Source organism: Salmo trutta, chromosome 3 (genome assembly GCF_901001165.1).
Source record: "Salmo trutta chromosome 3, fSalTru1.1, whole genome shotgun sequence".
Lineage (NCBI taxonomy): Eukaryota > Metazoa > Chordata > Actinopteri > Salmoniformes > Salmonidae > Salmo > Salmo trutta.
The window spans coordinates 4,520,606-4,592,694 of record NC_042959.1 but is presented as its reverse complement, the minus strand read 5'-3'; the positions used below and the strand labels follow the sequence as shown (position 1 = coordinate 4,592,694).

General features: G+C 42.8%; 2 protein-coding genes across 3 annotated transcripts; both read right to left on the bottom strand.

Moving 5' to 3' along the window:
• Positions 1–9,968: 9,968 nt before the first annotated feature.
• Positions 9,969–10,751, bottom strand: LOC115163874 (extensin-like). The gene is made up of 2 exons (XM_029716088.1): positions 10,709–10,751; positions 9,969–10,549 (listed from the first exon to the last, which is right to left on the bottom strand). The coding sequence occupies exons 1-2, from the start codon at positions 10,749–10,751 to the stop codon at positions 9,969–9,971; spliced, it is 624 nt and encodes a 207-aa protein (XP_029571948.1).
• A 17,570-nt stretch (positions 10,752–28,321) lies between these two features.
• On the bottom strand, positions 28,322–70,079 carry LOC115166821 (kelch-like protein 4). 2 transcript variants are annotated; one of them, XM_029720685.1, is made up of 11 exons: positions 68,415–70,079; positions 50,971–51,114; positions 47,056–47,192; positions 45,974–46,170; positions 42,844–43,056; positions 42,401–42,587; positions 40,327–40,551; positions 32,337–32,499; positions 31,602–31,814; positions 29,514–29,685; positions 28,322–29,360 (listed from the first exon to the last, which is right to left on the bottom strand). In XM_029720685.1, exons 1-11 carry the CDS (start codon positions 68,870–68,872, stop codon positions 29,301–29,303), a joined length of 2,169 nt encoding a protein of 722 aa, XP_029576545.1. In that variant the 5' UTR covers positions 68,873–70,079; the 3' UTR covers positions 28,322–29,300. The 2 variants fall into 2 exon arrangements, with proteins under 2 accessions (XP_029576545.1, XP_029576553.1); XM_029720693.1 differs by lacking the exon at positions 68,415–70,079 and adding an exon at positions 68,205–68,211.
• Positions 70,080–72,089: the final 2,010 nt, after the last annotated feature.

The following is a 72,089-nucleotide window of genomic DNA, read 5'->3' as shown; positions in this document are numbered from 1 at the left end:
CCACTTGAGGCAAAACAATGATGAATTAATACATTTTAATATGCTGGCTCTTCAACAGTGTCTGCCTGGTTTCTGTACTTATAAAATAACAATTACATCGTTTAATATCTCTCTCAGAATAGAGACAAGAGCGAAGAACTTCATAAACCTGTGCTGAATTTTTGTTATCATACTCAAACAGTATTTTTAATCTCACTGGAGATTTGTGTGGTACAATTTATATTCTGGATGATGTGCAGTAATCAACCCCCCTTACCGGCCTCTTGCTGTTACATTATTCTCCACAGCATTGAGGATTCTGGAAGGAAAACAGAGCCTTAAAATGTGTCATTCCAGAGAACTGCATTGTTGCGAGATGCAGATGAATCGACGCGCTGACGACTGAAATCAGCGCAAACTAGGGGGAAATAATTTATGTGCAGCTTTTGAAGTACAGAGCACGTCCCTGCGCGGCATTGACATGGCTCACACTGGCTGTGATCTCGTCCCTTGCTGTATAGCATTTATGACGTGTTTATATTGTTGGAGGGCATGGTCTGGCTCCGAACTGAACAGAAAATGTGACCCACATGGCACCCTATTCCCTACATAATGCAATACTTTGTACCTGAGCCCTATGGTCCCCCTAAGGGGCCCTTGTCAAAAATAGTGCACAATATAGGGAATAGGGTACCATTTGGTAGTCAGCCCATGCCTAGCATCACTATGATATTGTATCCAGGTGCGATGCCATGGTGATGCTTACTTATGCAGAGGAATTTATTGGCAGCACTGCGGCAGGAAGATTACCATTGCTTAATAACATGCCACGCAGGAAACTTAGAAGCAGCATCTTTCGTAGCACTGAGCATTGGTTGTATAGATCCTGCTGACTGGGCAGACGACCACTCTTAAACATGTTTTCACTGTAAAGCAATGTGAAGGATATACTGTACACAGTCATACAGGGTTTCTCAGCTTGAACACAATGACAGTCGGCATTTACTATAGTGCCCCCAAAATGCCTACATTTATCAGACGTTTCTTCTTCTTGGTCGCATATCCAAAGGCATATTGTTTCCGAACAATTGGACAATATGGTTGAGGATTGATCTGACTTGTCCATTGGTTTAAGCCAAGCTACCACCTTTTCAAGGAGAGACATTTCTATAATCACTGCCTGTCTAGCTGGAGCTTCGTGAATGAAGAATATTATCCGCCTACTAGCTACATCTTTCATAATGCATATGCTTCTTAAATGATGTAAAGTTTATGTAAGCCAAAACGGGGCTGAGATGTGAAGCTGAGAGCCTCAAGGCTGAATTTGAAGGGAAAGCGTTTCCCCCAAGCTGAAAGCTATGAGACATGCAGGAGTTACACCACAGGAAGTAGCATAGCTGGTGCTCACCTGTAAAACATGTAATGAGATCAAATTAATTTTTGAAGCTGTTTTTACCAGATTCTGAGAATTCAAAACAGAAGCAGAAAGGATAAATATAAGGACGGTTCAGGTTTTCTCCTGTCTGCAATGTGGGTTTTGTCTGTGTGATGTCGTTAGTCAGAGGTATAGCAAGAAACAAAATGCTCAGAAAAACTGATTCAGTAAACCCTGTGTGCTGCTGTTCAGATCCTGTCTCTGTACAGTAGGTAATTTTACACAAATAGCCTGAAGCAAGAACACTGTAACTTGAGCTTGATTCAGTTTTGCGTCACCACACCCCATCCTTGTAGTCAAGAATAAGAATATGCTATTCATATTTTTAAATACATTCCTTCATGCATTTGATTGTGTCTGATGTGAGAACTTCTTCTGAGAGAATTGGATCTGTTGCTGAGATTACTTTTGACATTTTAAACGTCATTAGTAACATGCCTTATCTTCCTTCTTTAATTTTGTATTGCAGGGGTGCATACATTTCCACTTTGTTAAAGTTCCAATATATTCTTCAATAGCTAATAGCAAAGGCCTTATTTGAACCACCTACTGGCTTGCTTTCAGAGACCTTGACATTTTCCACATTGTGTTAGGTTACAGCCTTATTGTAAAATGTATTCAATTGTTTTTTCCCCTCATCAATCTGCACACAATACCCCACAATGACATCACAATACCCCATAATGACATCACAATACCCCATAATGACAAAGCAAAAACGGTTGAAAATAAATGGAAAACGGAATATCACATTTACATAATAATCAGACCCTTTGCTCAGTACTTTGTTGAAGTGTCTTTGGCAGCGATTAAAACCTCAGACCTTCTTGGGTATGACGCTACAAGCTTGGCACACCTGTTTTTGGGGAGTTTCTCCCATTCTTCTCTGCAGATTCCCTCAAGCTCTGTCAGGTTGGATGAGGAACGTTACTGCACAGATATTTTCAGGTCTCTCCAGAAATGTTAGATCGGATTCAAGTCCGGGCTCTGGCTGGGCCACTCAAGGACATTCAGAGACTTGTCTTGAAGCCACTACTACGTTGTCTTGGCTGTGTGCTTAGGGTCGTTGTCCTGCTGGAAGGTGAACCTTCGACCCTTATCTGATGTCCTGAGCGCTCTGGAGCAGTTTTTCATCAAGGATCTCTCTGTTCTTTGCTCCATTCATCTTTCCCTCGATCCTGAATAGTGCCCCAGTCCCTGCCGCTGAAAAACAGAAACGCTTGTCATTTATGCCAAAGAGTTCAATCTTGGTTTCATCAGAACAGAGAATCTTGTTTCTCATGGTCTGAGAGTCTTTAGGTGTCATTTCGCAAACTCATAGCGGGCTGTCATGTGCCTTTTACTGAGGAGTGGCTTCCGTCTGGCCACTCTACCATAAAGTCCGTATTGGTGGAGTGCTGCAGAGGTGGTTGTCCTTCTGGAAGGTTCTACCATCTCCACAGAGCTTGACCACTGTCAGATTGACCATCGGGTTCTTGGTCACCTCCCTGACCAAGGCCCATCTCCCCCGATTGCTGAGTTCGGCCGGGCGGCCAGCTGTAGGAAGAGTCTTGGTGGTTCCAAACTTCTTCCATTTAAGAATGATGTAGGACACTGTGTTCTTGGGGACCTTCAATGCTGCAAAAATATTTTGGTACCTTTCCCCAGATCTGTGCCTCGACACAATCCTGTCTCTGAGCTCTACGGACAATTCCTTTGACCTCATGCCTTAGTTTTTGCTCTGACATGCACTGTCAACTGTGGGACCTTATATAGACTGGTGTGTGCCTTTCCAAATCATTCCCAATCAATTTAATTTATCACAGGTGGTCTCCAATCAAGTTGTAGAAACATCTCAAGGATGATCAATGGAAACAGGATGCATTTGAGCTCAATTTCGAGTCTCATAGTAAAGCGTCTCAATACTTATGTAAATAAGGTATTTATGTTTTTAGTTTTTAATACATTTGCAAAAATGTCTAAACCTTTTTTCATGTTATCATTATGGGCTATTGTGTGTAGATTGCTGAGAAAACTGTATTATTTAATCAATTTTAGAATCATCCTCTAACATAACAAAATGTGTAAAAGTCAAGGGGTTTGAATACTTTCCAAAGGCACTGTATAATAACTACTCAATTAAGGTGTGGACGACAAATCTATATGGCATAGTCCTGTAGAGCTCTTCTTCCCTCAGGCTGTTAAACATGAGAACTAACCTTCCATTGAGAGGAAGTAATGGCCCCCAGCTTTAATTGTCACGGCTCGTTCATCTTCACTAACAAAAGCAGTAGAGGACCGTCCCAAATGGCACCCTATTCACTATATAGTGCACTACTGTTGACCAGGACCTACAAGGTGCCCAGGTCATAGTGCTCAAATGTAGTGCACTATAAAGAAAAGAGGGTGCCATTTGGGAATCATTTGTAAGTAATGGGTCTAGAAAGAAAGCCAACCACTCAGACAAAGGAAGTGATTAAGTTCTGCTTGGCATTTCTGTAACAAATTTGTTGCAGAGGTGGGCCACATACAGTGTGAAGAGGTAGGTGGACTATTTGAGACCCGATTGCGAAATAGAGTATAACAATGGTCTTTCTTAGTCAACCCTTGAGGGGAAAAAAAACATAATGTTGGATTATTTGTCCTTGGAAGGAATAGAAACGGTATGCTATTCATACAAAGAGATGTATTATTTGTACTGCACCAGGGATGGTATTGAACGGTAAGATACATTCTCTGAAAGAGGAAGTTGGTGAACAAACTAATAGGAACAGACTGGAACTTTGTAAATCATTGCAGAGCATACCCCGCACTACCATTCAGCTAACATTACTAGTATATTTGCTTCAAACTTTTTTTTCAAGTAGAGGGAGTAGACAACATCAAACAGCAAAGCACCATGTAGCCACCAAATGACAGAATGTCCCTCAGGAAAGTTGAGGCCCATTAAAATGATAGATTGCACTGCGTCATGGTTTATGCAAAGGGACGTTTTACACCCACAAAGCAGTCTAATTGCATTCATTCCTGTGAGGAGTCCACAAATGTTGAATTTAGCTTCTCAGGCGTATTGGCAGCAAGCTGCTTGACAGCGGCTGGCTGGAAGCTTCAAGGGAAAAGGAAGGGAAATGTAAATCTTGACAAACAGAAAGCCAGTGTCCATATTATCATCTATCGCCCTGACAGGCCTCTTCCCGTGCATAAATTCAAACCCTGCCTGCTTGGATGGTTGCATGGTAAAACTATAGGAGGATTCATTGTGATCTGGCATCCATCATGCAGATCAAATCAAATTGTATTTGTTACATGCTTCGTAAACAACAGGCGTAGAATAATCGTGACATGCTTACTTAAGGGCCCCTTCCTAACAACGCAGAGAGAAAAAAGAGAAATAATAGAAAAATTAATAAACAAGGAATAAATACACAATGTGTAACATTAACTTGGCTATATACACGGCGTACCCATACCGAGTCAATGTGCAGGGGTACCAGGTAGTTGAGGTAGATATGTACATATACAGTAGGTAGGGATAAAGGGACCAGGCAACAGGATATATAATAAAACAGTAGCAGCAGCTTATGTGATGAGTCAAAAGAGTTAAGTGCATAAATGGTCAATGCAGATAGTCTGGGTAGTTGTAGGTTAACTTTTTAACAAATTATTTAGCAGTATTATGGCTTGTGGGTAGAAGCTGTGCCGTTGGTTCCAAACTTGGTGCATCGCTAACGCTTGCCGTGCAGTAGCAGAGAGAACAGTCTGACTTGGCTGGCTGGAGCCAAGGGCCTTCCTATGACACCTCCTGTTAAAGAGGTTTTGGAATGGCAGGGAGCTCGGCCCCAGTGATGTACTTGGCCGTACGCATTATCCTCTGTAGCGCCTTGCGGTCAGTTGCCAAGCAGTTGCCGTACCAGGCGGTGATGCAGATGATCTCACTGGTGCAGCTGTAGCGCTTTTAACTTCTTATGGATAGGGGGCACTATTTTCACGTCCGGATGAAAAGCGTGCCCAAAGTAAACTGCCTTCTACTCAGGCCCAGAAGCTAGGATATGCATATTATTAGTAGATTTGGATAGAAAACACTCTGAAGCTTCTAAAACTGTTTGAATAATGTCTGTGAGTATAACAGAACTGATTTGGCAGGTGAAAACCTGAGCACAATCCATCCAGGGAAAAGATTAGGTTTCTATGGGAACCCTTTTTAATAGTAATATGGTTGCAGTTCCTATGGCTTCCACTAGATGTCAACAGTCTTTAGAAATTGGTTGATGTTTTTTTTTTTGAGAAATGAAGAAGTAGTTCTGTTCTTTCCATGTGTCACTCAGATGGTCTCAAGTCTTGGTGCGCGTGACCTGGAACACGCTTCACGTTGTTTTTATCCGGTATTGAACACAGTATTTCCTGTCTTAAATTTTAGCGATTATTTACGTTTTAGGGTACCTAAGGTTGGATTAGGAAGGTTGTTTGAAATGTTTGGACCAAGTTTACAGGTAACTTATTAGATACTTTGTAGGCATGTTGGGCGAGTTGAAACCGGTGTATTTCTGAATCAAACGCGCCAAATAAATTGACATTTTTGGGACATAAAGAAGGACATTATTGAACAAAAGGACCATTTGTGATGTTTCTGGGACATTTTGGAGTACCAACAGAAGAAGATCTTCAAAGGTAAGGCATATATTGTATCGCTATTTCTGACTTTTGTCACGCACCTGCCTGGTTGAAATTTGATTTTCATGTGTTTGTATGCGGGGTGCTGTCCTCAGATAATCGCATGGTTTTCTTTCGCCATAAAGCCTTTTTGAAATCTGACACAGCGGCTGGATTAACAATAAGTTAAGCTTTATTTTTGATGTATTACTCTTGTGATTTCATGAAAGTTAAATATTTATAGTAATTTAATTTGAATTTGGCGCTCTGCAATTTCACCGGATGTTGTCAAATCGATCCCGCTAAAGGGATTTGATCCCTAAGATTAAAGAATCTAAGAGGCCCATATACCAAATTGTTTCAGCCTCCTGAGGGGGTTGTCGTGTCTTCATCACAACTGTCTTGGTGTGTGTGTGGGCCATGATCATTTCTTAGTGATGTGGACACAGAGGGAACTTGAAGCTCTCAATCCTCTCGACTAAAGCCCTGTTGATGTGGATGGGGGTATGCTTGGCCGTCCGTTTCCTGTAAGTAAACGATCAGCTGCTTTGTCTTGCTGAAGATGAGGGAGAAGTTGTTCTCCTGGCACCGCACTGCATCACACTTCCAGGTCACTGACCTCTTCCTTATAGACTGTATTATCATCAGTGATCAGTCTTACCACCGTCGTGTCATCAGCAAACTTAAGTATGGTGTTGGAGTCATGTACGCCTGTAGTCTAATTGTAGATGCCATGGGGTAGCTAGCTACCATGTGGGAATGTTTGACAATCAGCCCTGACAGACTATGGCATTGTCAAGATCCAACCAACAACCACTAGGCTGTATGATATGGAGAAGAAGACAGGAGAAGAAGAAGAGAAGACTATATGATGTCATCACTATATGGAGAAGAAGAGAAAAGTATATAACATCAACACTATATGTTATGATTGGGAAATAACATTTAAATGTCTGAAGTTACAGTACAGTATGTCTATCTAAGATATATAGGCATATAAGTTTTTGTAAAATCAGAAATGCTGATATGTGACCGAACGGCTTGATCTTATGTAAAACACTAAATTTGAAATTGTGTTTTTTACATTGGATAAAAGTAGAGACTCAGAGCTAGAAAATTGTATCTCATACACTACAGTTGAGGAACAATGGGAAAGTAATTCTGCTTTGAAAGTAGATGAACTTGTAAGCCCACTTTTGAGAAAATGGCCCTTGAATGTTTTAGTACCTACTGGAGAGCTCTTCTTTGTCTACACCAATTCAGAATTGTTCACACCCTTTTAAGCCTTAGCCCCATCCATCACTTTAAGGATGCACATGTGAGGCCATGTGCTAAAAAGAGTGAGTAAGGGAGTGTAGTAAACAACCAAAGATTTCAAGATTAAAGACTGATTTATACTACGTCTATCGACATGTCTGTATACAGTTGTCACAGTGACATCATGAATATTGTATTGTCGTCTGACATTATACTTTTTTAAAACAACAATGGAAAAGTTTAAACACAAAAACTACAGGCTGCAGGACATCAGCAGCCTGGTGGTTCAAAATAGCATAAATGGTGTATTTTAACACCAATAAACCCAACCGTTTAAAAATGAATTTAGTATATGTCAATCTAGCAAAACAGGCAACTAAATGCAAGTTTCTAAACCATTTTTTGGTTCATTTCTAGCTTGTTAGCTAGCTAATGTTAAGTTAGCTTACTAGGTGTGGTCACGGGATGTTTCCAAGTGTCCCTAAACCTCTCCAACGTGGCATATGTCTGTAAATTAGATCATTCCAGTGCTATTGCATATTTGCAATTCCTAAATGCTATGTGTTCAGTATAAAATAACATTTCTACCATATGAACCTCACTCAAACATTGTGGTGGAGTTATGGGGTATCCAGGGTACATTCAAGTGTCCTTTCAACCTCTCCAAAGTGTCTGCATGTGGTAATTGCAGTGTTTTTGCACACTGGATGTGCCTAAAAGTTATTGTTAGCTATAAAAACGACATTTCTACAACACCAACTTCTCAAACACAGGGGAAATCCAAGTGTTTTTTCAACCTCTCCAAAGTGCCTGAATGTTTAGCCTAGGCATATCCAACGTATTGGTCCCACATACAAATAATCAGTATAAAAAAATAAATCTTATTAAACACAAACTTGGTTGCACACCTATGTCTATCATACATTTTTTTTTTTAAATAAGCTGAACTATTTACAAATGGCATTCGTGTTTGTTTTACATCCCAGGTGTAGACGATTAGATTTCACCTTCACCGTAGCTTGTGCATGTTGTGATAGTCTTTGAAGCAGTCCCTCTCTGACCAGGAAACAAAAAGTGAACTGGCATTTCAGACAGAAGATCTAGAATTCCCCCCTTTTTTCCCCCCCTGTGTTTTGTGCAATACTTACAGTTCTTCCTTTCGTCTTTTGGCATGTGTGTTGGATAGTGGCGCTCACCTTGAGTGGGGGGGTCTTAGTGATGGTTGTGAGGTTGCTTTGGGCCCCCAATTCAGCCATTTCCAACACCAGCTGCTCTCGGGGGGCCAACTGGTAGAGAGGGGTTTGTCCTTTTGCTTTGGCCATCTGCTTGTGGAGAATGAAAGCATTTACTGTAGCAATGTCCACAAAGTGGTAAACAAAAGTCTTACACCACTTCCTGGTCTTGTGGAAGACCTGGTAGTAGCCTATCAGAACATCAGATAGGTTGACACCCTCCATGCTGGCATTGTAGTCCTTCACAGAAACGGGAACATTGGCGTTTTCACCCTCCTTGGGACATGGTCGTTATTGAATGCCTTACGCTGTGTGGTGAGCATGGTTACTTCCCTAGTGTTCTTCCATTTTACAAAAAGCCACTTGTTAGTCCTGATCCAACGTATGGTCCCCGTCTCCGTTGTCTTTGTCATGTCATTTACCTTTGTCTTGGGGAACACGATTATGTTAAGACGAATGGTGACAAAAGCCCCTATTTACTTTTTCAAGAGGTCTATGAAAAGCATGGGACTAGTATAAAAATTGTCCACAGAGAGCTTGTACCCATTGCCAAGTAAGGTGAAGTCCATCAGCTGCATGACAGAGTCATTACTAAGGCCCTTCCCAGTGGGTGTGATCGTCTTGCCTTCATAGATGAAACAGTTTGACGTGTAGGCAGGCTGAATCGACTAGCACGAAAATCTTGTAGCCCCATTTGGTCTGCTTGTTTTTCATATATTGCTTCAAGTCAAATCGAGCCTTTGAGGCAACCATGCGCTCATCTATAGATAGATTTTGAGCAGGCTTGAAGTAAGTTTTGCGTGCCTCCACCACGTCATGATCAAGGGGCTTGACTCTTGCAAGACGATCATACCCTGCAAACCCCTTTTTCTGGGCATTCTCCTGATCCTTTTGTGGGTCACTCATGTGACGAATATGGTTGATGGTCAAGAATCAGTGATGGAGGTGGGGAACTCGAACCGACTTGCTCCAGTTGTCAACTTGATACATTTACCAGTCCCATGTAAATCACCAAGGAAATGTAGTTGAGCATGTCACCCATGGTGACAGGTTTCCAGGACATCTTCCCTCCCCCTGCTGCTTCTTGTCCCCATACTTGTTGGTATTACTAATTGGTGTTCCCAGTACAGAGGTGGTAAAGTAAGCTGAAACAGCTGTAAGCGGGTGTATGTTTCATCACTAATCAACTGTGGGCCTTCGGGTCATTTGGGTTTTAACCTAAATCATTCTGGCTTCTCATCATCTTCAAGGACCGTACGCAACCTGTCCTCTGTTTCATCACCCTCTGTTGTGCTGCTTCCACTGCCTCTCCCACTTCTCTGGTGAGGCCTAGATCATTATTTATTTAACCATTATTCAACTAGGCAAGTCATTTAAGAACTAATTCATATTTACAATGATGGCCTACCCCAGCAAAACCCTAACCCGGAGTGGGGTTAGGGCCTGGAGCGGGGGTGGTTGAAGGGGAGTGGGGTCAGGGCCTGGAATGGGGGTGGTTGAAGGGGAGTGGGGCCAGGGTCTGCAGTGGGGGTGGTTGAAGGGGAGTGGGGCCAGGACCTGGAGTGGGGGTGGTTGAAGGGGAGTGGGGCCAGGACGTGGAGTGGGGGTGGTTGAAGGGGAGTGGGGCCAGGGTCTGCAATGGGGGTGGTTGAAGGGGAGTGGGGCCAGGACCTGGAGTGGGGGTGGTTGAAGGGGAGTGGGGTCAGGGCCTGGAGTGGGGGTGGTTGAAGGGGAGTGGGGCCAGGGCCTGCAGTGGGGGGTGGTTGAAGAGGAGTGGGGTCAGGGTCTGCAGTGGGGGGTGGTTGAAGAGGAGTGGGGTCAGAGTCTGGAATGGGGGGTGGTTGAAGTGGTGTGGGGTCAGGGTCTGGAATGGGGGTGGTTGAAGGGGAGTGGGGCCAGGACCTGGAGTGGGGGTGGTTGAAGAGGAGTGGGGTCAGGGTCTGGAATGGGGGGTGGTTGAAGTGGTGTGGGGTCAGGGTCTGGAATGGGGGTGGTTGAAGGGGAGTGGGGCCAGGACCTGGAGTGGGGGTGGTTGAAGAGGAGTGGGGTCAGGGTCTGGAATGGGGGTGGTTGAAGTGGTGTGGGGTCAGGGTCTGCAGTGGGGGTGGTTGAAGGGGAGTGGGGCCAGGGTCTGCAGTGGGGGGTGGTTGAAGAGGAGTGGGGTCAGGACCCTGACCGGTGGGGGTGCTTGCTGGGGAGGGGTGGCTCCCAAACGTCATCATCCAAATACTCTGCTTCCTCCTGTGGTGAAAAAAATAAAGAGATATTGTTGTAAGACACGTAGAATTACAGTTGACTAAATTTACAAAAACGACATTACTGTAAAGTAAAAACACAGAGGCTAAACTTTATCTGTACAGTGACTCACATAGAAGGTGTGAAGCACAGACACAATGCAAACAGTAACACTTTGAGAGACAAAGACAGAGGTGAGTGGCACAAATAAACAATGACCATGAGAGTTTAGGTGGCCTCTCCAATGGCCATGAGAGTTTAGGTGGCCTCTCCAATGGCCATGAGAGTTTAGGTGGCCTCTCCAATGGCCATGAGAGTTTAGGTGGCCTCTCCATTGGCCATGAGAGTTTAGGTGGCCTCTCCAATGGCCATGAGAGTTTAGGTGGCCTCTCCAATGGCCATGAGAGTTTAGGTGGCCTCTCCAATGGCCATGAGAGTTTAGGTGGGCTCTCCAATGGCCATGAGAGTTTAGTGGCCTCTCCATTGGTCATGAGAGTTTAGTTGCCTCTCCATTGGTCATGAGAGTTTAGTGGCCTCTCCATTGGTCATGAGAGTTTAGTGGCCTCTCCATTGGTCATGAGAGTTTAGTGGCCTCTCCATTGGTCATGAGAGTTTAGTGGCCCCTCCAAAGTTCCAAGGATGAAACTTAGAACAGTAAACAGTGAACTAATATGAAACATAGACAATAACTACCTTGAAAGTATATAACATTGAAATGACTTGTTACATAGGCCTATGTAAACTAATTCCAAAGCACAAAAAGCAGACAACTTGTAAAAAAAATAAAAAATACATATAGTAAATAAGCTATATAAAAAGTCATGAAAATAATTTACTTACAGATCTAAAAGTGGATCCAATCCTTCTAGAAAGCAATCTTAGTTGGTCGGTTCGAAATCCTCGTTGTCCAAATAGCTCCCCCCCATGTCGATATGCTTATTCGTAGCTGCCTTCTTTTTAGGTTCCTGTCAGATGTTCTTACTAATTGCCTTAGTTGTTTTTTTTTTCTTGAGAAGCCATTTTTTATGCTAAAGCAATGAAATTAAAGCGATGAAATCTGTTTACAATGTAATGTAGAGTGCTCGGTGCGTCTCGTCTCTGAACCAGGTAGAAATAGTTTGCATTACGCATTAAAAGGTTTTAGGCCTTGCTTTGTCCCACCCAGGTCAACTGCATATCCCTGGAAAGCTTATCTCATTGGCTACAATACTGTCAAGGTGCCATAGTAGCCAATCCCCTGTGTAATGGATGCCTACAGCGCGTAAGCAGGCGACATCATATTTTTGATGAGGGAAGATAGTCACTCAGTAGACATTTGATGTTGCCATTAAGTCATGCATCATCAGATAACATTAAACAATACACTGGATTTGTTCCTACCAACATAAGGATTAATTTGATACCCCCCATCTAGCTATAGCTCAAACACAGACCAAATCAAAGCTTACCTTGTAAGATGTTTGTTGTTTGGTGAAAACGTTGTGTAAAATAAACATTTTGACTCTCGGGGCTGGTGGTCAATAACGGTAGGTCACAGGCAGATACATAAGACATCATCATGAGCTGTGAAGTCCTGGCTTTTGGTGTGTATCAACGTATTCCGTGTTTATTCTTCATAACGCTAACCGGAATGTAGATAGCAGTCTTTATAAATGTATATTCCCATATATGGTAATAAGTCACACCAAAGATTTGAAGGCACCGATCAATAGCCAAGATACTCAGCTTTCCGCAGACACCTGCTTTTAAACATAGGGGCTACCGTTCTCATACCAGAATGAATAACATTTTTTTAAAATCTAATAGGGTACCTAAATATTGGGACTTACTGTAAATAATTTCTGAGATACTAATAATATTACTACACAGATCAAACACGTAACTTTAGCTAGTGAGCCAGCCAGTTAACGTTAGCTAGCTATCTAACAGTATGCTTTAACTTGCAATGAACACAACTTTCTGACAAAATTAGAAATGTATAATATCTGAAACAGTAGCTAGCTAGACTCTCTTACCTGTATACATGGATGAACACTTCTCCCTCTCTGTCACGGATGCCATGGTTTCCCTTAGTTTGAATATTTAATCCGGAGACAGGTGTTTTATACAACAGCCTTCAGTGTGTTCTCTTTTCGACTCTCTCCGCATATTTGCAATCAAATGCCAGAATGTTCTCCATCTCCTTAGCTATCATACTCTGCTTCCACCGGGCATTCCGCTGATTTCAAAACTCGGTCAACTTCCTCCGTGACAACAACACTGTTGATTGCCGTTTCAGAAGACTACAATGTCTGATTCAATTAAAATGTTTTTACCTAAAATCAGGGATTTCCTCATCGTCTGATGAATTTTCAGTCAGAGTCAGCATGGCACGGTCATCCTTCAGAAAGTGGAGAGCATTACATAATTAGCAACACTTTTGCAGTTCCTTGTGATATATTTCAAAACAGCCGCATTAGAAAGGATTACCTAAACATACTGAGCAGCTCATGTTAAAGACAGAAGCATGCTACATGACAGACCAATCTGATCTCATCTCTATGCATGTCCAACCCATCCATTATCTCAGCCAATCATGACTAGTGGGAAGGTTCCTGACTTTTTCTGTGGTTAAACCAACTGGGCTTTATTTGTATTTACAGATGCCTAACAAGTTTGTTATTAAGGCACATGAAAGTTCACATGTTTCTTCCCAAAAACGCATTTCAACCAAAAAAAAATGATATTTACGTTCATATGGCTCTCCTGTGAAGTAGTAACGCGCGACATATGCCTAGTTTCAGTGTTAAACAAATCAAAATGTATTTTAGATTCTTCAAAGCAGCCAGCATTTGCCTTGATTACAGCTTTGCACACTCTTGGTAGGTTTCCCCCTACCCTCTGGTGAAATGTGTAACTTAATATTATGTCTCCAGTTAAACCTGGATTTAAATAAAGACTTATTTTTTTTAGATTTGCCTATGAATAACCACTTTGAGGAATACACACCACTAAAGCTCTCAGTTTAAATGTACAGCGTATATGAGTTTGATATTGCAGTTCTAGGTAGACTTGTACAGTTGTGGCCAAAAGTTTTGAGAATGACACAAATATAAATGTTCACAAAGTTTGCTGCTTCAGTGTCTTTAGATATTTTTGTCAGATGTTACTATGGAATATTGAAGTATAATTACAAGCATTTCATGAGTGTCAAAGGCTTTTATTGACAATTACATGAAGTTCATGCAAAGTGTCAATATTTGTAGTGTTGACCCTTCTTTTTCAAGACCTCTGCAATCTGCCCTGGCATGCTGTCAATTAACTTCTGGGCCACATCCTGACTGATGGCAGCCCATTCTTGCTTAATCAATGCTTGGAGTTTGTCAGAATTTGTGGTGTTTTGTTTGTCCACCCACTTCTTGAGGATTGACCACAAGTTCTCAATGCATTTAAGGTTTCCTGGACAGTGCATTTTGAAAGTATTCAGACCCCTTGACTTTTTCCACATTTTTGTTACATTACAGCTTTATTCTAAAATTGATCAACTCATTTTTAACCCTCATCAATCTATACACAACACCACATAATGACAAAGCAAAATCAGGTTTTTAATGTATTTTGCAAATTTATATAAAAAAAAACAACTGAAATATGACATTTAAAATTAGTACTGTATCCAGTGGAAGCAGATTGTGATAGCTATGGAGAAAATTCTGGAGTTTGATCGCAAATATGCATAGGTAATCGAAAAGAGAACACATAAGGCTATTGTTACGGCTGTCGTAGAGAGGGGACCAAAGCGCAGCGTGGTAAGTGTTCATTATGGTTTATTAAACAATGAAAACACTAGAACAAAGAAACAAACCGAAAAGCCAAACAGTTCCGTCAGGTAACGAAATACAAAACAGAAAATAACTACCCACAAGTATGATTCCTAATCAGAGACAACAATAGACAGCTGCCTCTGATTAGGAACCATACTCGGCCCAACACAAAGAAATACAAAACATAGAATGCCCACCCCACACCCTGACCTAACAAAATAGAGAAATAAACCGTCTCTCTCAGGTCAGGGCGTGACAGTACCTCCCCCCAAAGGTGCGGACACCCGGCCGCAAACCTGAACCTATAGGGGAGGGTCCAGGTGGGCATCTATACTTGGCGGTGGTTCTGGTTCGGGGCGTAGCCCCCACACCTCCCGCTGATCCCCCTGCTTCTGTGTCGCCGGAGGAACCAGACCGTGGATCATCGCCGGAGGCTCTAAACTGCCGACCGCCGCTGAAGACTCCGGGCTGCAGGCCGTCGCTGGAGGCTCCGGAATGGGGAGCGTCGCTGGAGGCTCCAGACTGGGGAGCTTCGCTCGAGGCTCCGCACTGGGGAGCGTCGCTGTAGGTTCCGGATTGGGGACCGTCGCTGCAGGCTCTGTGCCATGGATCATCACTGGAGGCTCCGGGCCATGGGTCATCTCTACAGGCTCCGGGCCATGGATCATCACTGGAGGCTTCGTGCCATGGATTATCACTGGAGGCTCTGGACCATGGATTATCACTGGAGGCTTCGTGCCATGGATCATCACTACAGGCTCCGGGTCATGGATCATCACTGGAGGATTCCTACGTGGAGCTGGAACCGGTCTCACCGGACTGGGGAGACGCACAGGGGACTAGGTGCGCAGAGCAGGCATAGGGTATACTGGGCCATGGAGGCGCACTGGAGGTCTGGATCTTAAGGCTGGCACACCCCGTCCTGGCTGGATGTTTATTTTAGCCCAGCAAGGGCGGAGCGCTGGCACAGGACGAACTGGTTTGTGCTGGTGAACGGGGGGTACCGTGCGTAGAGCTGGCGCAGGATAACCTGGGCTGAAGAGACGCACTGGAGACCAGGAACGCTGAGCCACCACATTTCTTCCTGGTTGACTGCCAACTCTAGCACGGCAACTGTGAGGAGCTTGCATCGAGCGCACCGGGCTGTGAGTGCGCACTGGTAACACAGTGCGCATCACCGCATAACACGGTGCTTGCTCAGTCACTCGCTCCCCACGGTAAGCACGGGGAGTTGGCTCAGGTCTCAACCCCGACTTTGCCAATCTCCCCGTGTGCCCCCCCTGTCACTGTAGTCGAAGAGATTAGACCAAGGCGCAGCGGGTTGCGTGCTCATTATATTTTATTTATAAGTGAACACGAAAAACAAGAAACAACAGTACGACAGTTTTGCAGGCTAAACTAACAGCAGTGCAAAGACAACTACCCACAAAGGGACAGGTGAAAAACAAGCTCCATAAGTATGACTCTCAATCAGAAACAACGATGTACAGCTGTTCCTGACTGAGAGCCACACCAGGCAAACAAAGAAATACACAACATAGATATCGTAGAATACAAAACAAGAACATAAACCAAAAACCCCGGAACACATAAATACAACACCCCTCTAAGTATACACACACCCCGAACCATATAAAACAAATACCCCCTGCCACGTCCTGACCAAACTACAATAACCAGTAACCCCTTATACTGGTCAGGATGTGACCCCCCCCCCAAAAAATGTTTTTTGCTGCCTCTCGGGCTTCCGTTGTTGCTGTGCTTGTTCCTCATAGTATCACCGTTCCGCTTTTGCTATCTCCTCTTGCGGACGGCGATACTCCCCAGGCCTTGTCCAGGGTCCTGCCCCATCCAGGATTTCCCAGGTCCAGTCCTCCTGACCACGCTGCTTGGTCCTTTGGTGGTGGGTAGTTCTGTTACGGCTGTCGTAGAGAGGGGACCAAAGCGCAGCGTGGTAAGTGTTCATTATGGTTTATTAAACAATGAAAACACTAGAACAAAGAAACAAACCGAAAAGCCAAACAGTTCCGTCAGGTAACGAAATACAAAACAGAAAATAACTACCCACAAAACACAGGTGGGAAAAGGCTGCCTAAGTATGATTCCTAATCAGAGACAACAATAGACAGCTGCCTCTGATTAGGAACCATACTCGGCCCATCAAAAAGAAATACAAAACATAGAATGCCCACCCCACACCCTGACCTAACAAAATAGAGAAATAAACCGTCTCTCTCAGGTCAGGGCGTGACAGCTATTGTATAAAACCCCTGTCTCCGGATTACATCTTCAAACTAAGAAGGAGAGGAATGAGAAGCATTCATCCATGTAACGTAACAAAAATGTGGAAAAAGTCAAGGGGTCTGAATGCTTTTCCGAATGCACTGTAAAGTTTGTCCCAAAATTGCACCCGATTCCCTATATTGGACCAGGGCCCATAGAGCTCCAGTTAAAGTAGTGAACTATATAGGTGACAGTACACCATACTGTCTATACTACAGTGTAGTGTGTAAGACATTAACCAGATGAGATATGCATATGATATATCTCTCACTGGGATAATGACAGTAGAATGCACTCAGCCAATCTATCGCCAGCTCATTTTATGGTGAGAGACATCGCTCCTATTTAGACAGGGAGATCTTTTTTTCTTTTCAAAGATAATGAGATGACAATGTATTCAACCAATCTTAGAGAGAAGAGACGGGGGAGGGGAGGGGGGGAGACATTCTACAGCACTTAGCCACAGTCTTTGATCAGAGATCCAGCTGTCTCACTGGGCGTCTGCGGACCGTGTAATCTGTATCCCAAATGGCACCCTATTCCCTTAATAATGCACTACTTTTGACCGGGGCCCATAGAGCTCTAGTCTAAAGTAGTGCACTACATAGGGAATAGGGTGCCATTGTGGGACACAGCGTGTCTGTTTTATCACCACTGTTGTCATGGATATCGTTTTACTGTGTATTTATCAACCACTTAATTTGTCTAGTTCTAACTGGTTGATTTTAGGTTAAAGAAAACAGACCTAGAAGTGTTTTGGAGGTATTTCTACTGTCCCTTTGGCTGGCTAACTCACCTACCCTTGACCTCGTGTCTTTCGGTGTGTTTGAGAGTTTAGCCGAATCCAGTGGAGGATACTAGATTGCAATCCCAGTTTACCAATGTATAATTTTAGTGTTTTAACGTTTTATTTGAACGTTTATGGCTACTTTCATGAACAATCTATTTCCTTTTTTTGGAGGTTGCATTCATTTATTCTGACCGATATCCAGTATGATTTGATGCTTTATTCTGACCGATATCCAGTATGATTTGATGCTTTATTCTGACCGATATCCAGTATGATTTGATGCTTTATTCTGACCAATATCCAGTATGATTTGATGCTTTATTCTGACCAATATCCAGTATGATTTGATGCTTTATTCTGACCGATATCCAGTATGATTTATTCTGACCGATATCCAGTATGATTTCATGATTTATTCTGACCGATATCCAGTATGATTTATTCTGACCGATATCCAGTATGATTTATTCTGACCGATATCCAGTATGATTTATTCTGACCGATATCCAGTATGATTTCATTATTTATTCTGACCGATATCCAGTATGATTTGATGCTTTATTCTGACCGATATCCAGTATGATTTCATGATTTATTCTGACCGATATCCAGTATGATTTCATGATTTATTCTGACTGATATCCAGTATGATTTGATGCTTTGCTAATGTGTATTTTAGGCAGCCCAGACAGAAAAGCTCTGCATGGTATCTAGGCCTCCTCCAGTCTTCATCATCAGATGGGATTTTCTTCGAGCTCTTATTCATGAATATGAAGATCTCCATCACATCACAGAGACCATGAATATAGATGGATTCCCCTTCTGCTACATCTGTTGTGATGCCAACAAGACCACCATATCTGTCCTGGAAGCCTGTGTTAAATGACCTCAGTAAAAGCTATACAGTGTCATATCTGTTTAGGATCTCTTCCAAACCGGAAGTGCTAGATCCTTCCAGACCAAATTTAACTTGGCTTTGAGTTATAATTCTTATAACTCATTAAGAGGCTCATTAAAAACATATATATTTTTTTAAAACATAGCATCCAATTTCCTAATATTTCATCATAGTAACTCAATAATTATGCACAGTTATTAGCTGAAATTTTTGTCCTGGGTTCACTTAATTCAGGTTGACGTTTCTTGCTAACAGTAGTGGAAGACTGGGATCTTTGATTTCCCCAGTCTGTACTGGATATACATCAGGGTATACATCTGCAAGTCCTCCACAATACAACAGTGCCCTCTGCTGGTCATTTAACATATAACACCAACATCTGGAGCGCATTTGGAGAGCACTATTCAAGTCAATATTACAGAGAAATCTTGCATGTCTTTACAGACAACAAAAACATCAAAAATAAATGTCATCTCCCAAACCAGAAACAGTTTATTTCAAAGAGAAAGCAGATAAATGGACGTCTTCCCGCCTGTGTAGAAGGGTTAGTCTGAGTGCATGGAATGTTCAAAGGGACAGAGTACTTCAGGAGTGCTTTCAAAGCCTCTTTCAGGCAGATTATGTTGTAGAAGAAACCTTGCATACATAAATGGCTGTTATCAGAGGTCTTTTTCAAACTCACAAAAAAGTGACAAATACACAGACAATGTAGTCACACACATAAAGGACAATTATTTAATTGTTCATGTATTCTCATTCCTATTATGATAGATGGTATTTTTGGTTGAAGTAACAGCCAGTGTTATCCAAGTATCCAGACAGTGATAACCAGTGTTATCCAGGTATCTCAGCCAGTGATAACCAGTGTTATCCAGGTATCTCAGCCAGTGATAACCAGTGTTATCCAGGTATCCAGCCAGTGATAACCAGTGTTATCCTGGTATCTCAGCCAGTGATAACCAGTGTTATCCAGGTATCCAGCCAGTGATAACCAGTGTTATCCTGGTATCCCAGCCAGTGATAACCAGTGTTATCCAGGTATCTCAGCCAGTGATAACCAGTGTTATCCAGGTATCTCAGCCAGTGATAACCAGTGTTATCCTGGTATCTCAGCCAGTGATAACCAGTGTTATCCAGGTATCTCAGCCAGTGATAACCAGTGTTATCCAGGTATCTCAGCCAGTGATAACCAGTGTTATCCAGGTATCTCAGCCAGTGATAACCAGTGTTATCCTGGTATCCAGCCAGTGATAACCAGTGTTATCCTGGTATCTCAGCCAGTGATAACCAGTGTTATCCAGGTATCTCAGCCAGTGATAACCAGTCCTGTTCTAGGTTTGTTTTCATCTGAACATACAGTGCATTCGGAAAGTATTCAGACCCCTTGACTTTTTCCACATTTTGTTACGCTGCAGCCATATTCTAAAATGGATTAAATGTTTTTTCCTCATCAATCTATACACAATACCCCATAATGACAAAGCAAAAAAACGTTTAGAAATTTTAACAAATTTATCAAAATAGATAGATTTAGATGTAATGTATTTTCAAAAGTCGAAAGGACTTAAACTTAACAAAGTGAACAAATGTATAGTTAAACAAATAAAGAATTATCCAAGGTCTTGACAGCTAATTGGTGTATTAGGATGTGGATATTTGTGGTTGTAAGGTATTTTAGATGTACAGCGCATTCGGAAAGTAATCAGACCCCTTGACTTTTCAAAATGTTGTTAAGTTACAGCCTTATTATAAAATGGATTCATTTGTTTTTCCCCCCACATCAATCGACGCTCAATATCCCATAATGACAAAGCAAAAACTTTTTTTTTAATTGTTACAAATTTATTACAAAAAAACCTGAAATAACATTTGCATAAGTATTCAGACCCTTTACTCAGTACTTTGTTGAAGCACCTTTGGCAGCAATTACATCCTCGAGTCTTCTTGGGTATGACGCTACAAGCTTGGCAAACCTGTATTTGGAGAGCTTTTTGCATTCTTCTCTGCAGATCCTGTCAAGTTGGATGGGGAGCATCGCTGCACAGCTATTTTCAGGTCTCTCCAGAGATGTTAAATCGGGTTCAAGTCCAGGCTCTGGCTGGGCCACTCAAGGACATTCAGAGACTTGTCCTGAAGCCACTTGGCTGTGTGCTTAGGGTCTTTGTCCTGTTGCAAGGTGAACCTCTGCCAGAGTGCTCTGGAGCAGGTTTTCATCAAGGATCTCTCTGTACTTTCCTCCATTCATCTTTCCCTCTTTCCTGACTAGTCTCCCAGTCCCTGCTGCTGAGAAACATCCCCACAGCATGATGCTGCCATCACCATGCTTCACTGTAGGGATGGTGCCAGGTTTCCTCCAGACGTGACGCTTGGAATTCAGGCCAAAGAGTTCAATCTTGGTTTCATCAGACCAGAAAACCTTGTTTCTCATGGTCTGAGAGTCCTTTAGGTGCTTTTTTTGGCAAACTCCAAGCTGGCTGTCATGTGCCTTTTACTGAGGAAGTGGCTTCCGTCTAGCCACTCTACCAAAAACTCCTTTGGTGGAGTGCTGCAGAGATGGTTGATCACAGTAAACAGAGGACTGCTATAGATGTAGTATTTTCAGTTGAGCCAGTTTGCTACAGCAGGAAAATAATCATGCAGCGACAGGAAATCGGAGGTATGTGGATTATAAGTAGAGGACATTTGACACATATGTGACTTGTTTCAGGAAACTAGGCGTATGTCACATGTCACTACTTCACAGGAGAGCCATTTGAACGTAAACTTTTTTTTTTTAAATCAAAATAGATTTATTTTTTTACGAAATGTCTTCTGGAACGTAAACTTTCATGCGCCTTAATAACAAACTTGTATGCCATCTGTAAATACGAATAAAATTGTTAATTACGAGCCTAGTTGGTTTAGCCACGGAAAAAGTCGGGAACCTTCCCGCTATCCATGATTGGCTGAAAATTAATGAGTGGGCTGGACATGCAGAGAGATGAGTTTGGAATTGTCTGCCATGTAGCACGCTTCTGTCTATAACATGAGCTGCTCAGTATGTGTAGGTAATCCTTTCTAACGTGGCTTTTTTGAAAGATATCATGTATTAGAACTGCACAAGTGTTGCTCTCCACTTTCTGGAGGACCGAGTTTTGAAATCAGTGGAATGTCAGGTGGAAGCAGAGTATGATAGCTAAGGAGATGGAGAAAATGCTGGCGTTTGATCGCAAATATGCAGAGGGAGTCAAAAAGAGAACACATAGGCTATTGTATAAAATATCTGTCTCCGGTTTACATCTTCAAACTAACGGCAACCAAGGAGATGTATTCATCCACGTATAAGATAGTCCAACTAGCTACATTTTCAGATATTATACATTTCTAATTAAGTCAGGAAGTGGTTTTCATTGCAAGTTAAAGCAAACTGTTAGCTATCTAGCTAATATTAGCTGGCTGTCTCACTAGCTAATGTTACATGTATGATCTGTGTAGTAATGTTATTTGTATCTCAGAGCGATTTGCATTGCTAGTTATAGCCTAATGTTAGCTAGCTAGCTAACATTGAACCTGGTTGGTTAGTAACGTTATGAGTTGGGATTATGGTTCATTGTTTAGCTAGCTACATGTCTAAACAAAAGGCTCCACTATGCAAGTAACTATTTCAACAGAATGTTCATGATGTCACTGCGACAACTGTCAATAGACGTAGCTGGTAAATTCGTTCTGGCTATCTAGTCCGATTTCAGCGCACTCATCTGAATGTGCCAAAGCGCGGAATAACTGACACATTTCTGAATGCTCAACATCCGTTGAATAAGGCCGGTTTCAGTAAATTAAATTGTTGCCAGCAGCACAGTTACTGTCACCATCCGTCTGGATAACATAAAAACAGGCTAACCAGCTCCTAGGGCAGGTGAAATGGTCAGAGTGAGCTGTTCTCTCATTTGTGTCTGGAAGTAGCTAGCAAGATTGCCAAGCTTAGCTAGTTAGCTTGGGAGCTTGAATGCTGTTGTTAGGTCAGAACACTCGGATCAACCCTACTCCTAGGCCAGAGCGTCCGGTGTGCGCTCCAAGAGCGAAAAACTCTGAATTTACGAACAGACAATCTGACAATGCTCTGAGTTTACGAATGCCAAGAGCGTACTCTGAGGGCACTCTGGCACTCCAGATTGAATTTACGAACACACCCATAGTATAAACCAGCCTTTAGTCTTAATCTTTGGTTGCTCCGGCCCTCTGTCTCCTGCTCCTGATTCCACATCTCCACTGGTCCTAGACAACCGTGACATTAAGACTATAAACCTATGGAAGTCAGAGTGGAATGGCTTAACATACAGTCTAGATACATATGAGATGAGGACTGGCAGATATGTAAATACTATTGACGTGGCCAGTGACCTAGCCGCTTCCTATAGGCAGCAGCCTCTAAAGTGCTAGTGATGGCCTTGCGAGAGTAGCTATTAAGTCTCTCGGTTCTGGCTTTGATGCACCTGTACTGACTTTTCCTTCTAGATGATAGCGGGGTGAACAGGCAGTGGCTCGGGTGGTTGTCCTTGATCTTTTTGGCCTGCCGGTGACATTGGGTGCTGTAGGTTTCCTGGAGGGGGGATAATTTTATTTTATTTTATTTGAATGGGTGAAGACAAAGAAGAGCTCTCCCGTAGGTGTACCAAAACATTCAACGGCCATTTTGTGAGGTTACAAGTTTTTCAAACTTTCAAAGCAGAATTACTTTCCCATTGTTCCTCAGCTGTAGTGTATGATATACCTTTATCCAATGTAAAAAAACACCATTTAAAATGTTGCTACACAAGACCGAATCAAGCCAATCGGTCACATTTTTCATAAGGGAAAATCAAGTCTGAAATTTCGAAGTGGAAATTACAAACTTCAGAAGCCTTTTTATACCTCAAATACATTGCAAGTTTTACATTTCCTGCATTGAAAGTTATCCTGCAACAGGGTGATCACATTAAGATCCTACCAGAAATAAAACAACAGATTTTGCCCATTTAAATTTGTTTCCTTGTAGAAAGTATTGGACATAAAACTGAAAGAATCACCTGAAGGCAGGTGTGATTCAACTCACTGCTTATGCTCCATTTCCACTCTCCACTTCCACTTTTTTTCAAACACAAAAAAAAGTAAGAAAATGTACTACTTTAAATGGAGGTAGCCTCAGTGGCGCTGCCCATCCTGTCACAGACGCCATAATGGCACAGATACAAAGTTAAGACCTCTTTCCATGTCCATTGAGATGCTTCTATACATTTTTAGATGTTCACAACTGATTAGGGTTCCCTGGGAAACATGGTTCTTACCTTGTCACATAAGCCTCGTTTACACCTTGTGCTAACATGTAGGTTTCCTTATCTGATCACTATCTGATCAAGGTTTGTTGCGTGCACACATGGTATTAAAATGTGTCTCTTATCCAGCCATAGTGTCCGCATTGTGAACAGATTTCCTTGTATGCTAATTATTTCACAGATTTACTTTTCAAAATAATACTTATGGCATCAATATGTCTTAAAATAAATAAATAAGTGAATGGTGCTATCTGTCAATGATTTTAGAGGATGGTATAATTATGGTTTAAATGGTTTGACTGTCTCGATCCGTTTACACTTGTGGTCCAGAAGATGCGTCTTTTAAAACATTTACACCTGTCTAAAAATGTGGGCACCATCCGAATGTGGACAAAAACAGGTCAAAAGGACGCATGTAAGCACCAGTGATAAAGGGGGATAAAAAAGACACAAAAGAGATGAAGTCATTTTATTTCTAGATCTGCATTTGTGTCAAATCATGATTTACAAAAAATAATTTGTTCAAAAGACAAAAGTGACATCAGTAGCAAACATGAAGTCAAATAAAAATGTGTCTGTCTTTGATAATTTACCCAGGAAAGGTCTGAAAATAGCCCATATTCATATATGTAGCCTTAGAAATAAGGTAAATGAAAATCAATAACCTGCTAATATTCAATACAGTATATTAGCCATTTCTGAGACTCACTTCGATAGTTAATTTGATGATACAGCAGTAGAAATACAAGGATATAACATCTATAGAAGAGATGGGAATGTTTATTGGTGTAATCGGGCCTGTGTGTAGCTGGTGTAGAGAGTCAGGCGCAGGACAGCAGATATGAGGTATCAACGTATTTACTCAAGTATTCACAAAATACAACACAATATACCGAACCCACAATAACGGACCGTATACAAGACAAACAATTACTCACAAACAAACATGGGGGGAACAGAGGGTTAAATAATGAACAAGTAATTGGGGGAATTGAAACCAGGTGTGTAAAACAAAGACAAAACAAATGGAAAATGAAAAGTGGATCGGCGATGGCTAGAAGGCCGGTGACGCCGACCGCCGAACGCCGCCCGAACAAGGAGAGGGACCAACTTCGGCGGAAGTCTTGACAATTCGGGACGTGTTGCTGTATATATTCAGAGACATATCCCTGTAATGCTTAGAGAAGATTTTGTGTTGGGTGTTATTTAAGTGTTGTGGTTCACTTGGCATATCTAAAGACTTTTCTTTAGGGGTGTTGCTATACGCCACCAAGTGCTAACAGTCAGTCAGTATCTAAATCATATGTGTTAAATGCTTGATAGTGTAGGTGATGTTACAGAGAGGTCTACTTTCTTGGGGACCTGAATATTGACTGATAATCATCAAGGTGTCAGGCTCAATAGGAAGCTCCTCACTGTAACCAGTGCCTGTAATCTGGTTCAAGTTTTAATCAACCTACCAGGGGGTTTACAAACACTACAGGAACAAGATCATCTACATGTATTGATCACATTTTTACTAATACTGTAGACCTTTGTTCTGAAGCGGTTTCCGTACCCATTGGATGCAGTGATCACAATATAGTGGCTATATCCAGGAAAGCCAAAGTACCAACAGCTGGGCCTAAAATAGTATATAAGAGATCATACAAAAGAATTTGCTGTGACTCTTATGTAGATGATGTCAAAGTATTTGTTGGTCTGATGTGATTAATAAGGAGCATCCAGACGCTGCACTTGATGAATTTATGAAAGTGCTTCCTCCAATTATTGATTAACATGCCCTGTTAGGAAACTGACTGTTAGAACTGTTAAAGCTCCATGGATTGATGAGGAAATTAAAAACGGTATGATTGAAGGAGATTGGGCAAAGGGAGTGTCTAATAAGTCTAGCTGCACATCTGACTGGCTGATTTACTGCAAATTATGAAATGATGTGACTAAACTCAACAAAAAGAAGAAGAAACTGTATTATGACGCCAAGACCAATAATATAAAGAATGATGGAAAAAACCTTTGTAGTACTTGAAATAATTTTATGGGCAGAAGGACAAATACAACTCCATCTTTCATCAGATCAGATGGCTTATTCATCACAAAACCATTTGTTGTTGCCAATTATTTTTTTTAAATGTTTTTGTATTTTACCCCCTTTTTTGTGATATCCAATTGCGATCTTGTCTCATCACTGCAACTGCCCAATGGGCTTGGGAGAGGCGAAGGTCGAGTCATGCATCCTCCCAAACATTACCCGCCAAACCATGCTTCTTAAAACCCGCCCACTTAACCAAGAAGCCAGCCGCCCTCTATGGGACTCCCGGTCACGGCAGGTTGTGACACAGCCTGGGAACAAACCCGGGTCTGCGATGCAGTGCCTTAGACCGCTGAACCACTCAGGAGGCCCTGTTGCCAGTTATTTTAATGATTAATTCATTGGCAAAGTGGGCAGATTTAGGCAGGAAATGCCAAAAACCAACAGTGAGCCACCGTACTCATGCATAAAAAAATAATGAAAGAAAAGCATTGAATTTTGTAAAGTTAGTGTGGGAGATGTGGATTTGTTTGTTTGTTATTGATCAATAATGACAAACCTCTGTGCATTGAAAACTTAGATGGAAAGCTACTGAGGATGGTATCTGACTCTATAGCCACTCCTATCTGTCATATCTTTATTCTGAGCCTAGAGGAAAGTATTTGTCCTCAGGCCTGGAGGGAAACCAAAGTACTTCCTCTAACCAAGAGTGGTAAAGTGGCCTTTACTGGTTCTAACAGCAGACCTATCAGCTTGCTGTCAGCTCTTATCAAACTGTTGGGAAAAAATTGTGTTTGATGAAATACAATGCTATTTCTCTGTAATTCAGAAAATGTATGCATTATGACTTTTCAACCTCTGTCATATTGTGGACATTATGTATTTATATTTAACTAGGCAAGTCAGTTAAGAACTAATTCTTATTTACAATGACGGCCTACACCGGCCAAACCCAGACGACGCTGGGTCAATTGTGCGCCGCCCTATGGGACTCGCGATCACAGCTGGATGTGATTCAGCCTGGCTGGATTCAAACCAGGGACTGTAATGACACCTCTTGCACTGAGATGCAGTGCCTTTAGACAGCTGTGCCAGTCAGGATTCAGAGCTATCTATCTAATAGAACTCTGAGGGTTTTTATTTAATGGAAGCTTCTCTAATGTGAAACATGTAAAGTGTGTTGTACCAGGGTAGAGGCAGCTCTCTAGGCCCTCTACTCTTTTCTATTTTTACCAACGACCTGCCACTGGCATTAAACAAAGCCTGTGTGTCCATGTATGCGGATGTTTCAACCATATACACATCAGTAACCACAGCTAATGAAGTCACTGAAACCCTTAACAAAAAAGTTGCAGTTTGTTTTGGAATGAGTAGCCAGTAATAAACTGGTCCTGAACATCTCTAAAACTAAGAGCATTGCATTTGGTACAATTTATTCCTTAAGTTCTAGACCTCAGCTGAATCTGGTAATGAATGGTGTGGCTGTTGAACAAGTTGATGAGACTAAATGACATGGTGTTACCTTAGATTGTAGACTGTCATGGTCAAAATATAGAGATTAAATGGTTGTAAAGATGGCTAGAGGTCTGTCCATAATAATGAGTTGTTCTGCTTTTATGTCATCCCACTCCAAAAAGCAAGTCCTACAGGCTCTTGTTTTGTCTTATTTTCATTATTGTCCAGTCGTGTGGTCGAGTGCTGCAAGGAGAGACCTAGTTGAGCTGCAGCTGGCCCAGAACAGAGCGGCACATCTTGCTCTTCATTGCCAGTCTCTCTTGGCTAAGAGTTGAGGAGAGACTGACTGCATCACTTCTTCTCCTTATAAGAAACATTCATGTGTTGAAAATTACAAATTGTTTGCATAGTCAACTTACACACAGCACTGACACACAAACTTACCACACCAGCCATGCCACCAGGGGTCTTTTCACAGTCCCCAAATGCAGAACAAATTCAAGAAAGCGTACAGTATTATATAGAGCCAGTATTGTGTGGAACTCCGTTGCTCAAATGAACCGCAAACTTGGTTTTTAAAAAAAAAACAGATAAAGCAACACATCACACCACAACACCACAATAGGTACTGTGTGGCTCAGTTGGTAGAGCATGGTGTTTGCAATGCCAGCATTGTGGGTTTGATTCCCATGGGGGACCAGTACGGAAAAAAAAAAATGTATGAAATGTATGCATTCACTACTGTAAGTCGCTCTGGATAAGAACGTCTGCTAAAATGATGTAAATGTAATGCCTCTCCCCTATTTAACTAAGATAGTTTGTGTGTATGTATTGATATGCAGGCTACATATGCCATTTTAAAATGGATGTAGTGCTGTCCTTGAGCTGTTCTTGTCTATTAATGTTCTGTGTTATGTCATGTTTCATGTTTTGTGTGGAGCCCAGGAAGAGTAGCTGCAGCTTTCGCAACAGCTACTGGGGATCCTAATGAAACACCCCAAAAAATATCAATATTGTTTAATTACAAATTAATATTACCTAGCATGCCAAAATATAAAAAGAAACACTGGAGATGACAGTATATGCAGTGGTTTAGGCATGATATTATAAAGATGACTTCAATTTTAGCAAACCTACTAAAATTTGCAAAATATCAATATGATATATTTGCATATTCACAATTTTGTAAACTTATTTTTTTTTAAACATGTACAAAACATTTCTAAGACTGGGTAATGACTTTGGTGTAATTCAGCTATAGCTTCCAAGAAAGAAAGAAAAACTTTTTGAAAAACGTTTGTTAGATTTCTTTCCTTTCTAAAAAAAAAAAAATTATATCCAAGAAGAGCAAGATGTGCAACATGAGTAACTTTCTCAAATTGTTCCCGGCACTTTGCAAACTCTTTGTCTTCAGTATTATTCACAGTGATCCTTCTTCAAAAATGGTTTGTCCAAGAGTAGAAATCCAGTTTAGCAACAGAGATGTAGTAAAAATAGAAAAAGTACATTTAATTTTCAGGTGGCTAAAAGAGAGATATACATATACATTTATATACATATACATCAAAAAAATATTATGTGATGAGACAAATATAGAATGCTGCTGTATAAATTTAAAAGTATAAATTAATAAATGTAATTTCTTTCTTTGTATCATATAGAGAACATTATTTTCTGATAGAGCATTTTAACAGAGTAACCATAACAACAAGAGTGGCAGAGTTTCCTATTTTTTTAACCACAACTAACCCCTACTTGATCCGTAGATATGGTAAAGTACGTTCTTATAATCAAAGATAAAATCCTTTCAAGTGGACAATGAAAATCACTGTTGATGGAAACATTGGTTTGTGAGGAATGCAGTAGAGGTTTGTCTTTACAATAGAAAAACTGAAGGAAAAACATTCTCAGTGACATCAGTGGTGACACCATATCATGTGTTCTGTGTGGCATTCCAGGGGGTTGTAGGGAGTTGTAGTCCTCAAGGTATTCTCACAACTACAACACAGGCTCCAGCCCTTCCAATGTTGAGTTTGACCTCCTGTTGGAGACATACAGTAAAGGGTAATGAAAAGTCATTCAGTCTGTCTTTTAAAAAAAGCTATTACAGTATGGGAAATAAAAGGGTGTGCCTGGCAATTGGAATTTGAGAAATTCTGGGTCGAGAAGCGTTCTATAGAGTGATTAAGGTTACCTCAGTCCATTCATTGTTCTGTGCGTCATAGGACTCAACACTGTTCAGGTAGGATGTTCCGTCGTATCCTCCGACAGCATATAGCCTGTCTCCTAGCGGACAGATACCTACAGCATCTCTGGGGACACTCAGAGAGGACACCGTAGTCCATGTGTCTGTTTTGGGATCATACCTGCAGTGACATAGAGGAAATACTAGGAAAAGGGGAAATACCTGAAGAAGTGAAGTGAGCACGGAGATATTTAAGAGATACAGAGCAAAGATTAAGCTTGTCCATGGATGAATTCAACTATATATTTTGTTGTATTGTTATTATATTGACTTTTTTTTATGGCATTTTCTGTTGAATTATTTTGACACGATGGTATTCTGTTCATTGATAGGGTCACATGCAGTGTGTATCAGCTACAGTTTGATGTTTACAGAACAGCCAGCAGAGGGAAGCAGAAGCCAGATAATCACACTACTAAAAACCAGCTCCAATGGAAAGAATGACGTGTCTTGGGTTTGACCTGTACGTGCAGACAGACAAGAGACAATGGCTGTGTTCAAGAGGATCAAACCTGTAATGTGCCTTGGGTAAATTGTGACTGACTGACTGATCTACAAATAATAATAATGAGTAGTTATTTATGACGCAAGGTTTGTTGTAGATCTGTCAGTCGGTAGTCGCCTGCGATGTGGAACAATCTCAATGTCTGCGTTTGACACTGCAGCCAACTTTAAAGGCGTTGAGACTGACTGATCTACAAATCACCTTGCATCATAAATAACTACTCACTATTCATTAGTAGATCAATCAGTCAGTCACAATTTACCCATGATACATCACGGTTTTGATGCTCTCGAACACGGCCAATGCCTCACCTCAAGGGACATAACAAGACACACACCCAACTCTCTGTTTCCACACGCATAGCAATACTTCACCCTTATAAAATCTATAACAAGATACAATGTTGAGTTTTTTTTACTCTAGTTCAGTACTGAGATAGGCTGCATCCCAGTTCTAGTTCAGTACTGAGATAGGCTGCATCCCAGTTCTAGTTCAGTACTGAGATAGACTGCATCCCAGTTCTAGTTCAGTACTGAGATAGGCTACGTCCCAACTCTAGTTCAGTACTGAGATAGGCTACGTCCCAATTCTAGTTCAGTACTGAGATAGGCTACGTCCCAATTCTAGTTCAGTACTGAGATAGGCTACGTCCCAATTCTAGTTCAGTACTGAGATAGGCTACGTCCCAATTCTAGTTCAGTACTGAGATAGGCTACGTCCCAATTCTAGTTCAGTACTGAGATAGGCTACGTCCCTATTCTAGTTCAGTACTGAGATAGGCTACGTCCCAATTCTAGTTCAGTACTGAGATAGGCTACGTCCCAATTCTAGTTCAGTACTGAGATAGGCTACGTCCCAATTCTAGTTCAGTACTGAGATAGGCTACGTCCCAACTCTAGTTCAGTACTGAGATAGGCTACGTCCCAATTCTAGTTCAGTACTGAGATAGGCTACGTCCCAATTCTAGTTCAGTACTGAGATAGGCTACGTCCCAATTCTAGTTCAGTACTGAGATAGGCTACGTCCCAATTCTAGTTCAGTACTGAGATAGGCTGCATCATCTTCTCTGCACTTCTCCCAAAAGTGTGTACTTACATCTCTGTCATGGATTCAAAAGCATTGGATTGGTGTAAGCCTGGGCTAGAGGGAGCTTTCACCTTTGTTAAATGCATTTCGGGAAATGTGCAACTCCCAAAAATCGAAACGCAGCCATATTGTAGACCAGAGCTATGATTGGTTGTTTACCTGTCTACACAGTCTGATAGTCTGGGACAGTGGTTGTTTACCTGTCTACACAGTCTGATAGTCTGGGACAGTGGTTGTTTACCTGTCTACACAGTCTGATAGTCTGGGACAGTGGTTGTTTACCTGTCTACACAGTCTGAGAGTCTGGGACAGTGGTTGTTTACCTGTCTACACAGTCTGATAGTCTGGGACAGTGGTTGTTTACCTGTCTACACAGTCTGAGAGTCTGGGACAGTGGTTGTTTACCTGTCTACACAGTCTGAGAGTCTGGGACAGTGGTTGTTTACCTCTCTACACAGTCTGAGAGTCTGGAGCAGTGGTTGGACGCCGGGGCATCATGACCACCCACAGCATAGAGGAAGCTGTTGTACGTGGCCACACCCACCCCTCCTCTCCTCTTCGCCATGGGGGCACACATACTCCACTTGTTGGTGTGTGGATCAAAGCATTCCATCGACCGCAGACACGAGCTCCCATCCCGACCACCAACTGCAAACAATCTGTAAGGACAATAAAAGCGGTACAAATCGGATTTTGGATGTTGCTCAGATATGAAATCTTCTTTTAAGGGAGGGAGAATCTCAGACTTCCTTAGCAGAGAGGAATGGAGGGTTGTAGAAACATCTTCCATGGCAGAGAGGGAAGGAGGGTTGAGGAAACATCTTCCTTCCTTGTCTATTTTTTGACCCAGATTCAGGAAGACAATCTTAAAGGGTTTTATAGAGTGAAAACACACTGCAAAACAGTCCGTTGTTGTGTGGCGTTATGTAACGTAGACCTGTGGTAGTCTAGGCCCAGGCTTACGCACAAAGAAAAACATTCTTGTTTTGATACGAAGGTCAGGCATTAGCCAAAATGTATTACATAACAAGAAGCAGAACTATTTTGTCCTGTTGTGCTGGTTATTAGCTTCTAGTGTGTAAGAAATTCTCCTTTCATTTTGTGCCTTATGTCTTATAAGCTTGTGTTTTAGTAACAACTGTTACTGTACGCTGTCATAATGTTTTAGTACAGCCACTTACTTTCCGTTGAGTGCGGTGACTCCCATAGTGCTGCGTGGGGTGGACATGCTGGCCACATAGTTCCACTGTCTAGCCTGGGGGTCCCACCTCTCCACTGTATTCAGGTAACTCCATCCATCATGGCCACCTACTGCATACATGGGGCCCTCCAACACTGTTATGCCTGGAGAGTTAGAAAGAAGAGGGAACCATCAACCAGAGCCTACGCTGTGTGTGTGTGTGTGTGTGTGTGTGTGTGTGTGTGTGTGTGTGTGTGTGTGTGTGTGTGTGTGTGTGTGTGTGTGTGTGTCTGTGTGTGTGTCTGTGTGTGTCTGTGTGTCTGTGTGTGTGTGTGTGTGTGTGTGTGTGTGTGTGTGTGTGTGTGTGTGTGTGTGTGTGTGTGTGTGTGTGTGTGTGTGTGTGCCTGCGTGTGGCTCAACCAGAGGCATCAACCACGATGCTCATTTTAGAACAGCTAAAGTGCTGTTAGATGAGTCACCGTTGTGTGGAACTGACTGAATGTAGGCTATTCTATTCTCCAAACACACCTGGGTTCAAATACTATTTGAAATCATTTAAAATATGCCATTTCTGCTTGATTGAGCTTGCTTGGCTTAATGGAACCAATAGAATAGTCCCAAAACTACAAACTCTGCACGTCCAGAACCAGGCAGGCTAGGGCAAACTTAGTATTTAAAAGATTTGAAATAGTAGTTGAACCCAGGTCTGTTCTCAAACAGGATGGATATAAAACACTGTTAATCCTGCTATTGCTGGGGTCACAGAGGAAAGTGATTTTCCAACAACAATGAATAGGAAGTTACTGTACAACACAATAGATATTTATCCAGTGCATTCGGAAAGTATTCAGACCCCTTGACTTTTAAACACATTTTGTTACGTTACAGCCTTATTTTATAATGGATGAAATACTTTCTTTTTTTTTATCAATCTACGCACAATACCCCATAATGACAAAGTGAAAACAGGTTTTTAGAAATTTTAGCAAATGTACAAAAAAAAAACAGAAATACCATATTTACATAAGTTTTCAGACTCTTTGCTATGGGAATCGAAATTTAGCTCAGGTTCGTCCTGTTTCCATTGATCATACTTGAGATCTTTCTACAACTTGATTGGAGTCCACCTGTGGTAAATTCAATTGATTGGACATGATTTGGAGAGGCACACACCTGTCTATATAAGGTCCCACAGTTCACAGTGCATGTCAGAGCAAAAACCAAGCCATGAGGTCAAAGGAATTTTCTGAAGAGCTCAGAGACAGGATTGTGTTGAGTCACAGATCTGTGGAAGGGTACCAAAGCATTTCTGCAGCATTGAAGGTCCCCAAGAACACAGTGGCCTCCATCATTCTTAAATGAAAGATGTTTGGAATCACCAAGACTCTTCCTAGAGCTGGCTGCCCGGCCAAACTGAGCAATCGGGGAAGAAGTGCCTTGGTCTGTTTATTTTACCTTTATTTAACTAGGCAAGTCAGTTAAGAACAAATTCTTATTTTCAATGACAGCCTTGGAACAGTGAGTTAACTGCCTTGTTCATGGGCAGAACAACAGATTTTTACCTTGTCAGCTCAGGGATTCAGTCTTGAAAGCTTTCGGTTACAAGTCCAACACTCTAACTACTAAGCAACCTGCCGCCCCAGGTAGGCTAGTGTGAGTTGACCAAGAACTCAATGGTCACTATGACAGAGTTCCAGAGTTCTTCTGTGGAGATGGGAGAACATTCCAGAAGGACAACCATCTCAGCAGCACTCCACCAATCATGCCTTTATGGTAGAGTGGTCAGACGGAAGTCACTCCTCAGTAAAAAGCACGTGACAGCCCGCTTGGAGTTTGCCAAAAGGCACATGAAGGACTCTCAGACCATGAGAAACAAGATTCTCTGGTCTGATGAAACAAAGATTGAACTCTTTGGCCTGAATGCCAAGCGTCACGTCTGGAGGAAACCTGGCACCATCCCTACGGTGAAGGACGGTGGTGGCAATAGTAGGCCTGATTACCAACAATGAAGAGACAGCTTACAGGGGAGGAGGTGAGGGCCCTGGAAGAGTGGTGCCAGGAAATATCCTCTCACTCAACGTCAACAGAACAAAGGAGCTGATTGTGGACTTCAGGAAACAGCAGAGGGAGCACCACCTATCCAAATGAACGGGACCGCGGTGGAGAAGGTGGAATGCTTCAAGTTCCTTGGCATACACATCACTGACAAACTGACATGTTCCACCCACACAGACAGTGTGGTGAAGAAGGTGCAACAGGAGACTGAACCTCAGGAGACTGAAGAAATTTGGCTTGGCACCTAAAACCCTCACAAACTTTTACAGATGCACAATTGAGAGCATCCTGTCGGGCTGTATCACCGCCTGGTGCGGCAACTGCACCACCCGCAACTGCAGGGCTCTCCAGAGGGTGGTGCGGTCTGCCCAACGCATCACCGGGGGCAAACTACCTGCCCTCCAGGACACCTACAGCACTCGATGTCACAGGAAGGCCAAAAAGATTATCAAGGACAACAACCACCCGAGCCACTGCCTGTTCACCTCGTTATCCTTCAGAAGGCGAGGTCAGTACAGGTGTAGCAAAGCATTGACCGAGAGACTGAAAAAAATCTCAAGGCCATCAGACTGTTAAATAGCCATCACTAGCACCTTGGAGGCTGCTGCCCTATATACATAGACTTGACATCACTGGCCACTTTAATAATGTTTAAATATCTTGCATTACTCATGTCATATGTATATACTGTATTCTATTCTATTGTATTTTAGTCTATGCCGCTCTGACTTTGCTCGTCCAAATATTTATATATTCTTGATTCCATTTCTTTAGATTTCTATGTGTATTGTTGTGAAATTGTTAGATGTTACTTGTTAGATATTACTGCACTGTTGGAGCTAGAAACACAAGCATTTCGCTACACCTGCAATAACACCTGCTAAACATGTGTATGTGACCAATAACATTTGATTTGATTTGATCATGCTTTGTGGATATTTTTCAGCAGCAGGGACTGGGAAACTAGTCAGGATCGAGGTAAAAACTTGAACCCAATCAAACATCCCTGGAGAGACCTGAAAATATTGTTCTCCGACGCTCCCCATCCAACCTGACAGCGCTTGAGAGGAGACTAGTTAGGATCGAGGGAAAGATGAACGGAGGAAAGTACAGAGATCCTTGATGAAAACCTGCTCCAGAGCGCTCAGGACCTCCAAATGGGGCAGAGGTTCACCTTCCAACAGGACAACGATCCTAAGCACACAGCCAAGACAATGCAGGAGTGGCTTTGGGACAAGTCTCTGAATGTCCTTGAGTGGCCCAACCAGAGCCCGGACTTGAACCTGATTTAACATCTCTGGAAAGACCTGAAAATAGCTGTGCAGCAATGCTCCCCATCCAACTTGACAGAGCTTGAGAGGATCTGCAGAGAAGAATGGGAAAAGCAATCCAAATACAAGTTTGCCAAGCTTGTAGCGTCATATCCAAGAAGACTCAAGGCTGTAATCCCTGCCAAAGGTGCTTCAACAAAGTACTGAGTAAAGAGTCTGAATACTTATGTAAATGTGATATTTAAGTTGGTATTGCTATACCATACATTTGAAAAAATGTCTAAAAACATGTTTTTGCTTTGTCATTTTGGGTTATTGTGTGTAGATTGATTAGTGAAAATAAACTATTTAATCCATTTCAGAATAAGGCTGTGGCGTAACAAAATGTTGAAAAAGTCAAGGAGTCTGAAATACTTTCCGAATGCATTGTGTATATTGGCTGGTAACGTTCTCGTTTAGGGTACAACATTATTCTACAGGAACATCGGGTATAAAACATTCTACATTCTGTACGAATGAAGTTAAACCAACATAGTCATTTTAAACCAGTTGTGGTTGATTTGACATATGAAAAAGTACTGTCGTTCCTTCTTTTTCTGAATACACACACAACAGGCTATAGCCATAGCCAGCAGCGCCATGCAGCTCCTCACATCTTCACAGTAAAACTGTGCTCATCACAAGCAAAGCAGAAGAGCTATCTGCTACAGCCCCGATCAAAGGAGGCCCGGTAACCTCTGGGGAAAACATGCTCACCCATAGCTCATAAAAGTCAACCACACATCTCACAGACGAGTGAGATGAATACATGACTAGAGATCCTCAGTACACAGGCATAGACCAATTTCAACTGTGAATCAAGCCATTCCTGATATGAAACGTATGAGAAAAGAGAAAAACAGAGCAGGCGTACGGTAGTCTGCCAAGGTGTTATATAGGAATAGTGTAAGTGAGAGAGAGTGAAAGAGAGAGGGAGAGGCAGAGAGAGGCAGAGAAAGAGAGAGAGAGGCAGCGAGAGAGAGAGAGACAAAGAGAGACAAAGAGAGAGAGAGAGAGAGAGAGAGAGAGAGACTCTTTTGGTAGGTACACCTGCAGCTCATCTCTTGGCAGTAGTACTGTAGACTACTTCATCACCGACCTCAAACCAGAGTCTCTCAGAGCCTTCACAGTCAGCCCACTAACACCTCTCTCTCAGACCACAGTAAAATCACAGTGTATCTGAGAAGAGCGGAACCCAACCATGAAGCATCACGGCCCAGTAAATTACATGCTACTAAACCGGCCTATAGATGGAGTGCAAACAGTACAGAAATCTACCAAAAAGCAATTAGTAGCCAAAAAATACACAACAAATGGACAACATTTAAGCCTTAACATTCTCCTACAGCAACAAAGGTGTAAATTTGGCCATTTGGAACATAAACGTTATATTTAACAAATTTGCCTCCATGGCTAATCGAAAGAAACATAAGAGCAAACCAAAAACAATAGATCATGTAAAATGGTCTGATAATGATTGTAGAAATCTAAGGAAGTCATTGAGAAATATATCTAATCAAAAACACAGAGAACCAGACAACAAAAATATAGGCCTTCAATATGGGGAAACACTGAAGCAATACAAACACACCCTATGAACAAAAAAGGAACAACACATTAGAAATCAGCTGGATGGAAATGAGGAATCCAGAGAATCAAACCACTTCTGGGAAAATTTGAATTGGCTATCCAAAATGGGGATATGTGAAGAAATCACTTTGCAAACCTCTACAGCAATATAAACCTCTACAGCAACATAACAAAGAGCCCAGAACAAAAAAGATATACAAGAAAAATTACAAATCCTTGAATTAGCAGTCAAAGTCTATCCGAATCCTGTGGATATCCCAATTACAGAAGGATAATTTTGGGGAAAACTATGCACTCTCCAACCCCAAAAGACATGTGGTACTTATGGTATTTTAAATTAAATTATCAAATATACAGACCATAATTTCAAATTGGCTATAGTAAACTCTTCAACATTATCCTCACTGCAGGTATTTTCCCTCGATATTTGGAACCAAGGTTTGATCAAACCAATCTATAAAAATTGAGACAAATTTGACCCAAATAATTACAGAGGAATTTGCGTTAACAGCAACTTGGGGAAAATTCATAAATAGCAGACTACATCATTTCCTTGATGAACACAACGTCCTAAGCAGAAGCCAGATTGGATTTTTTTAAATGATCGTACAACAGACCACATTTATATCCTCCACACTCTAATGGACAAACAAGTAAACCAAAACAAAGGCAAAATCTATTCGTGTTTTGTAGACTTCAAAAAAGAATTTTGATTCAATTAGGCACAAATAAACTAATAGAAAGTGGTATTGGAGGGAAAACATATGGCGTTATTAAATCAATGTACACTAAAAACAAATGTGCAGTTAAAATTGGCAACAAACAAACAGACTTCTTCTCTCAGGGACGAAGAGTGAAACAGGGCTGCCCAATAAGTCCAACACTATTTAACATCTACATTAATGAATTGGCAAAAACATTAGACAAATCGGTAGCACCTGGTATCACCCTACACAACCCTGAAATCAAGTGTCTGCTGTACACAGTTGACCTGGTGCTGCTGTCTCCCACTAAGGAGGGTGTGCTGTATGCAGATGACCTGGTGTTACTGTCTCCCACTAAGGAGGGTCTGCTGTACGCAGATGACCTGGTGTTACTGTCTCCCACTAAGGAGGGGTTACAGCAGCACCTAGATCATCTACACATGTTCTGTCAGCCATGGGCTATGACCGTTAACCACAGGTTCTGTCTGACCTGGACTCTGACCGTTAACCACAGGTTCTGCCAGACCTGGGCTCTGACCATTAACCACAGGTTCTGTCTGGGCTCTGACCGTTAACCACAGGTTCTGTCAGACCTGGGCTCTGACCATTAATCACAGGTTCTGTCTGGACTCTGACCGTTAACCACAGGTTCTGCCAGACCTGGGCTCTGACCATTAATCACAGGTTCTGTCAGACCTGGGCTCTAACTGTTAATCTAAAAAAAAAATGAATAGAATGATATTCCAAAAAAGGTCCGTAAATCAGGATGACAAATATAAATTCTATTTGGACACAGTTCTATTAGAACACATCAAAAAATACACATATCTAGGACTAAATATCACCAACACAGGTAGCTTTCACATGGCTGTGAATGAGCTCAGAGACAAAGCAATAAGAGCATTTTATGCCATTAAAAGGAACATTAAAATCAAAATTCCAATTAGAATCTGCCTAAACATTTTCCAATCAGTTATAGAACCAATTGCTCTATATGGTAGTGAAGTTTGGGGTCCACTCTCTAACAGTGAATTTACCAAATGGGACAAACATCCAATCAAAATACTGCGTGCAGAGTTTTGCAAAACTGTATTGCAAGTGCAAAGAAAAACTCCAAATAACCCATGTAGAGCAGAATTGGGCCAATACCCCCTCTTTATTCGAATAGAAAAAAGGGCCATCAAATTTTACAACCATCTAAAAACAAGTGATCCCAAAACATTCCATTACACAGCTCTACAATGTCAAGAGATGAAACAAGAGAAGAGTCCCCTCAGCCAGCTGGTTCTGAGGCTCAGTTCACTAACCCAAACCAACCCCATAGAGCCTCAGGACAGCACTCAGAACATCTGGTCCAACCAAATCATCACAAAGCAAAAATAAAAATATATCACCTATTGAAAAGACACCACAAAAAATCTAAGTAAACTTCAATGCTATTTGGCTCTAAACAGACAGTACATTGTGGCAGATTATCTGACCACTGTGACTGATAGAAAACTGAGGAAAACACTGACTAGATACAGACTCAGTGAGCACAGTCTGGCTATAGAGACCGGTCGTCACAGGCGAACCTGGCTGCCCAGAGAGGACAGTCTGTGCTCACTCTGCTCCAGGGGAGAGGTAGAGACAGAGCTGTATTTACTATTACACTGTGACAAATACTCAGACCTAAGATAATATTTATTTCCCAAAATTAGGGACAGCCAGATATGTGTTCCCCTGCCACAACCTGAGGGACAGCCAGATATGTGTCCTCCTGTCACAACCTGAGGGACAGCCAGATATGTGTCCCCCTGCCACAACCCGAGGGACAGCCAGATATGTGTCACAACCTGAGGGACGGCCAGGTATGTGTCCTCCTGCCACAACCTGAGGGACAGCCATTGAAAAGGGCAATGTAATGTCAATAATATTTCGAGTTTTGTTTTGTCTTTCATACCATGTCATGTTACTTCTCAGTCATGTTGACACTGGTCTACTACCATTGCTTTCATCTATTATCCACTACTACTATTATTATTGCTGTTGGTCCCACCATTTTTGTTATATGTAAGTAATGTAAGTAATTTAACTTGCCATGTCAATGAAGTCAATTCGAATCGAGAGAGAGACAGAGACAGAGACAGAGACAGAAACAGAGAGAGAACAGCTGAAGGATGGTTTGATCTTACTGTCTTGTGGTGCAGAGATGAATCTCTACGATCCTGTACCACAAAAGCCTGGGCCTCGAGTAGAGACAGTACAACACATACTGTATATGCTGTGCTTGCGCTTGCAATAGTATAGGTATAAAATGTAATAATAATTGGAAAAAAAACTGTAAACCCACCAAGTCCGTGTCTGTGTGTAGACATGGGAGGCATGGTGGACCAGACTTTGTTTAAAGGGTTGTAACACTCCACCATGTTGGATGTCTTCAGCCCGTCTCGGCCCCCCACCACGTACAGCTTGTTGTCGATTACTGCCACCCCGAACTGAAGCCTTCGGCCGTTCATCACCCCCACCTGGATCCATGTGTTAGTCCGCAGGTCATACTTCTCTATGGTCGTAGATCCTATAGGAACACACAAGGAGATCTATAGATCCTATAGGAAGAGACAAGGAGATCTATAGATCCTATAGGAAGAGACAAGGAGATCTATAGATCCTATAGGAACATACAAGGTGATCTATAGATCCTATAGGAAGAGGCAAGGAGACTATAGATCGTATAGGAAGAGACAAGGAGATCTATAGATCCTATAGGAACATACAAGGTGATCTATAGATCCTATAGGAAGAGACGAGGAGATCTATAGATCCTATAGGAAGAGACAAGGAGATCTATAGATCCTATAGGAACAAACAAGGAGATCTATAGGAACAGACAAGGAGATCTATAGATCCAATAGGAAGAGACAATGAGATCTATAGATCCAATAGGAAGAGACAAGGAGATCTATAGATCCTATAGGAAGAGACAAGGAGATCTATAGTTCCTATACAAATGGAGGATGATGCTGACGACTTCAGGTGATCGTTTTTGGAGGTTTAGCGTTGCATCTTATTCTGTTCTCATTCCTAAGACCCTCTATATCTATCATAGTGTTTGATTAAACATCTACATTTTCCTATATTGTGTGTTATCAAACACACCTGGTAATGTGTTCTATTGAATGTACACTACCATTCAAAGTTTGGGGTTATTTAGAAATGTCCTTGTTTTTTAAAGAAAAGCACATTAAAAGCCAGCATCACGGGGTCACCTCTTCACTGTTGACGTTGAGACTGGTGTTTTACGGGTACTATTTAATGAAGTTGCCAGTTTCTCAAACTAGACACTCTAATGTACTTGTCCTCTTGCTCAGTTGTGCACCGGGGCCTCCAACTCCTCTTTCTATTCTGGTTAGCGCCAGTTTGCGCTGTTCTGTGAAGAGAGTAGTACACAGCGTTCTATGAGATCTTCAGTTTCTTTGCAATTTCTCACATGGAATAGCCTTAATTTCTCAGAACAAGAATAGACTGATGAGTTTCGAAGAAAGTGCTTTGTTTCTGGCCATTTTGAGCCTGTAATCGCACCCACAAATGCTGATGCTCCAGATACACAACTAGTCTAAAGAGGGCCAGTTTTACTGCTTCTTTAATCACGACAACTGTTTTCAGCTGTGCTAACATAATTGCAAAAGCGTTTTCTATTTATCAATTAGCCTTTTAAAATGATAAACTTGGATTAGCTAACACAACGTGCCATTGGAACACAGGAGTGATGGTTGCTGATAATGGGCCTCTGTACGCCTATGTAGATATTCCATAAAAAATCTGCCGTTTCCAGCTACAATAGTCATTTACAACATTAACAATGTCTAATCTGTATTTCTGATCAATTTTATGTTATTTTAATGGACAAAAAAAGGTGCTTTTCTTCCAAAAACAAGGACAAAAAACAAAAACAATTTTTCCACGGTAGTGTGTATCTAGACTGTATAGGATCCATTTTAGTATCAGATAAATTCATGTTTGTCCATGGAATGAAAGGGTTAACCTCAGTCGTGTGGATTGAGCTGCATTACATTAGTAGCCTAATAGACCTGAAGTCTGGAACAATAAATTTGTCGCCGTGGTCGGGCGAGATCAACGGTGACGTCACACATTAGCGGGCGTCCATCTTGGTAATGGCGCTCATTGATCAAAACCTGTGGATGTCACACCCTGATCTGCTTCACCTGTCTTTGTTCTTGTCTCCACCTTAAGACTATGAAACGCACCCTATTCACTATATCGGGCTCTAGTCAAAAGTAGTGCACTATATAGGGAGTAGGGTGCCATTTGGGACGCAAAACCCTATATAGGGCACTTCTTTTGACCAGAGCCCTATGGGTCTAGTGCACTATATAGAGGAGAAGGGAATGCAGAGTAGGCCTAACCCTTGGTAGCATCCATGCCTCCCACAGCGTAGAGTACTCCTACAGTAGACTTCCTGGGTTTAGTCCTGGGGCTCCGGAACATTAGCCGACGTTCCGGCAGCAGATGGTACTTCATGGCTTCCATTAGAAGCTTCTGGCATTCCAGGTCATCTGAGAACATCTTGTTATTCTCCAGGTCAGCTAGGAGCTGGAATTAAAGGAGAGTTATTTTCTGTTCAGTTCAGTAAATCGTTATTATCCCTTAATGGCATAAGTGCAGCATAAAAAGATGTATGACAATACACAACACATACAAAAACAGTGTGATTGTATCACCTAAATGTACGTCTTTTAACCCAGAAGCAGTAACCAGTAAGGGTCCATTGTCCTCTGGTCAAATGTAATGCACTATATAGGGAATAGGGTGCCATTTATGATGAAGTCATTGATAACCTATTGACTACCTGTGGAGGTAGAAGAGGCAGGCGGATTTCGGCCAGGAGCAACCCGAGGTCCTGCTGGCGATGCTGAACATCGAACCGCACCCACATCATCAGAGCCTGGAAGATGGTCTCCTCATCTGGTACATTTATGTCGTCACTGGCCAAGAGTTTGACGATCTCAGCCGTAGGAAGCAGGAGAAACTCCTGGTTCTGAATCACCTCTAGGACGTGCTCCTGAAACAGGGATGTAACAGGGAGGGAGGACTTAGTGGGAAACAGAGATGTAACAGGGGGGAGGACTTAGTGGGAAACAGAGATGTAACAGGGAGGGAGGACTTAGTGGGAAACAGAGATGTAACAGGGGGGAGGACTTAGTGGGAAAGGGAAAATACTGCAACCCAATCTTACAGATGAGGTTCACCAAAACCCTGGTTTCATCTGGACGTTGGGTTGCAAAATACTAACATGCAATTGTCAGGTGCTACCTGGATAGAAAATACAATGTATAAATGGAAAGAAGACATCCCTTGTTGCATGTAGAAGTTAATCATTTCATTGGGTAAATAAGTACATTAGGTTGATAAAGTCGGTTTGGTAGATGTAGGGTAAACCTTTTGCCGGTAGGTGGATTGTTGATTACAACAACAAATGAATTATCTACGTACCCGAAATCAGAAGTAGAATCATACATTCTTGGAAAACATGATTAAGAAACAGCCTGAGCTGTCAGTCTCAGGAGCTAAATATATAGTCAATACCGGCCGAATGCCTCATTTGTTACTCGGTTGATGGATTCTCAGAATTTGACTGACACAGGAAGAAACCAGTCGATAAATCAGACAGTGAACTTATTTAAACCTAATGAGAAACAAAATGTGGACATCAATGCTGCTAACATTGGCCAACATCACCTCTAAGCCACAGAGCGGAAAGGGAAAGGGGGGGGGGGCACGACCTAGTCAATAGTAGAACTGAATGCATTCAACTTGGATGTGTCTTCCTCATTTACCACAGATTAATCACGTAACTATTATCAGATCTCTACGCCAGTAGAGAACATAGTGACAACACACTGCCAGAAAATGTAATGAATAAAAATGTTCTGATTTGCATAGCAAGTGATTAACTGTTGGTCTGAAACATTATGAGGTAAAATAGACCATAACAGTCAGATTGGTGCTAGTTTAGAAAATAAAGATGTTCAGTCTGGAGCTATATATCTTCATATAGATTCATTTTCCAGTTGTTGGTCATCATCCCAGGCTATAACCAGGCTATAAACACAGTACGTGTATATATATATACTATGGCTTTGTGTTATTGTCTCTACTGGCTTCTTCAATGACTCTCTCTGGATAGTACCAGATGATGCTATATAAAAGCTCTTTATGCTGCTTTGTAATGTAAAGGACTAGAACAAAATCTGTTGTCTAGGAACAAGACCCTGAGCTGTTATTTATTGCACCAGCAAAAATAAACGTTGACGCATTTTAACATTGCTTAGATGCAAGTGCCTAACAATTACGAAAAGTAAGCATTATTAATTGATCGTTAATCTGTTACAAATTACAGTTGGCTTCACAGAATCTATCATGATTGGGCTTTAGTATCTTAGCAGAGACGAGCCTAATGAAATTAGTCTCCTTCATTGATCTGTTCTGGTAATACAGAAGGACAGATCTTACATAATACACACTGCTGTTTGACGTTGGTATAGATTCATTATTTGTAATTACCATCAGCCACAATGCTGACAACAAACTTAATACATTGATTCTGCTGGCTACACTGCAGACTCTTCGATTCACAGACATTTAAAGGGTGAGTCCAAAATGGCACCCTATTCCCTATATAGTGCACTACTTTCCACCAGACCCTATTCCCTATATAGTGCACTACTTTCCACCAGAACCCTATTCCCTATATAGTGCAATACTTTCCACCAGAGCCCTATTCCCTATATAGTGCACTACTTTCAACCAGAGCCCTATTCCCTATTTAGTGCACTACTTTTTAACCAAAACCCTGTGGGCCCTGGTCAAAAGCAGTGTACGATATAGTGAATCGGATGCCAATTCAGACACACCCCATTCATTATACAAGAAGACAAACCTGAGGTAAGAAACAGTTGGGGGAAAGAAACGTGTTGATCTACCCAAGAAGAAAGATTTAAAAAATGTGCATGAGATGCTTAGGTTGAAACAGAAATTCTAGCATCAATTAAAAGGCCACTAATCTGAAATGGTCTGTTTTTTTTTTTTTAAGTAGACTAATTCTGACAAAAGCCTACTAAAATCTAACATGAGGACTTTAACAACAGGGCCTTGCTCAAAGAATGCAGGTCAAGGTTTAGGACACAGCAGGATTGAGTCTATATAGAGGAAAAATTACACTTCCTCTCACAAAGGAACAGGATTTCACAAAACGTAGAACATTCGTCCAGCGTAAACTAGCGGAAAAAAACCATCCTTATCAAAATAACAAGCTGTTGATTCAGAACCCAGATGACAGTTGTACAGGAAGCTCTGTGACTCTCCGTTGTGTACCAAATGGTACCCTATTCCCTATATAGTGCACTTGGCTCTGTTCAAAGGTAGTGCACTGTATAGCAAATAAGGTGCAATTTGGGACACTTCTTCCATGTTCATTATTGGAGGGATTGAACAGGAAGTGGTCGTGCATAGATGAACCTCACTGTCCTAGACAGGGCTCTATTTAAACAGAGCCCAGTAGATGGAACAGCTATCTCCATAAGTTGTTTACTCCGTCAGCTGGAGACAGCAGGGGACATTATCTAGTAAATACTGGATGTTCTTGATCCCGTGGAAAATGTTTGAAATAAATATTACAGCTTTATTTTAGAAAAACCAACCTACCTGTCAAAACGTTAGCCGACATGTCTCAACGTCATTTGCCACAAATTAGCTAACCTTGACCAAAAAAAAGGCCAACACAAATGTATTTCAATTAAATCCTAGAGTTTAAAAGGATATTTGTACTTTAGCTAAGCATTCAATGGTCATCCAACCCTAACAATGTGATGTAAATCTAATGCACCCTCCAAAAGGAATACATGCAAACAGCCCAAAAAAAACATCTTTGAATGTAATTCTTTGGAGTTTAGGCTGTGTAAACCTGTTTAGATTCCTACCATAGTGTAGTTGTGGGCCACGTTGAGCAGATCCATGCATCCCTGGGCGTCGGCGAAGGAGCGTATCCCCAGGCAATTAGATGGATGGAGTTGTTTCATGAGGAAGTTACAGCAGACCTCAATGACTTGCGAGAGCTGTAGAAGGCAGGCTGCAGCCAATAAACTCTCTATGGTCTCCTCCTTCAATTCAAGGACACCTGAAACATTAACAAGATATGTTGTTACAGAGAACAATGGAAGCAGAGCTCCATATGAGCTCCAAAAACTTTACCAGGCCGGGGGCACAGGGGAGAAAATTACTAAAAACATCCCCAGGCCGGGGGCACAGGGGAGAAAATTACTAAAAACATCCCCAGGCCGGGGGCACAGGGGAGAACATAACTAAAAACATTGCCAGGCCTGGTGCATAGGGGAGAAAATTACTAAAAACATCATCAGGCCTGGGGCACAGGGCAGAAAATAACTAAAAACATTACCAGGCCTGGTGCACAGGGGAGAAAATTACTAAAAACATCCCCAGGCCGGGGGCACAGGGGAGAACATTACTAAAAACATTACCAGGCCTGGTGCAACGGGGAGAAAATTACTAAAAACATCCCCAGGCCGGGGGCACAGGGGAGAACATTACTAAAAACATCCCCAGGCCGGGGGCACAGGGGAGAAAATTACTAAAAACATTGCCAGGCCTGGTGCACAGGGGAGAAAATTACTAAAAACATCACCAGGCCGGGGGCACAGGGCAGAAAATAACTAAAATCATTACCAGGCCTGGTGCACAGGGGAGAACATCACTAAAAACATCCCCAGGCCGGGGGCACAGGGGAGAACATTACTAAAAACATTACCAGGCCTGGTGCACAGGGGAGAAAATAGCAGTTTGACAGACGTGGAGATTTGATGCTGCCCTTTATGCATCAGTCGGCTCCATGGGTATTACTAGGTGGATCCGTTCAAATGGCACCATTTCCTAATCTAGAGAAGTATTTTGACCAAGCCCTTTGGGACATGGTCCAAAGTAGTGCACTTCAATAGGAAATAGGGTGTCATTTGAGATACATTATTGAGTGTTGCGGAGTACTCACCAGTGTATGCAAAGTGAACCAGAGATCTCAAGGATTCTGGATCTACCCCCTCCATCTTGATCTCCTCCTGTTTGGCCTCTCTCACATCGCTGGTGAACATGGCAGCAAAGTAGTCAGATACCGCACTGAGGACCAACCTGTAGAGGACAATACCAACAAGGTAGTGGTCAGATACCGCACTGAGGACCAACCTGTATAGGACAATACCAACAAGGTAGTAGTCAGATACCGCACTGAGGACCAACCTGTATAGGACAATACCAACAAGGTAGTGGTCAGATACCGCACTGAGGACCAACCTGTATAGGACGATACCAACAAGGTAGTAGTCAGATACCGCACTGAGGACCAACCTGTATAGGACGATACCAACAAGGTAGTAGTCAGATACCGCACTGAGGACCAACCTGTATAGGACAATACCAACAAGGTAGTAGTCAGATACCGCACTGAGGACCAACCTGTATAGGACAATACCAACAAGGTAGTGGTCAGAGACTGCACTGAGGACCAGTCTGTATAGGACAATACCAACAAGGTAGTGGTCAGATACTGCACTAAGGACCAGTCTGTATAGGACAATACCAACAAGGTAGTAGTCAGATACCGCACTAAGGACCAGTCTATATAGGACAATACCAACAAGGTAGTGGTCAGATACCGCACTGAGGACAAGTCTGTATGGGACAATACCAACAAGGTAGTGGTCAGATACCGCACTGAGGACCAGCCTGTATAGGACAACACAAACAAGTTAGTAGTCAGATACCGCACTGAGGACCAACCTGTATAGGACAATACCAACAAGGTAGTAGTCAGATACCGCACTGAGGACCAACCTGTATAGGACAATACCAACAAGGTAGTAGTCAGATACCGCACTGAGGACCAACCTGTATAGGACAATACCAACAAGGTAGTGGTCAGATACCGCACTGAGGACCAACCTGTATAGGACAATACCAACAAGGTAGTAGTCAGATACCGCACTGAGGACCAACCTGTATAGGACAATACCAACAAGGTAGTAGTCAGATACCGCACTGAGGACCAACCTGTACGGGACGATACCAACAAGTTAGTAGTCAGAGACTGCACTAAGGACCAGTCTGCACACAGCAACAACCAGCAAAATAATCAGAGGGCCCTTCACAAATGGCATTCTATTCTCTATTTAGTGCACTACTCTCTGGTCAAAAGTAGTGCACTACATTATATAAATGTGGAGTTAATAGGGTGCCATTTGGGACACACAGTCACTGCACTGAGGATCAGTCTGCACACACAACACAACCAACAGCCTTGTACTGATGTCTTCATATGCATTGATTATCTGTTACATGATGACATGCTGAGGGAGCTGTGAGGGAGCTATGAGGGAGTTGAGAGGGAACTGTGGGGGAGCTGAGAGGGAGCTGTGGAGGAGCTGAAAGGGAGCTGAAAAGGAGCTGAGAGGGAGCTGTGGGGGAGCTGAGAGGGAGCTGTGGAGGAGCTGAAAGGGAGATGAGAGGGAGCTGAGAGGGAGCTGTGAGGGAGCTGAGAGGGAGCTGAGAGGGAGCTGAGAGGGAGCTGAGAGGGAGCTGTGGGGGAGCTGTGGGAGAGCTGTGGGGGAGCTGAGAGGGAGCTGAGAGGGAGCTGTGGGGGAGCTGAGAGGGAGCTGTGGGGGAGCTGAGAGGGAGCTGAGAGGGGGCTGTGGGGGAGCTGAGAGGGAGCTGCGGGGGAGCTGAGAGGGAGCTGTGGGGGAGCTGAGAGGGAGCTGTGGGGGAGCTGTGGGGGAGCGGAGAAGGAGCGGAGAGGGAGATGTGGGGGAGCTGAGAAGAAGCTGAGAGGGAGCTGAGAGGGAGTTGTGGGGGAGCTGAGAGGGAGCTGAGAGGGAGCTGTGGAGGAGCTGAGAGGGAGCTGTGAGGGAGCTGAGAGGGAGCTGTGGGGGAGCTGAGAGGGAGCTGAGAGGGAGCTGTGGGGGAGCTGTGGGGGAGATGTGGGGGAGCTGAGAGGGAGCTGTGGGGGAGCTGAGAGGGAGCTGAGAGGGAGCTGTGGAGGAGCTGAAAGGGAGCTGAGAGAGAGCTGAGAGGGAGCTGTGGGGGAGCTGAGGGGGAGCTGTGGGGGAGCTGTGGGGGAGATGAGAGGGAGCTGAGAGGGAGCTGAGAGGGGGCTGTGAGGGAGACTGTTCTGGTGTAGAAAGGTCAGTTTGAGTAGCACGTTTTATCATTAATATATGGCCTGTATTTACTATCCAAATGCTGCTCCATGACAGACAGTATACCAGGTAGTATGTCAGACTGACAGTATACCAGGTGGTTTATCAGACAGACAGTATACCAGGTGGTATATCAGACAGACAGTATACCAGGTGGTATATCAGACAGACAGTATACCAGGTAGTATATCAGACAGACAGTATACCAGGTGGTTTATCAGACAGACAGTATACCAGGTGGTATATCAGACAGACAGTATACCAGGTGGTATATCAGACAGACAGTATACCAGGTAGTATATCAGACAGACAGTATACCAGGTGGTTTATCAGACAGACAGTATACCAGGTGGTATATCAGACAGACAGTATACCAGGTGGTATATCAGACAGACAGTATACCAGGTAGTATATCAGACAGACAGTATACCAGGTGGTATATCAGACAGACAGTATACCAGGTGGTATATCAGACAGACAGTATACCAGGTGGGATATCAGACAGACAGTATACCAGGTGGTATATCAGACAGACAGTATACCAGGTGGGATATCAGACAGACAGTATACCAGGTGGGATATCAGACAGACAGTATACCAGGTGGTATATCAGACAGACAGTATACCAGGTGGGATATCAGACAGACAGTTTACCAGCTTGAGCAATTATGGTGCCATGTTTTCCCATATAGCCCTGAATCCAACTTTTATTTACAAGTAGAATGGTTGGACGGCTGGCTGGGTGTTTCAGATTATGTTGGGACACAGCTCAGTGATTTACAGGTAGAATGACTGGCTGGCTGGCTGGGTGTTTCAGTGATTTACAGGTAGAATGGTTGGCTGGCTGGGTGTTTCAGTTATGTTGGGACACAGCTCATGGATACTCTAACTGCCCCTAACAGCTTCCCCATGTGTTCTGCATAACGACATCCAATTTGTTGAAGCAGCACATTGAAAAAAATTGAAATTAAAGTATCTCATAAACAACATTTACAATTACTTCCAACCGATAAAAGACTCAAGAACTCTAATCGTGTTTCTGTCTCGGTCTGATTTGCTTCACAAGTCTGCTAATGTAAGAAGTGAAGTGGAGAGTAATTAAAAATCTGCTAGCACAGGGAAATGAGTTTTCTTTGAGATGTGTTTAATATGAAAACAGAGGATATTATGGTCTGTCCTCTACAGAGCAACTTTTGTAAATGCATGTGTAACGATCATTGATGTTGTACTAAGTGTCAAATAAATGATTTATGTTTAAGGGGTCCTGACAAGTTTTTCGATTGCCCCGTTGAAGCCATGCAAACATGTTTTATCAAAGTCTATGGTTTGTTTTTGCTTTTTTTTTTTATCACACCCACTCAGTAAACAGTCATTTCTGGGCCCTCAAATTGCTATCTGATGCAGGCCCTTCTGAAATAAGAACACCCCTGGTTAATTAGATAGTACTATTGACTGAACAGTTGATCAAAGTCTTGTGTTGTCTGAGATGGTGGTCAGTGAAAGGACTCTTACAAGTGGCTATCTTAATAATATTGGTTCCCTATATAGTGTCCTAGTTTTAACTAAAGCCCTATGGGGCCGTGGTCAAAAGTAGTGCACTTTATTAGGGAATAGGGTGTCACTTGGGACACAGACATATTCATCCTGAAGTGTTTGCAGTATAGCTCTAACCCAGTGGGCAGGTGAAATTACATTTAAGAAGAGCAGCAGGCACTGACCTGTGAGCCGGGATCTTATGATCTCCTGCTATCAAGACAACATCACACAGCTGCTTGTGCTGAAGATAAGTCTCCATCTTGCGAAAGGTCTGTTCCGCATGGTTTGTAGCCTGGAACAACTCATCTGAGCCGTTGGAGCTCATCCTAGAGTAGGAAGAGGAAGAGGAGGAGGAAGAGGAGGAGGAGGAGGAGGTGGAGGTGGAGGAGGAGGAGGAGGGGAGGAGAAGAAAGAGGAGGAGGAGGTGGAGGAGGAGGAGGGGAGGAGAAGAAAGAGGAGGAGGAGGTGGAGGTGGGGGAGGAGGAGGAGGAGGAGGAGGGGAGGAGAAGAAAGAGGAGGAGGAGGTGGAGGAGGAGGAGGAGGAGGGGAGGAGAAGAAGGATATATGTAAATAATCATGGTTATAGCCCTACACGGAAGAAGTTACATGACCATATAATGCTACTAATATCAATATTTTTGAGACATGGGACTGTGAATAGAAAATATTATTTGATAAGTGCAATGCAATGCACATTTGGTAGAATTCCACCCCCCACATACACAAAAACTGAGAGACGTACAGTATCACTTTAGTGTTTTGTTTAACCAATTACGAGAAGATGGATACAGCATACTCTCTTAGGAAAAAGGTGCTTTCTAGAACCTTAAAGGGTTCTTCGGCTGTCCCCATAGGAGAACTCTTTAAAGAACCTTCTTGGTTCCAGGTAGAACCTTTTTGGTTCCAGGTAGAACCTTTTGGGGTTTACACTTTACACAGAGGTTTCTACTGTACATGGAGACAGTCGAATAACCTTTTTGGAGCCCTTTTTTCTAAGAGTGTACCTAGCATCCTAAAAGGTGTATTGTATCACAGTCAAAGTAACACAATCATCATAGTGATACGACAAAACCCAGCTTGCTGTGCGACAGGCAAACATCATTTTATAGGCTAAACCGGCATCTTTCAGTAAATTAAGACGTCAGAGGTACAGTAAGTAAATATTTCAGAGGTACAGTAAATTCATATTTTGCGAGGGACAGTAAGTTAATATTTCAGAGGTACAGTAAGTTAATATCTCAGAGGTACAGTAAGTTAATATCTTAGAGGTACAGTAAGTTAATATCTCAGAGGTACAGTAAGTTAATATCTCAGAGGTACAGTAAGTTAATATCTCAGAGGTACAGTAAGTACGAGGTAAGTACTACTTACAGGTAAGTACTGCAGAACTAAAGCAATGATACTCGTTACCGCTAGGTACAACGAGTGTGTACCTAGCAGACTTAAAAGGTATATTGTATCACAATCGAAGTAACACAATCATCATAGTGATATGACAAAACCCAGCTTGCTGTGCGGCAGGCAAACATCATTTTATAGACTAAACCGGCATCTTTCTCCACCAGTCTGAGCCGAATGAAAAGTGTAACAACTAAACTGCGTACCTAAGTGGATAAAGAAACTGAGCGCTAACTCCAATGGGACAGGCTGCTTACAATCGAGGCAACTCCCGCCTCGCCTTCCAAACAAAATGTGTTTTTTTTTTTTTTTATAGACATGGACTAAGCATGGGAACTGGCTTCTCCTTCACAGTATTGTGTTAATGCTGTATTCTGAGCCTCGCTCCCCAAAGACTGGAAGATTACATGCTGTTTTACAGACTATAAATAATCCTTCAGACTTGTGGCAAATAATTCAGGCCAGTTACTTTGGTGTCCTTCACGGGGGGGGGGGGGGGGGGGGGCAAATCCACTTGCTGACATTTATTAAGTCGTTTGTTACACTGAATAATCAGTCGCAACTGTCAGAGAGAATGAACTGATTCTAAAAGCTTTTTCTTTGAGGAGATTCATAGTTTTCAAAGTTTTTTGGAACACACTGTACATGGGAGAATGTAAGAAATGTCAACATCTATGACGGTACATTATCAGTCTACACCACCATAGAAACAGAATCCACACAATACAGGAGAACTTGTGGCTTTCGTCTTTTCAGAAAATATTTTATTTATACGAGGCTGTGGACCACAGCCTATAGTATAAACCTTTATTGGGGAGCTTTATGATAAATTCATCTGTAAATTATTGCCCTGTCTGACTCAGGGAGTCTTGCACTCATACCAAATAGCACTCTATTCCCTATATAGTGAAGTAATTTTGACCAGGACCCATAGGGGGCCATTTGGGACACAGCCTTGCTTGGCAACACTAAACTAGACTGAATAAGGACTGGGGCTGTAAAACCGAGATCTATCACCTCTGTACGGGCTCAAAGGAACGCTGTAAAGTTTTTTTTAGGTACAGTAAATTACTATGTCAGAGGTACAGTAAGTTAATATGTCAGAGTTACAGTAAGTTAATATGTCAGAGGTACAGTAAATTAATATGTCAGAGGTACCTTAAGTCAATATGTCAGAGGTACAGTAAGTTAATATTGCAGAGGTGCAGTAAGTCAATATGTCAGAGGTACAGTAAGTTAATATTGCAGAGGTACAGTAAGTCAATATGTCAGAGGTGCAGTAAATTAATATTTCAGAGGTGCAGTAAGTCAATATGTCAGAGGTGCAGTAAATTAATGTCAGAGGTACAGTAAATTAATATTTCAGAGGTACAGCAAATTAATATTTCAGAGGTGCAGTAAATTAATATTTCAGAGGTACAATAAGTTAATATTTCAGAGGTACAGTAAGTACGAGGTAAGTACTACTTATAGGTAAGTACTGCAGAACTACTCCTCGTAACCCTGAAGGAAGTGTCAAGATGTTGTTTGAAGTCCAGCATTGTAGTGAATAACACAGGTAGTGGATAACAGATTCTAAAACATTCATCGCAGTTGAATGTCATATGAATGTCAAGCACCTAACACTGCAAGCAAAATCTCAGTTTCCTTCCAGAATATGTTCATCCCATATGGCACCTATTCTATGCCATAGTGCACAATCTAGGGAATAGAGTGCCATTTGGGCCTCATCCATAGTATTGTTATTCTACAGTTCTCTGTTTACTAGCTGTAGGGTTACAGATGCAGCAGCTTCCTCCTCCCACACCTTCCACACTGAACACTGTGGAGCTTGATTTAAGCAGAAATAACTACTGATCTGATTGATTACAACACAGAAATACTGCCTTAATCTGATAGATTACAACACAGAAATACTTGCTTAAATGTAATAGTTTACAACACAGAAATACTTGCTTAAATCTAATAGTTTACAACACAGAAATACTGCTTAAATCTAATAGTTTACAACACAGAAATACTGCTTTAATCTGATAGATTGCAACACATAAATACTGCCTTAATATGGCAGATTACAACACAGAAATACTTCCTTAATATAATAGTTTACAACACAGAAATAGTGCCTTAATCTGACAGATTCAACAACATAAATACATTTCTCCAGAGTGTCCGACGACAGTGCCCCATCTAGAGATGGACTACAGTCCGGAACCGAGTGAGACGGCATACAGTACGGAACCGAGTGAGACGGCCTACAGTACGGAACCGAGTGAGACGGCCTACAGTCCGGAACCGAGTGAGACGGCCTACAGTCCGGAACCGAGTGAGACGGCCTACAGTCCGGAACCGAGTGAGACGGCATACAGTACGGAACCGAGTGAGACGGCCTACAGTCCGGAACCCAGTGAGACGGCCTACAGTCTGGAACCGAGTGAGACGGCCTACAGTCCGGAACCGAGTGAGTCGGCCTACAGTCCGGAACCGAGTGAGACGACATACAGTCCGGAACCGAGTGAGACGGCCTACAGTCTGGAACCGAGTGAGACGGCCTACAGTCCGGAACCGAGTGAGACGGCCTACAGTCCGGAACCGAGTGAGTCGGCCTACAGTCCGGAACCGAGTGAGACGGCCTACAGTCCGGAACCGAGTGAGACGGCATACAGTCCGGAACCGAGTGAGTCGGCCTACAGTCCGGAACCGAGTGAGACGGCCTACAGTCTGGAACCGAGTGAGACGGCCTACAGTCCCGGAACCGAGTGAGACGGCCTACAGTCCCGGAACCGAGTGAGACGGCCTACAGTCTGGAACCGAGTGAGACGGCCTACAGTCTGGAACCGAGTGAGACGGCCTACAGTCCGGAACCGAGTGAGACGGCCTACAGTCCGGAACCGAGTGAGACGGCCTACAGTCCCGGAACCGAGTGAGACGGCCTACAGTCCGGAACCGAGTGAGACGGCATACAGTCCGGAACCGAGTGAGAAGGCCTACAGTCCGGAACAGAGTGAGTCGACCTACAGCCTGGAGCTTCCAGAGTCGCTCTTCTGCCCGAGGTCTACAGAGAAGCGCTTCAGCCCGAGGTCTACAGCGAGGCGCTTTAGCCAAAGGTATGCAGCGGGGGTGGACAGGTTAGGTGGTGGACTAAGGCCAGAGCCTGAGCCACCTCCACAGTAGGAGGATTGGGGAGGTGGGGTGTAGCACGGGAACCGTCGGTGACGGCAGCCACCCTCCCTTCCCTCCCTTTTGTTTGGGGGGTTTATTTTGTGTCTATTTTTGTATGAGGTGCATCCAGGGTCTGCACCTTTGGGGGGGGTACTGTCACGTCCTGACCAGTAAAGGGGTTATTTGTTGTTATAGTTTGGTCAGGACGTGGCAGGGGGTATTTGTTTTATGTGGTTCAGGGTGTGTTTGAGTATGTGTTTATGTAGAGGGGTGTTTGATTTATTAGTCCGGGGGTTTTGGTTAAGTTCTATGTTGTATATTTCTATGTCTGTGCTAGGGTGTTTAGATCTATGTTTAGGTATTGGGATTGGGGCCTTCAATTGGAGGCAGCTGTTTATCGTTGCCTCTGATTGAAGGTCCTATATTTAGGAGTGTGTTTGTTATGGGAATTGTGGGAGGTTGTTCTTTGCACTGCTGTGTTTTGCCTGCAAGACTGTTAGTTCGTTCGTTTGTTTGTTTTGTTTATTTAAGTGTTCTAAATAAAAGTGAAAATGAGCACTCAACCCGCTGCGCCTTGGTCCACTTACTACGACGACCGTGACAAGCACCACTAAACTTATTTTCGGGACCTATTTCACACCATTATCTGACAAAGTAAATTCAAACTGAGTCTGAAAAAGGGTACATTCAAATATCAACTATATTAAAACTCTCTCTTTAAGATGGCAGGTAGCCTAGCGGTTAGAGCATTAGGGCCAGTAACCAGAAGGTTGCTGGATTGAAGGGGTTGGTTAAATACGGAAGACACATTTCAGTTGAACAACTGACTAGGTATCCCCCATTTCCCCTTCTTCTATGGAATATCTTGTAGGCCTACGCTATATTTTAGAATAGCTTGTTTATGTAATAATAATCTATAATATAATCCATTGAGCAGACACTTTTATCCAAAGCAATTTACCGTCATGCATGTATACGTTTTGGGTACGGGCTGTCCTGACGGTCACGGCGTTTCAAGCACCATGGTCTACCAACAGCCAACAGAGGACCTGATTGGATATTTGCTCGTCTTCTAGGAAGACTCATTCCAAAGCAATATTTAAAGGTCATGGTTTATAAATCCTATTATAACTATAAGTCTGATCAGGATTACAGCAGCTAGCCCACTTCCCCTCTCTCTCTGCATTAGGTTGTTAGAGAAACTAACACAGACAAAGACCCACATGGCATGCCAAGTCAGTCCACATAGAGTACCCTAGTCCATTAGATAATGCTATGGCTCTGCTTCCTTTATGGTAAATCTGCCATGCTAACATTCAGATGTGTGGAGCAGAGAGAGTTATATTTATTTATTCATTCATTCATTCAGTGATATCACTTGATCCCAGCAGTCAAGCAAGAGACTACCAAGCCTGAGCTGCAGATACTTCTGTCCCCCACCATCCTGACAGTCAGATAGCTAATGGTTTATGTCTGCTGTTTCATTTGTTGTTACAGATATTCTTTAATATAGGTATGTCTGTGTGGCCTAAAGGCTAGCCAGGTTCTTTAACAGTATGGTATCTTTGTGTCTGTAGCTACCAGGTGTATCTGGTTGAGAGAACAACTTTTTACATTTTTAGTCATTTAGCAGACTAAAATGTTTGAGAGCACATGGAGGAAAATTGCTACGGCAATTAATGGAGAATGGTTATTGCCCCCAATATATCTCTCCCTCCCCGCTATTACGACCCCCCCCCCCCTTTTTGAGTCCCAAATGGCACCCGACTTCAGGAAAGTGGAAATGTACATTTAAGTGGAAAATGTGCATATGTTAGCAAACCACTTCCCCTAGTTTGCAGATGGCGGTTTAAGGAACATTAAGATCCACACAATGTTTGCAATAATAAGAACTCTCATATAGATACCTGTTTGGCTAGGTCAGTAGCAACACATTTAAATAATATAAACAAAACAACATTTTAATTGTAAAGGTGGTTGTTTTGATTTCTTTGTATCTTGCAAATTCTGTAACAATTCCTTTGTTATTAGGCTACACGTCCTCCTACTGCTCGCGTATTCCACAAGCATTATGGGATCTTTACATCAGACTGGGTGTCAACCACCAACAGAGAACTTATAAGCCATCATGAAAAACAACTGAGTTACTGCCGTTGACAGGGAGAAGGTTTTGATACTTATCTTCGAAGATGATTGAGGTGGAATTGAGATATCATTTACTCATGGTTAAAGCTGCTGACTCATATCTCTGTTAGTGTTTTATAAGAAGGGGTCAAGGTTTCTATTTATTTTTGGGTTATGTTGTATATTTCAGAAGAAAGCAGGTTGAGATGTTGTTTGTTTGGCAGCAATGAGAGGTCGTTTGGAGGTCAGTGATGAGCATATAGGAGCTCTCTGATGGTGCAGTGATATATTGGTTGGGGGTGGGTTTATATATTTGTTTAACCTTTTGAGGATCTGAGGACCCATGCCAAATCTTTTCAGTCTCCTGAGGGGGAATAGGTTTCATCGTGCCCTCTTCACGACTGTCTTGGTTTGCTTGGACCATGTTAGTTTGTTGGTGATGTGGACACCAAGGAACTTGAAGCTCTCAACCTGCTCCACTGCAGCCCCGTTGATAAGAATGGGGGAGTGCACAGTCCTCATTTTCCTGTAGTCCACAATCATCTCGTTTGTCTTGATCACGTTGAGGGAGAGGTTGTTGTCCTGGTACCACACGGCCAGGTCTCTGACCTCCTCACTATATGCTGTTTCATCGTTGTCGGGGATCAGGCCTACCACTGTTGTGTCATCGGCAAATTTAATTATGGTGTTGGAGTTGTACCCTGGCCGTGCAGCCATGAGTGAACAGGGAGTACAAGAGGGGACTAAGCACACACCCCTCAGGAGCCCCTGTGTTGAGGATCAGCGTGGCGGATGTGTTGTTACCTACCCTTACCACCTGGGGGCGGCCCATCAGGAAGTCCAGGATCCAGTTGCTCATGGAGGTGTTTAGTACCAATGTCCTTAGCTTAGTGATGAGCTTTGAGGGCACTATGGTGTTGAACGCTGAACTGTAGTCAATGAATAGCATTCTCACATAGGTATTCCTTTTGTTCAGGTGGGAAAGGGCAGTGTGGAGTGCAATAGAGATTGCACCATCTGTGGATCTCTTAGGGCGGTATGCAAATTGGAGTGGGGTCTAGGGTTTCTGGGATGATGGTGTTGATGTGAGCCATGACCAGCCTTTCAAAGCACTTCATGGCTACAGATGTGAGTGCTATGGGTTGGTAGTCATTTAGGCAGGTTAGCTTAGTGTTCTTGGGCACAGGGACTTTGGTGGTCTGCTTAAAACATGTTGGTATTACAGACTCGGACAGGGAGAGGTTGAAATGTCAGTGAAGACACTTGCCAGTTGGTCAGGGCATGCTCGCAGCACACATCCTGGTAATCCGTCTGGCCCTGCGGCCCTGTGAATTTGTTATTTGTTATTATTTGCCTCGAAGCGAGCATAGAAGTAGTTTAGCTCGTCTGGTAGGCTCGTGTCACTGGGGAACTCGTGGCTGTGCTTCACTTTGTAGTCTGTAATGGTTTGCAAGCCCTGCCACATCCGACATCTTGCCACACCCTGCCACATCTTAGTCCTGCCTGTTCGTCGGAGGGCATAGCGGGATTTCTTAAAAAGCTTCCGGGTTAGAGTCCCTCTCCTTGAAAGCAGCAGCTCTAGCCTTTAGCTCAGTGCGGATGCTGCCTGTAATCCATGGCTTCTGGTTGGGGCATGTACGCATGGTCACTGTACGGATTTAAGTATCCCTGCATTAAACTCCCTGGCTACTAGGAGCGCCGCCTCTGGGTGAGTGTTTTCTTGTTTGCTTATGGCGGAACACAGCTCATTCAATGCTGTCTTAGTGCCAGCTTCTGACTGTGGTGGTATGTAAACAGCTACGAAGAATACAGATGAAAACTCTCTCGGTAGATAGTGTGGTCTACAGCTTATCATGAGATACTCTACCTCATATAGCTCGAGACTTCCTTAGATATCGTGCACCAGCTGTTATTTACAAAAATACATAGACCGCCGCCCCTTGTCTTACCAGACACCGCTGTTCTATCCTGCCGGTACATTGTATAACCAGCCAGCTGTATGTTGATATTGTCGTTGTTCAGCCACAACTCCGTGAAGCATAAGATGTTAGTTTTTAATGTCCCGTTGGTAGTTTAATCTTCCAGGTAACTCATCGACTTTATTCTCCAAGGATTGCACGTTTGCTAGCAGAATGGAGGGAAGTGGGGGATTATTCGATCGCCTACGAATTCTCAGAAGGCAGCCTGCCCATCAGCCCCTCTTTCTCCACCTCTTCTTCACACAGATCACGGGGATCAGGGCATGTTCCCGAGTAAGCAGTATATCCTTTGCGTCGGGCTCATCAGATTCGTGAAAGGAAAAAAAGGATTCTGCTAGTCCATGATGAGCAATTGCAGTCCTGATGTCTAGAAGTTATTTTCGGTCATAAGAGACGGTAGCTGCAACATTATGTACAAAATAAGTTTAAAAAAAAAAGTTACAAACAACGCAAATAAACGAACAAAAACATAATCGGCTGGAGGCACGTAAAACGTCTGCCTTCTTCTCCGGCGCCATCTCATAGCCCCACTATTGTTATTTACTGCTGCTCTTTAATTATTTGTTATTCTTATCACTTACTTTTTTGGGTTATTTTCTTTAAACTGCGTTGTTGGTTAAAACCTCTCTGGGGTTTGTGGGACGGTAGCGTCCCACTCGCCAACAGACAGTGAAATAGCAGAGCGCCAAATTCAAAACAACAAAAATCTCATAATTCAAATTTCTCACACATACAAGTATTATACACCATTTTAAAGATAAACTTCTTGTTAATCCACCCACAGTGTCCGATTTCAAAAAGGCTTTACGGCGAAAGCATAGCATTAGATTATGTTAGGACAGCACCTAGACAAGAAAAACCACACAGCCATTTTCCAAGCAAGGAGAGGCGTCACAAAAACCAGAAATACAGCTAAAATGAATCACTAACCTTTGATGATCTTCATCAGATGGCACTCATAGGACTTCATGTTACACAATACATGTATGTTTTGCTCGATAAAGTTCATATTTATATCCAAAAACCCCATTTTACATTGGCGTGTAATGTTCAGAAATGTTTTGCCTCCAAAACATTCGGTGAATGAGCACATCAATTTACAGAAATACTCATCATAAACATTGATAAAATATACAACTGTTATGCATATAATTAAATATACACTTCTCCTTAATGCAACCGCTGTGTCAGATTTTATTTTTTAAAAGCTTTACGGCAAAAGCACACTTTGCAAAAATCTGAGTACAGCACTCAGACACCAAAACAAGCCATACAGATACCCGCCATGTTGTGGAGTCAACAAAAGTTAGAAATAGCATTATAAATATTCACTTACCTTAGATGATCGTCATCGGAATGCACTCCCAGGATTCCCAGTTCCACAATAAATGTTTGTTTTGTTCGATAAAGTTAATCTTTATGTCCAAATACCTCCATTTTGTTCGCGCGTTAGGTTCACTATTCCAAATGCAGAAGGCGCGCGCACTAAAGTCCAGATGAAAAGTCAAAAAGGTTCTATTACAGTTTGTAGAAACATGTCAAACGATGTGTAGAATCAATCTTTAGGATGTTTTTATCATAAATCTTTAAAAAATATTCCAACCGGACAATTCCTTTGTCTTCATAAAGGAAAGAGAACTGAGCTCGTGCTCATGGCCACACGCGTAACTAAAATAATGTCCGACTTCCAGACACCTGACTGAAACAGCTCTTATTGGCTCCCCATTCACAGTAGAAGCCTGAAACAATGCTCTAAAGACTGTTGACATCTAGTGGAAGCCTTAGGAAGTGACCCCATAGACACTGTATATTGGATAGGCAATCACTTGAAAAACTACAAACCTCAGTTTTACACACTTCCTGGTTAGATTTATTCTCAAGTTTTTGCCTGCCATGTGAGTTCTGTTATACTCGCAGACATCATTCAAACAGTTTTAGAAACTTCAGAGTGTTTTCTCTCCAAATCTACTAATTATATGCATATTGTAGCTTTTGGGCCTGAGTAGCAGGCAGTTTACTCTGGGCACGCTTTTCATCCGGACGTGAAAATACTGCCCCCTACCCCGATGAAGTTTTAAGGGCATGTAAGTAAGAGTTTCACTGTATTCGGTGCATGTGACAAATAAAATTTGATTTGATTTGATTTAACACTCTTAACAATGGTAACATTCTATTAATATTGGTAACACTATCAATATTGGTAACATTCTATTAATTTTGGTTAACATTCTATTAATATTGGTAACATTCTATTAATATTGGTAACATTCTATAAATATTGGTAACACTATTATTATTGTTAACATTCTATTAATATTGGTAACGTTCTATAAATATTGGTAACACTATTAATATTGTTAACATTCTATTAATATTGGTAACACTATTATTATTGTTAACATTCTATTAATATTGGTAACATTCTATTCATATTGGTAACATTCTATTAATATTGGTAACACTATTATTATTGTTAACATTCTATTAATATTGGTAACATTCTATTCATATTGGTAACACTATTATTATTGTTAACATTCTATTAATATTGGTAAAACTCTATTGATATTGGTAACATTCTATTAATTTTGGTAACATTCTATTAATATTGGTAACACTATTAATATTAGTAACATTCTATTAATTTTGGTAACATTATACTTATCATCCTTCAGAATATTCAATTCAAAACCCCTTTTAAAGTCGAACAATAAGATTCAGCAAAAACAAAGGGACACGTTCCCATGATATATTCTATCCATCTACACACAGTGGTATTCAAAGTTGTGGTCAATTGCAGTTGGGTCAGCAAAATGTCTAAATAAAGATTATAAATGCAACATGTAAAGTGTTGGTCCCATGTTTCGTGAGCTGAAATAAAAGATCCTAGAAACTTTCCATGTGCAAAAAAAAAGCTTATTTCTCTCAAATGTTGTGCACGGATTTGTTTACATCCATGTTAGTGAGCATTTCTCCTTCGCCAAGATAATCCATCCACCTGACAGGTGTGGCATATCAAGAAGCTGATTAAACAGCATGATCATTACACAGGTGCACCTTGTGCTGGGGACAATAAAAGGCCACTAAAATCTGCAGCTTTGTCACACAACACAATGCTAAAGATGTCTAAAGTTTTGAGGGACCGTGCAATTGGCATGCTGACTGCAGGAATGTCTGAGAATGTTGCCAAAGAATTGAATGTTAATTTCTCTACCATAAGCCACCTCAAACGTTGTTTTAGAGAATTTGGCAGTACATCCAACCAGCCTCACAACCGCAGACCAGCAGACCACGTGTATGGCATTGTGTGGGCAAGCGGTTTGCTGATGTCAATATTGTGAACAGAGTGCCCCATGGTGGCGGTGGGGTTATGGTATGGGCAGGCATAAGCTACGGACAACGAATACAATTGCATTTTATTGATGGCAGTTAGAATGCACAGAGATACCGTGAAGAGATCCTGAGAACCATTGTTTCCTCATGTTTCAGTATGATAATGCAAGGATTTGTACACAATTCCTGGAAGCTGAAAATGTCCAAGTTCTTCCATGGCCACCACACATGTCACCTATTGAGCATGTTTGGGATGCTCTGGATCGACGTGTATGACACTGTGTGCCAGTTCTCGTCAATATCCAGCAACTTGACACAGCCATTGCAGAGGAGTGGGACAACCTTCCACAGGCCACAATCAACTGCCTGGTGAACTTTACGCAAAGGAGATGTGTCACGCTGCATGAGGCAAATGGTGGTCACACCAGATACTGACAGTTTTGAAATCAGTAGATTAGATCCTAATTCATTTATATATTTATATCAATTGACTGATTTCCTTATTTGAACTGTAACTCAGTAAAATGTTTGAAATTGTTGCATGTTGGGGGGGGTAGTGTACAGATTATTTTATGGGACAATATATGAAACAATTTGGTACATTTGATAAGTGAGATGAACATTAAATACATTATTTGTTGATGTAAAAATTAAAATTCACAGATTTTAAGGAAGTTCTCGGTAAAGAAATAGGGTCCCCACCAGTTCTCGGTTAAGAAATGGGGTCCCCAGAAGTTCTCTGTAATGAAATGGGGTCCCCAGAAGTTCTCTGTAATGAAATGGGGTCCCCAGAAGTTCTCTGTAATGAAATGGGGTCCCCGCTGAATAAGTTTGAATACCACTGATCTACAGATATAGAAAGCCTTAGTTTGCCATATAGAGGATAAAGGGAGACAGATCCGCTTCATCTCTGATTGGCTTTCAGTGCTCACCTTTCGACAACAACACTGTTTACCTCCCTGCAACAACACAAGCACAACAAGATATCACCCCAGAAATCCCCTGGAATATATATGGGCTATAAGATGTACACAACAACACAAGATCACACAGCCTAAACTCCCAAGGATGAATTTGAACATAATCCTTTTAGAGGTTTCTTTCCGATAAAACAATATGCCAGAGATGAACTAGCAAATGAACAGCCAAACAGGTAGAGTATTAAAAAGAACGTATGTCGGCGGGAGTTTAATATCAGAATCTGAGATATGTTTCTGGAGAACAATTGAAAGTCTTCTCTTTCATAAGAACATGTAATATTATTTTATTGTGTTACACTTTTTTGATATTTGGTGTTTTACGTCGTACACTGAGGATATTTATGCAGAATTCTCGATTTGGTGTTTGTCCCATTATGAATTGTGAATTATTGGTTGGTGAGCGGACTCCTGACCTCACAACCATAAAGGACAATGGGTTCTATAACTGATTCAAGTTTTTGTAGAGAGATCCTAATTGGTATGTCAAATTTTATGTTCCTTTTGAAGGCATAGAAGGCCCTTCTTGCCTTGTCTCTCAGCTCGTTCACAGCTTTGTGGAAGTTACCTGTGGCGCTGATGTTTAGGCCGAGGTATGTATAGTTTTTTTTGTGTGCTCTAGGGCAACGGTGTCTAGATGGAATTTGTATTTGTGGTCCTGGTGACTGGACCTTTTTTGGAACACCATTATTTTTGTCTTACTGAGATTTACTGTCAGGGCCCAGGTCTGACAGAATCTGTGCAGAAGATCTAGGTGCTGCTGTAGGCCCTCCTTGGTTGGTCTTTTTTATAGGGCCTGTCTGTCTGCCTGTGCCTGCATTCTCTCTCTCTCTCTCTCTGTCTCTCTTTCTGTTTTATAGGGCCTGTCTGTCTGCCTGTGCCTGCATTCTCTCTCTCTCTCTCTCTCTCTGGCTCTCTTTCTGTTTTATGGGGCCCGTCTATTTTCCTGTGCCTGTGTTCTTTCTCTCTCTCTCTTTCTGTTTTATAGGGCCTGTCTGTCTGCCTGTGCCTGTGCTCCATCTCTCTCTCTCTCTCTCTGTGTGTGTTTTATAGGGCCTGTCTGTCTACCTGCTCTCTCTCTCTCTCTCTCTCTCTCTCTCTCTCTCTCTCTCTCTGTGTTTTATAGGGCCAGTCTGTCTACCTGCTCTCTCTCTCTCTCTCTCTCTCTCTCTCTCTCTCTCTCTCTCTCTCTCTCTCTCTCTCTCTCTCTCTCTCTCTCTCTCTCTCTCTCTCTCTCTCTCTCTCTCTCTCTCTCTCTCTCTCTCTCTCTCTCTCTCTCTCTCTCTCTCTCTCTCTCTCTCTCTCGGATGTAATGTGTGTTCTTCCTGTAGCCACTTTAACTCCCAGGATGAATACATTAATAATAAAATCTCTGTTTCTGCTGCTGTCTGGTACCAGGTTGAGTCAAACTCAATATATACTTCTTTATTCTCACAGCAATAAAGCAAAGGCTTAGGAAGCTTTATCTCCACAAAAACATGAAGTCGTCTCGTCTGTGATACCATGCATGACGTCCAATTAATAATTTCAATATTTTTTATTGGTTTGCATTTCTTGGTCCTGTAGACGAGACTGTGTGAGCGAGAAATAAAGGCAACTGTACCAGTGAACTACCTCCCAGGTGAGTTATAAAGACAGCTGTACCAGTGAACTACCTCCCAGGTGAGTTATAAAGACAGCTGTACCAGTGAACTACCTCCCAGGTGAGTTATAAAGACAGCTGTACCAGTGAACTACCCCCCAGGTGAGTTATAAAGACAGCTGTACCAGTAAACCACCACCCAGGTGAGTTATAAAGACAGCTATACCAGTGAACCACCCCCCAGGTGAGTTATAAAGACAGCTGTATCAGTAAACCACCACCCAGGTGAGTTATAAAGACAGCTGTACCAGTGAACCACCCCCCAGGTGAGTTATAAAGACAGCTGTACCAGTGAACTACCTCCCAGGTGAGTTATAAAGACAGCTGTACCAGTGAACTACCCCCCAGGTGAGTTATAAAGACAGCTGTACCAGTAAACCACCACCCAGGTGAGTTATAAAGACAGCTATACCAGTGAACCACCCCCCAGGTGAGTTATAAAGACAGCTGTACCAGTAAACCACCACCCAGGTGAGTTATAAAGACAGCTGTACCAGTGAACTACCTCCCAGGTGAGTTATAAAGACAGCTGTACCAGTAAACCACCACCCAGGTGAGTTGTAAAGACAGCTGTACCAGTGAACTACCTCCCAGGTGAGTTATAAAGACAGCTGTACCAGTGAACTATCCCCCAGGTGAGTTATAAAGACAGCTGTACCAGTGAACCACCTCCCAGGTGAGTTATAAAGACAGCTGTACCAGTGAACTATCCCCAGGTGAGTTATAAAGACAGCTGTACCAGTGAACCACCCCCCAGGTGAGTTATAAAGACAGCTGTACCAGTGAACTACCTCCCAGGTGAGTTATAAAGACAGCTGTACCAGTGAACTACCCCCCAGGTGAGTTATAAAGACAGCTGTACCAGTAAACCACCACCCAGGTGAGTTATAAAGACAGCTATACCAGTGAACCACCCCCCAGGTGAGTTATAAAGACAGCTGTACCAGTAAACCACCACCCAGGTGAGTTATAAAGACAGCTGTACCAGGGAACTACCTCCCAGGTGAGTTATAAAGACAGCTGTACCAGTAAACCACCACCCAGGTGAGTTATAAAGACAGCTGTACCAGTGAACTACCTCCCAGGTGAGTTATAAAGACAGCTGTACCAGTGAACTATCCCCCAGGTGAGTTATAAAGACAGCTGTACCAGTGAACCACCTCCCAGGTGAGTTATAAAGACAGCTGTACCAGTGAACTATCCCCCAGGTGAGTTATAAAGACAGCTGTACCAGTGAACCACCTCCCAGGTGAGTTATAAAGACAGCTGTACCAGTGAACCACCCCCCAGGTGAGTTATAAAGACAGCTGTACCAGTGAACTACCTCCCAGGTGAGTTATAAAGACAGCTGTACCAGTGAACTACCTCCCAGGTGAGTTATAAAGACAGCTGTACCAGTGAACTATCCCCCAGGTGAGTTATAAAGACAGCTGTACCAGTGAACTATCCCCCAGGTGAGTTATAAAGACTGCTGTACCAGTGAACCACCTCCCAGGTGAGTTATAAAGACAGCTGTACCAGTGAACTACCTCCCAGGTGAGTTATAAAGACAGCTGTACCAGTGAACTACCTCCCAGGTGAGTTATAAAGACAGCTGTACCAGTGAACTACCTCCCAGGTGAGTTATAAAGACAGCTGTACCAGTGAACCACCTCCCAGGTGAGTTATAAAGACAGCTGTACCAGTGAACTACCCCCCAGGTGAGTTATAAAGACAGCTGTACCAGTGAAATACCCCCCAGGTGAGTTATAAAGACAGCTGTACCAGTGAACTACCTCCCAGGTGAGTTATAAAGACAGCTGTACCAGTGAACCACCCCCCAGGTGAGTTATAAAGACAGCTGTACCAGTGAACTACCTCCCAGGTGAGTTATAAAGCCAGCTGTACCAGTGAACTACCTCCCAGGTGAGTTATAAAGACAGCTGTAGCAGTTGGAGTTCATTTTGAAAATGATAGCTACAGAGCTAATTTAGTAGCTACTCTATAGTTAATCATTGGGAACTCATGCTGAAAATTACCCTCAATTACAACAAAAAAACACAAAACAAACCTGATCATTGTATTTGTATTTGACTGACAATATGTATCATAACATATATACCACATATACATGGACACATAAAATAATGCAACTCAATTTAGGCCTTCACCTATTTAGAATAATAACAGGCTAACATGTTGACATTTGTCAATTCAGACTTATAACTTCTACCGTAGCGTACTGTGAACAGAAACAAGGTGCCAAAGCACTTACCTTTTGGAAAATACAACCGCCTAAGGCTTCACTGAACATTGTTCTTAACATTACTATGATTATTGTCACTCAGTTCCATCCATACCTGTCTCTTGCTTTGACATACCTGTCTCTTGCTTTGCCATACTTGCGTCTAGCTTTGACATACCTGTCTCTTGCTTTGACATACCTGTCTCTTGCTTTGACATACCTGTCTCTTGCTTTGCCATACTTGCGTCTAGCTTTGACATACCTGTCTCTTGCTTTGACACACCTGTCTCTTGCTTTGACATACCTGTGTCTTGCTTTGACATACCTGTCTCTTGCTTTGACACACCTGTCTCTTGCTTTGACATACCTGTCTCTTGCTTTGACATACCTGTGTCTAGCTTTGACATACCTGTCTCTTGCTTTGACATACCTGTGTCTTGCTTTGCCATACCTGTGTCTTGCTTTGCCATACCTGTCTCTTGCTTTGACAGACCTGTGTCTTGCTTTGCCATACCTGTCTCTTGCTTTGACATACCTGTGTCTTGCTTTGCCATACCTGTCTCTTGCTTTGACATACCTGTGTCTTGCTTTGCCATACCTGTCTCTTGCTTTGCCATACCTGTCTCTTGCTTTGACATACCTGTCTCTTGCTTTGCCATACCTGTCTCTTGCTTTGCATTACCAGTCTCTTGCTTTGACATACCTGTCTCTTGCTTTGACATACCTGTCTCTTGCTTTGACATACCTGTCTCTTGCTTTGTATTACCAGTCTCTTGCTTTGACATACCTGTCTCTTGCATCCGCCTCCAAGGACTCCTCAACACTCTTCACATTCTCCTGGCTGCTCTTGGAGCAGTCCTCCTTCCTGGTGTTGTTAGGTGAGCTGCTGTTCTTAGGCAGCTCGTGGCCGCCCTGCTGCTGCAGGTGCTGAATAATATTCTGCTGTTGCCATGATTGATTACTGGCTCTGACATAGACAGGCGTGGGGGCCAGGATACTATGGACCGGACTGTTGCTGTTCTGCTTCCGGAGTCCCCCTCCACTGCCACCTCTGTCCCGGGAGTGATTCTTCAGCCTGCCCTGGACTGGGGTCCCTCTGTGATCAAAGCTCTCCTGGAGGCATCCTACTCCTCCTCCACCCCCTCCTCCTCCTCCTCCACCGGCAGAACTCTGGGATGAATGACTAAACCAGCGCCAACGCAGCCTGAGGATCTGTTTCATATCAAACTCCTTCTTTCCTGACATCCTCCTCTTTCTTTCTCTCTCTCTATCTTTCTCTCTTTATTCCTTTCTTTCTCTCTTTCGTTCTCTCTTTCTCTCTGTCTTTCTCTCTTTTTTCTTTCTTTCTTTCTTTCTTTCTTTCTTTCTTTTTAAAGATGAAGAAGAAGGCAGCAGTCAAATTTACTAGTGTAGAATCCCCCTAAAACATGGAGGAGGGTAAAGAAAAATGAGCCTATGAATTCAGTTCCAGTATGTCCAGTACTGTACGCCTCCCTCCTCCTTTTGTCTTCTTCCTCCTCCTCCTCTGTTGTTCTTTTAGTGGAGGGCAAGAAGGGAACAGTCTCTCTCTCTCTCTCTCTCTCTCTGCAGCTTTTGTTTCCTTGTGCCTGGTCTTATTTTCCTCCTTCTTCCATCCTCTCTCTCTCTCGCTCTCTCTGTCTCTGTCTTTCTCTCTATATATCTCTCAGCTGTTGCTGCTCCTGCTGCTGCCTGTTAGCTAAGTTAATGCACATGCACGATGATACACGCTCCCTCATATCTCTTCTCGGGTCTCGCTCACTCGCTCCGTGTCCTCACTGCTCACGCAACACACAGAAATGTGAAATGTTTCCCAAGCCCAGCCCAGCATCCAGTAGCTGATAATGTTGGAGTAGGCAGCCCCAGCCCCTCACCAAAGGGAGGGAGAGAGGGAGAGAGGGAGGGAGGGAGAAAGGGAGAGAAGGAGAGAGGGAGGGAGGAGAGGGTGGGTATCATACGTACAGCATGATGAGGTCACAGCTTAACCAAGTAAATCTCTGAGGAAGGGAAGAAAAGAACGACAGCACTATCCTCCTTCTCAAGTAGCAGGGTCCCTCACTGCAACCCTCACTATATCCTCCTTCTCAAGTAGCAGGGTCCCTCACCGCAACCCTCACTATATCATCCATCTCAAGTAGCAGGGTCCCTCACTGCAACCCTCACTATCTCCTCCGTCTCAAGTAGCAGGGTCCCTCACCGCAACCCTCACTATCTCCTCCGTCTCAAGTAGCAGGGTCCCTCACTGCAACCCTCACTATCTCCTCCGTCTCAAGTAGCAGGGTCCCTCACTGCAACCCTCACTATCTCCTCCGTCTCAAGTAGCAGGGTCCCTCACGGCAACCCTCACTATCTCCTCCGTCTCAAGTAGCAGGGTCCCTCACCGCAACCCTCACTATCTCCTCCGTCTCAAGTAGCAGGGTCCCCACCGCAACCCTCACTATATCCTCCGTCTCAAGTAGCAGGGTCCCTCACTGCAACCCTCACTATATCCTCCGTCTCAAGTAGCAGGGTCCCTCACCGCAACCCTCACTATATCCTCCGTCTCAAGTAGCAGGGTCCCTCACCGCAACCCTCACTATATCCTCCGTCTCAAGTAGAAGGGTCCCTCACCGCAACCCTCACTATATCCTCCGTCTCAAGTAGCAGGGTCCCTCACCGCAACCCTCACTATATCCTCCGTCTCAAGTAGAAGGGTCCCTCACCGCAACCCTCACTATCTCCTCCGTCTCAAGTAGCAGGGTCCCTCACCGCAACCCTCACTATCTCCTCCGTCTCAAGTAGCAGGGTACCTCACCGCAACCCTCACTATATCCTCCGTCTCAAGTAGCATGGTCCCTCACTGCAACCCTCACTATATCCTCCGTCTCAAGTAGAAGGGTCCCTCACCGTAACCCTCACTATATCCTCCGTCTCAAGTAGCAGGGTCCCTCACCGCAACCCTCACTATCTCCTCTGTCTCAAGTAGCAGGGTCCCTCACCGCAACCCTCACTATCTCCTCCGTCTCAAGTAGCAGGGTCCCTCACCGCAACCCTCACGCTATGCTATCATACATGATGCACACACACACATATCACATCTGCCTACACAGCACTGCCCCCCACCCCCACGTCTCACAGCGTCTCATAGGGAAAGATCTCTCTATGCAGGCAGTCAGCCATACAGAATAATGACTCTCTCCTCTCCATCCTCCTCGTACTAGTAGAAACTCAGAATGAATGATGAATCGTCAAGGTCGATAAGCTGCCACTGCTGATCACTTTTCAAAGGTTCTTATTTTATTAAAAAAATGAATGCAGATTCCATTTGAGCTGTAGTGATGTAAACACGTACAAGTAGATGTGTCCTGTATCACATGGCCCTGGATATAGACGTTTCCTGTATCACATGGTCCTGGATATAGGTGTGTCCTGTATCACATGTTCCTGGATATAGACGTGTCCTGTATCACATGGCCCTGGATATAGATGTGTCCTGTATCACATGGCCCTAGATATAGACGTTTCCTGTATCACATGGTCCTGGATATAGACGTGTCCTGTATCACATGGTCCTGGATATAGACTTTTCCTGTATCACATGGTCCTGGATATAGATGTTTCCTGTATCACATGGTCCTGGATATAGATGTTTCCTGTATCACATTGTCCTGGATATAGACGTGTCCTGTATCACATGGCCCTGGATATAGACGTGTCCTGTATCACATGGTCCTGGATATAGACGTGTCCTGTATCACATGGCCCTGGATATAGATGTGTCCTGTATCACATGGCCCTAGATATAGACGTTTCCTGTATCACATGGCCCTGGATATAGATGTGTCCTGTATCACATGGCCCTAGATATAGACGTTTCCTGTATCACATGGTCCTGGATATAGACGTGTCCTGTATCACATGGTCCTGGATATAGACTTTTCCTGTATCACATGGTCCTGGATATAGATGCTTCCTGTATCACATGGTCCTGGATATAGATGTTTCCTGTATCACATTGTCCTGGATATAGACGTGTCCTGTATCACATGGCCCTGGATATAGACGTGTCCTGTATCACATGGTCCTGGATATAGACGTGTCCTGTATCACATGGCCCTGGATATAGATGTGTCCTGTATCACATGGCCCTAGATATAGACGTTTCCTGTATCACATGGTCCTGGATATAGATGTGTCCTGTATCACATGGCCCTGAATATAGACGTTTCCTGTATAACATGGTCCTGGATATAGACGTGTCTTGTATCACATGGCCCTGGATATAGACGTTTCCTGTATCACATGGCCCTGGATATAGACGTTTCCTGTATCACATGGTCCTGGATATAGATGTTTCCTGTATCACATGGTCCTGGATATAGATGTTTCCTGTATCACATAGCCCTGGATGTTGATGTTTCCTGTATCACATGGTCCTGGATATAGATGTTTCCTGTATAACATG

What these genes read in the sequence shown, in the direction of transcription:
- LOC115163874 (XM_029716088.1), bottom strand. Translation starts at nt 10,751, where the DNA reads ATGACGTTTGGGAGCCACCCCTCCCCAGCAAGCACCCCCACCG. An exon ending in CCCAGCAAGCACCCCCACCG is followed by an intron (nt 10,550 to 10,708) that starts GTCAGGGTCCTG and finishes CCCCCACTCCAG; the next exon opens with GTCCTGGCCCCACTCCCCTT.
- LOC115166821 (XM_029720685.1), bottom strand. Translation starts at nt 68,872, where the DNA reads ATGTCAGGAAAGAAGGAGTTTGATATGAAACAGATCCTCAGGCTGCGT. An exon ending in CATAAGATCCCGGCTCACAG is followed by an intron (nt 47,193 to 50,970) that starts GTCAGTGCCTGC and finishes TGTCCTCTACAG; the next exon opens with GTTGGTCCTCAGTGCGGTAT. An exon ending in TGCCTCTTCTACCTCCACAG is followed by an intron (nt 42,588 to 42,843) that starts GTAGTCAATAGG and finishes CTTTAATTCCAG; the next exon opens with CTCCTAGCTGACCTGGAGAA.